Source organism: Megascapheus bottae, chromosome 2 (assembly GCF_031878675.1).
Source record: "Megascapheus bottae isolate mThoBot1 chromosome 2, mThoBot2.hap1, whole genome shotgun sequence".
Lineage (NCBI taxonomy): Eukaryota > Metazoa > Chordata > Mammalia > Rodentia > Geomyidae > Megascapheus > Megascapheus bottae.
Genome location: NC_143510.1, coordinates 75,387,378 through 75,459,466, shown reverse-complemented (window position 1 = coordinate 75,459,466; position 72,089 = coordinate 75,387,378).

Here is a 72,089-nt window from a genome sequence, read left to right as displayed (position 1 = left end):
TTCCAATTAATAATGTGTGACTTGTTAAAGACAGATTTTGTTCATTTGAAGGTTTTAATAGCACCCAGTTTCAACTTAGTTCTCTTGGGAAAATATTTAGCATGCATTTAACTAGCTTGACACATACAACTAATTAATTTGTTTAAAGCAAAATATTATATGAATCATAAACAAAGAGCTGGAAGTTGAAATAGTGCCAGAATTCAAGCTTGTACTCTATGTTTAATTAGCCTTGGTTGTTTTGGTTGCTTTGTTGTTTTTGTTTGGTCCTTATTTCTATTAAATAGCATACATAGGGTAGTGTTTTGCTCTCTCCATACAGAAAACTGAAAAAGAATATCTGTTTACAATATATGTTTAAACCAAGTTCTCCAGACAGGAAACTGAAAAAGAATATTTCTAGAATATGTATTTAAACTGAGCTCTTAAGATGTTTTCAGAAATCAATGGAGCTTTCAGAATCATGGCTTTAAAGGACTGGGTTTAAACGGATAGATTGGCAAACAAATGTAAAATGCTAATCTCCATAGTCCAATTGCACTAATCTGGGAGATGCACAGAAGCAGGAACAAGGTAGGTAGATCTGAATGGAACATTGTGTAGGACTCGTCTTATTAATTATTCAGTACCTGGATTTCTTTGATATAAGGGTATATTAATATTCTCTATTTTTCTTTAATTATCTGGATAATGTATAAAAGGATTACAGTTACATTTATCAGGTAGTAGGCGCATAACTTCTCACACATTGATATTCCTTCTCATGTTTTTGTCCCCATTGCCCACTCCCCACCCCTCCCAATCATCTTCTTTTCCCCCTTCCCTTCCCTATTTCAAGTAAACAAATAAATGTATATACAATATACCAGGTAAAAAAGTCAGATACAGTACCAATATGAGATTAACCATAAAGGCAAAAAAGGAGAAGAGGAATAACATAGTAAATTAAGAACAATCACAAGATAAAGCTCTTGTTTCCATATCTTTGAGTTCCTTTCATTTAGTCTCATCCTATATGACATTATGTACCTAGGTTTTATGCTATTGTAATCCTCTGCTAGGAGTGTCCTAAATATTTTCTATTTTTCAGATAGCTATCTATTTAGTATGAAAGTGCCTTGGAGAATAGAAATTGGTTGTGTTCTAGTGTGACATAATGACAATTCTTCAAGAGAGAGCCAGAAGCAATGACTGGGAGAGTGGCAGAAAGACACATATTTAGTTGTAGTATCTTCTCCCCCCTCCACCCCAGGAACTTCTACCAATATTGTATTGGAAACATCCTTGGCCAACCAAGGCAAATAGATAAACAAGGCAAACAGATAAATAAGCAGCAGTGTCAATTCGTTTGGGAATATGCTTCTTCTTCTTCTTCTTCTTCTTCTTCTTCTTCTTCTTCTTCTTCTTATTATTATTATTATTATTATTATTATCTTTGTCTCACTTGAGTCTCTCGGGCATTCCAGATAATGTGGTTGTAAGTCTATTTGGGTCATCAGCAAAATAGTTGTCATGTATGAATAAAGTTCAAGGCTTATTGTCGATCAGTGATTTAGAAGGTTCCTTTGGGTTCATGTAGAATTAGCACACACAGCGGGAAAGCTGCAAGGACTTCCATGGTGGGTGACCCGGGAGTCTGGGCAAATGCCTCAAGCTACTCACACGCTCTCTTGCAGACAGCAATTGACCACTCATGCTTGTGCCATTTCCGTGTGACTGTGGCTGGCTGCCGGGCCCATGTGTTTTTTCTTACCTGGTTTTGCCCAGTTGATTATGGTCAGTTTGGCTGCACATTCCCTTGATGACCCATACTTAGAATTACTATAACGAAATTCATTAAAATGCCCACACGGTTCAAGTCCATTTAGCCTTTACTAAATAGAGGATGAGAGAGAGCTGATACATAATGATAGCCACCCCATTAAAGACATTTTGCTTTAGATTTGGGTTTTAGTTCTGATTCCCAACAATAATAGAAAAGAATGCATTTACCAAATACACATTGTGTGCTATGGATCAGTCCCAATGGCTTTTATAGGAGTCTTAATAGCAAATTCCGTTTGGTAGACTTGGAGCAGTTTTCCGTAATCCACACAAATCTGTGCTTCGAAGAGATTAGACTAATTAAATGAGATTATAACCAGGTCCATTACCCATGTGTCAATCTGTTCTCTATGAGTAGACCCAATCACTACCTGTAGTGCGGACCCAATATCACTTCGAATTTTCTATTTTGAGTAGATTGGGAGCAGGAAGAAGTTTTTAGTTAGTCCCTTTGGGCTTCTCTATATGATTAGGTCTTCAACCACACACAAGTAAAAAATTTCTGTCACATATCAAGTCTGTGCATTCTAATTTATTCATGGGTTGTAGAAGAAATGACTTCAGGGTGAAATCTATGAGCCTTTGCGGCAGTGGAATCTAGACTATAAACTCTTAGTTTGCTATGTGTCCTCGTTATTCCGCGAGTAGCATGTTTATAACTCTCAGAATTAGTACCAGTGCAAGTCTGGTCTCCAATATATTTTTCAATATCCGAGTATTCTGAATATTCTCCTGCTCACAGTTATTGCTACTGATGACTACAGTGCCCATTACAAAATGGCTGAGGGAAGAATCTGTGGTCATTTTATAAAGTCCTTCTTAAAGCTCTGGTCTCTCCTTCAGCTGTTCAGTTCTGGACCTAAAAAGGGACTCCTGTCTAGAAAATGGCAAAGGCTTGCGGGTTTTGTTGGAGAAGGTATACTCCAGCTGTTGACTGTGCAGCCTTAAATTATTTTGATTTTATAGATTGAGCAATAACTCTTGTGGGCTGTCCAACTATTCTGCCTCTAGGATACGTTGTGTCATGCACCTGTCCCTACAGTTCTCCACAAGTCAGAACCGCCTCCATTTTCTGGCTGTCAGTCAGATCTTGTTGCTTCTTTTTATAATTGCAGCCACATGCCTTTTCATAGTTAAACAATACCAGCTGGCCTCTATTATTTTGAGATGTAATTATTTCTCACTGAGGCCAAGTCAGTAACAGTATTTTCTACCGCTAGATGGCAAACTTCTTAATGATGGTGGTCCTTCTACTCATTGGTTCCTTTCTTCTTGATGTTTTGGGAAAGCAAATGTGTCTGAGGTTTACTACTTGTTGTGTGTACCATTGACAGAAGCTGTAAGTGAAAGTGGCCATGGGAAGAATATAGCTGAAGAAAGTGCCAGGTATTTTTAGGAAATGCAGGAGCACAAGTTGGACATAATGATCTGTGTAATATGCACTAGGAAAAAATTGACTTTATTTCTTGAAAACAATAGTTTTAGGTGTATTCTTTCCCTATTTAATATATGTACAACTGCTTTACCTCAGTGATGCTAACACAAAATTCAAAACAGAAAACCTTACATCAAGGGGCTTGTAACACTAAACCTATGCATTTTCAATTATTTATTTCTAGTAGCCATGCAAATCTTGAATTAATTCTGTTAACAAATTACTTATATGATCAAATTCAAGTATCTGAAAAGCAAAAATCTATAGGTCCTTAGATAGTTCCTTCACTTTTCACCTAAGTGCTCTACTGACATAATCGCCACTTGGCTATAACATATTATTCTTTAATTGAATCTACTGGTAGAGTCAATCAACTTACCCTTATGTATTTTTATATCACTGTTTATGAGAGATGCTTTATTTTCTCTAATTGTTTGGTTTTGACCAAATATTTGCATTATGTAAGATTGATAATATATTTTCTAAATCATTGCTATAAAATTGTATGACATTTTTATTACTTCTTTCTTTTTTTTTTTTTTTGCCAGTCCTGGGCTTGAGCTCAGGGCCTGAGCACTGTCCTTGGACTTTCTCAAGGCTAGAGCTCTACCACTTGAGCCTCAGCACCACTTCCGGCTTTGTTCTACGTATGTGGTACCGAGGAATCAAACCCGGGTCTTCATGCATGCTAGGCAAGCACTTTAACCACTAGGCGAAACTCCCGGCCCCTATTACTTATTTCTTATATGTTTGATTAACTTAACCAATAAATCTATTCAGAATTGGAGTAATCTTCTTTGTGGAAATAGTCAAAAGGAATTAAATTTCTCCAAAAATATAGGATTATTTAGATTATCTGAGAAAATTGAAATTATTTATTAGTACTGGTGTTGAAGAGAAAAATTCTGTAATACTCAATGTGTACAAGGGATAGATGAAATAAAGAACAAGACAAAGGACAAAAGATGAACCTGGGAAGGGGTGACAGGAGGGAAAGTGGGAGAAAAACATGGGAAGGGGTAGCAATGTTCAAGAAATAATGTACATACGATTTTATGAATGTAACTGAAACCCCTCTATACATAACCATGATAATAAAATTAAAAAATAAAAAAGAAGAATAGAAAAAGGCTAATTGCAGTAAGAAAATACTTATTCATGAGTTCTGGCAGTGGAAATAGTAAGTGAAAGGACTTTATCTAAATTCTGAGTTTATAAAATAGGCTCTTTTCAGTTTGTTAACTTATACATGTAGCACAAAAGTTATAAAATAGACATAATGTTTTATTACATAGATTAATAAGTATCTATGACATACAAACCCTCAGCCTAATTTTAATTATGTTCTAAAATGTAAGTCATTTGAAATATATGTAAAAATCAATGTTAATACATTCTTTAGTAAAAATATAAACTAAAAGCAAGTTATAAAATACAGAATTTATGGCTAGTAAAACATATTATTTTACAACAGAACTGATAACAATCAAGGTAACATAAATACCAAGAAATTTATGTCCTTCACTCATGCATTTGTCCTAATTCATTTGCTCACTGAATCAGTTTCTTTATAAATTTATAAACTTAATGGTTCCCAATCACCATTTATGAAGGCTTTTGATGTTCAAAGCACATTTCAAGACTCTGGAAATTTATGGGTAAAAAAATAAGCAAAAACACAACAAAACAGAAAAAGAAACAAAACATAAAAATGAATCTTATTTTGTAGGGAAAACAATTTGGAGGAATGAACAAGGCAAGTCCAAAGACTTCTTAGACCAATTGCTACACGGAGGGAAATGGAGCTAGGGGATGATGAAGAGAAATGAAAATGTTCAACACAGAAGGCCAAGATGAGACCAAGGTGCCTTAGGCTAGAAACAGATGCCTCTTGTACAAAAGTAACATTCTATGGTGAGCTTAGCAAATTGACCTGGACTGACTCAGCCAAGAGAAGAAGCAGATGACCAAGCAAAAGTTGGTTTGGATTAGTGTGATGATGACAGAATAAAAATAAGGTCATAGATAGATGCTTCTTCTGGCCCAGGCCATACTGTTGGATTGCATAAGGAATGGAGGAATACTTTCCTCCCACTGATTTGTAAGTTTTGACTTCTGCAGTGGCATAGAGTGTTATCATTTGAGGGAAACAAAATTAAGATATGTTGTATATGCTTTAAGATTAGAGTATCTAATGGATACTCTGGGGGAAATGTCAAGTATAAATAAACAGAATTTATGGGGTAGCCATGGATTCATTCATTCATTTATTGGCATTGCCATTCACCAATGTTTCAAATACATTTTTGAGGATTTTATGTGTTTCCTAATGGTATTAGTGATGAAATAAAGTAAGATCACCACTTTAAAATTTTTGCTGTCTAATAAGTTGTTACTATTTTTTGCAAGAAGTAGGCTCTGAAATAAAGAAAGGAACAGAGCATTTCATATAGAAGATGTTTAGCACAATCCTTTCTGTTAAGGAGTTGTTAAAGGGCTTAGTATGAAGTGACATTTTCAGTGTTGCTAAAAATTTTTAAATGGATAGTATTTTATCTTCACTGCAAATGTGATGCCAAGTTGCTAAGAGTAAGATTTCTGAAAAAAAAAGATTTCTGAAAATAATTCTGTAAAAGTGCATGGACTCTTTGGAAGCTAAACCTAACATCTTCAGAAAGGCACAAAAGAGATTTGCTCCCCACATACAAATGGAGACCAACAAAAGAATCAATGTGCCCAAAGCAGGACATATCTCACATGCTGTGTTTTGTCTGATTTATTCCATCATCTTTTCTTAGATAACATTATCTTGTGAGTAATTCAATGGACACCATTTCCTTTCTATCTCCTATAACATTGTCTAGACAAGTGAGAAGTTTTTGAGATATAATTTTAAAATTAGAAATAAGTACCTGAATCCTCAGGCAGTTCTTGGCAACAAATACATGCCGAATTTTATTTTCAAATGCTCGCTGATGTTATTATCTGCTGGATTTAATTAAGGACTTCGTTGACTTCTTTTCTCCCTCTGTCTGTTTCAGCCTCACTTCTAACCTTGAAGCAGCAGGCACACTGTTTGGAACAGGAAGTTTAATTGCTTCTTGTCACCTCCTGAAAACCATGGATCTGGGGGAAGGGGAGTGATTAGATAATTTTCCTCAGCTGGACAGCCCAGAGGAAAGGAACAAGAGGAAGAAGCAAGAGTAGTATATCTGCCAGCTTCCTGTTTCCTCCTTAGATGTGTGACATAAGACCCAATATTATTGAGCTGTTTTAACATTCAGTGACATCCACTGAAACGGGGAGAACTATCTCAACTCAGCTGCCCTCTGTCCCCTTCACCTGCAGATAAGCTCCCTTAGGCCAAACATTCTTCTTGCTTCTTCTTGAATAGTGCGTTATGGTCTTCTGCATACCTATTGAAGTCTCCAGAAAGAAAATTGCATCCTCTTGCAGAACCAAAGATCATCCATAGTGCCTTGGTACCACAGAGCCTGCTTCCTTCCCATCCATCTTGATTGGTCACTGTGCCAAGGAATGGGATTCCCCAGGGAGTCTGCACTTTATATGTTCTCTCCTGAGACAGGAGACAATGTGTGAAACACTGTTTATCTCAACTGTCTGTGGTTGGGTGTTCAATCATGCTAGAACCCCAGGTAGGAATTTCTCTCTAATAGTGAGAGAAACATTTTGCTACTTAGATGCACACAGCACTCAACAGCTGTCAGGCACAGAGCAATTTAAGAATAGGAAGTGTGTACCTTTGCCTCTAGAAGATTGGGTTATCACCAGAAATAACTTTGCTTGCTTTCCATCTTAATGTTAGTTTTTTTTTATTAACTGGATGTTACATATGCATAGCTCAGTGCTTCTTTCCTGCCGTCATTTGTTTTTTATGACACCATTTGTGTGTGTTCTTCAATCTGTATCATTGCTTCTCCGTGTTGCATTGGTTAGTCCTCTTCACTTTGAAGCCAACAGCATTCATTGAAGCTAAGCTCCTGTTAGGTCCTTTCTATCCTGCTCTAGCCCCTGGCTTCTACAGATATGATCACTCGCTTTTGATTGGTGCCTATTCTTTGGACATTGCCTCCTCCCAAGTTCCAGAGTCAACATGCATGTATGCAGTCTCTTTGATTAGAGAACTTTAGATCACCTGGCAAGTTTTCTTTCGAAACTTTAAAATCCACAGTATGACTTCAACTATGAGTGATAGGTATAGGTTATATGTCTGCGCATTTAATTGGCATGGCAAATCAAACATTGCTTAACAACTGTTATTTACATGGGTGTGCCTGCATTTGCCCAGTAGGCTATGACACAATTGGAGACCTTCAGGCTCCATGGAATTTCTCTGGAAGAAGTGTTTCTGCTGCCAGCGTTTTGACTGCTTGGGACCAAGCGAGTTGGCCAGTGTGTATGCACACCTGTGCACCTCCTATTTTTATATAGGAGATTGAGAGTTTGGCTATTGCCATTGCCTATCCTCATGGCAGAAAGATTCCATCTCGCCCGATGAAAAATGGGCTCCCGCGTGCAAGGCAGCCCTTGACTGTCCAATGAACTGGGGCCTCAAATGATAACACCCTCAAGTTGTCAAGGAAGAGGAGATGGATTTTTGCAAATGGAATCAAATAGCAAGTGAAGTGACATCTTCCAAACTGTCTTCCCCTTCCATTTGACATTGATCCTTCCTCTGTTATCTTGTGGGCAAAGGGAATTGTGACTTGGATAATCCATGTCTGTTTTATAAAGGGCAAAGGGAAGTGGGGACTTTTGGTGCAATGCTCTGAGTTTCATTCTATAATGACAGCATGAGATTTTCAAAGGGAGAAAAGCATTTGTGGACTAAAGTTACATTTAAATGTCATGGAGATCATTTTAAATAATGGTAAGAAACCCACTAATGTGCAGTTCTAGTCTAGGCTAGTATTTAAAAGAATAGGGTATAAGCACATGGCATTTCCCAGCTCATCCTTTGGTCTGCTCTGCAGCTGCAAGATAATTTAAAATTCCTTGTTGTATCTTTGTAGTACTTTGGTGCATTTCCAAGGGCAGATGAAAGGCAAGGACAGGCTGTGGACTGCATCCCATTTACTCAAGTTAGGACTTGGTAATTGGTACACATGAATGAATGCACTTACTTTAGGAGGGTTCAGAGATCAAAGAGGTCTAATAAAATTGTCTTAAAAGGATTTTTCACATCATTTTTAAAAAGTGCTTCTAATCCCATCAATTTCCATTGAAATTTTCAGCCTTCTGGGAAGATGAGTAGAGTCATTTGCTTTTGATAATACTGCCTAGATGCTTCCTCTAGTTCACAGGCTTATGTGTGCCCAAGTTTGCTACTGGTAGCTGTTCATCCCCCAAGTTTTACATCAGTACTGAAGATAACAATGTTGGAATGATGTAAACAACAACAAGAAGAAGAAAAAAACACTTGATGGCCCATGGACCACTTCTTCATTTGTCATATGATACCATGCTTAATCTTCTTTTCTCTTCTACTTCCTTGCAATTTCATTTCACCTTGTTTTAGCTTCTTTGGTTTGGGGTTGTCTTGTTTGTTCTCATATTCAGATTCTTCCACCAGGGAAGGCAAATGTCTAAATCTATGGTTGTTCCTCAAGTGGATCAGAGAGTGGGACAGTGAATGAATCACTGAGATATGTCCTTAAGGAGAGAGTGGAGGGAATCCAGCATTCTGTACCCCACTACCCTGTGGAAAGGAGCCTGAAAAGGGGGTGGGGGAAGGAGAATGTTCCACATCTGGACTCAAAGCTTGGAGTCCCACAAGACAGCAAACTGCACATGGCAGGAGGCAGCTCCCAAAGGTCCAGAAGTCCACTTTCCACAGCCTCAGACCCAGAGTACTGAACCAGCACAGTAACCCTCAGTGAATGGAGGGAAGTGCCATTGATTCCTTGTGCCCTCTACAGCCAAATCTCCTTGATTACCCTTCTCAGCAGGTCCATATCCAATGCTTCCGCTCCTCTATACCACCTCTCTGGTTCTATCCAGATACTGGGGCATGGGGTCCCTAGAGAAGCTCACTTTCAAACAATAGGCCCCCTATCAAGATGATGCCTGGCTATAGCACTCTGAGGGAACAACAAAATTGATTTCTTCTCTAATGCTGGCCTGTCATTCAGGAGGACTCACTGTCACACCAAATGCCCTCCCTCCATCTGTCACTGACTTAAAGGCTGGAAGGATGTTATCTTGCAGATGGAACTGTCAGTTTGTTGACACTAGAGCTGCCGGAGGGATCCAGTGGTGTGGCTTCCTTCAGGGGGTGGGGGGACTTGTAGTCCAGTTTCTGTTTCTCTGCATAGCATTTTCCCCCCATTTCTTTGTATTTCATTTAGATATCCTGTGACTTTTGTGATTCCCACTCAATCTTCATCTCTCTTTGGAATCTAGTCTTCTTTCCTTTATTTATCTGATTCTTCTCATTCATAGAGGCATGGTAAAATTTTTCAGCTCTCAGCTTACTCCAGAAGCTGAAATCCCTTTCCAGATGACCTTCACATTGAAGGCAAAGCAGCTCCATTAAAATAGTCTCAAAACTTCCATTATTCCCATATTATGGGATAGAGGTGGTCTAGAGCCCTATAAAATATGCCCCTGGTTGATTCAAAGTGTGTTATTTTGAAAGGTTGCATCATTGGAGGTCTTCTAAAAGGAAGCTCATGGGTGCTGCTTACCAGGAATAACCTCCTGGCATACTGAACATGAAACTGTTTTTGAATTCAGAACCACCAGTCTCTCTGCAGATATGGCTTTCAGTAGGCTGTAAAATACTTAAACAGATGGGACATTGTTATTAACATGGGCAATATATTTTCATTGTATTAGGGCTAAAAGTGATTTTCCAGATAATGGCTTAGACAAATGTTTGTGGAATCTGACGAGTTAATTTACCAAAAATGCAGCCTGACTTTCAGGAGTAATTCTACTTTTATTGAATCTTATTGATTTCACTTCTGTGAATTCTTACTGCATTGAAAAACCTCTGTTGTCTGAGAATCATTGTTACTGTGTTTTTCAGTGACCTTCATTTTAATAAATAGCTACATGTTTTGTTATAGAAGATCTGGGTCACTTGAAAAATGATCCTGCCCCCCTTTTTTATAATTCCATACAATTCTCATGGAATGAGCATCAAAGGCTTGTCTGATAATTAGAAGATGACATGCTGAAGCAGAGTTGCAAAGACCAAATGATTTTTCCACTCTTCAATTGAAGAATTAACTATAAAATAGTAATGCCCTCTATCTAATCTGCAGTAAATCGAGTGTCAGTTATGTAGCAATCACTGATCATTGTGCTACAAACTAGAGACAAAAAAGAAAAAAAGAAAGTTCTTGAAGACAAGAAAATGACTGAAATCTTTAAAAATATTGTACATTAAATTACTCTAATTAGGGCTATTGTGGCCTGTAATATTTAACAGCTGTATAACTTTGAGAAGCTATTTATTCTGTCTCTGTCACTATTTCCCTATTAAGGTGTAAAATATCTATAATTTACGCCTCTAGAATTGTTAAAATAATTAAATGAGATGCGGCTATCAGGTTCAAAAGTAAGCTCATTATAGGAAAAAATAAGCAATCAGCAAGCAACAGAAACACATCAAAACAAAAGTTTTGAGGACAGCTTAAGAGCTCATGGTATTTTGACACTGCTGTAACATTCTTGATAAATGTCATAGGAGATATTAAGTACATTTCTCGTGTTCTTTTTTTTCCACCCATACAGAGCTTTCAGCATTTTGTTATTGTTGTTGTTGTTTTTTTGTTGTTATTTTACAAATAAAATCTTTTCTTTTGCCTACTGGCCTCCACCACTGTCTTCCAATTTGTATGTTTCTTTATACTTCTTTCAGGGATGGTGTAATATTGCTGGTTCTCCTATCCAAGCAGATTAAAATGGGAATCAGGCTGGTGAAAGAATTTAAAGAGCATGGTAAGAATGCTGGTCAATGATTTCTTCAAGATTTTCTGTCCACAGACTCAGCAGCAGCAGTAACACTGTGTCTTGCCTTATGTTCTCACTAGATAAAAGTAGTGGCTACACAAGGTAGTACATGCACACACACTCGTAAGGTTGCTTGAATGGTGATTTAGGTAATGATTGAAATGTATGTGATCTCAAGAAATGCAGGCCTAAAGCACTCTGGAAGTTTTGCCATGAGACCCTGCCATACTAAATTTCAGATGGAATGATACACATACACTAGCATGTACAGCTTTTAATTCGTTGGGTTGGGGTTTTGCATGGCCAAGACTTGAACAGTGATCCTCTCAATATCTTCCAATTGAATAACTAGGATTCCAGACACCAGCCCAGTTTATTTTTCAGGGTCACTGAGTCTCTAAAATTGCCACATTGTCTATTGTCTAAATTTACCTATTGTCTATTAACAACTTTATTAACAGCTTGGGAAACCATGATAGCTTTTCTTCTTCCAGTCAACTTGTTGTCCTGATATTTTATTCCTCTTTGACTTCTTGACCTACTTTTTTTTGCATTGAAGACTCTTTTTTTATTATGTTTATGCAGGTATACAAAAGGTTTTCAATTCAATATGTCACTTTACAAGTACAACGCATCTTGACCCGACTTTAAAACATACATGATACTACCAGCTGCACCATTCATCCACCAGCTTGAACACACAAAAAAAAAGCACATAAAAATTTCTATGTTAGATTTCCACTGTTGGTACAAGATGCCTAAGATCTAAGGAAACATCAGTTTATTTTCACTTAGTTCTAACGTTCAGAATCCACAGGGGTGTATTTCAGGAGCCCCTATGGAGAATAAAATTCCTTCCATTTCCTGTGTCCAGAGGCTGCCCTTGATCATTAGATCGTGGATCTACATTACTTCTTCAGTTTCTGTGTTTCTATCATACTGACTTCTTACCCTCAATTCTCCTGCCTTCCATTGAGCAAACACTTGCAAATATAACTTCATATATTGATAACTCAAGACCTCCTCGAATCTCAAGATCCTCATTCCAATCTCTTTTTACCCCAGGGAAAGGAATATATTCACAGATGCCAGGGATTAGCATATGGGTACTAGAGGAGAGATATTATTTTGCCTATTACAATACCCCGGAAAATGCAAAGATTTCTGAAACAAATGTCATTATTCAGCAATTAGCTCATATGGCAGGAACTAGACAAAGTGTAGTTAACGAAGTAACATGGCACATTCTCTCAATAAACATGGTCAGATTCCATTACAACTAACTGAAAAAAAATCATATAACATTAGTAGAAAGTGTTAGTCATAGAATTTTGTTTGTAAAAGCAGTATTTTATAGTCTTGTGCTAGGAAAAGAACTGAGAAGAACTAAGCTAACTGAAAATGGCCCAATAGAAATTATTGATAAATTTGCTCCAGGAAGCATTGAAATAATTAACAATTAGTATATAAAATCACAGAGAAGTATGGGTAGTTCATTATTTCCATCATAATTTAGAAATCACAGGGCAGTTTCTGGTATATTATGTTTCTTTTGAATACCCCAAACAACCTCATCAGTAAGGTATACTTTCAATTCTGTTATACTAAGTCTCAGAGGCATTAAAGATGTCACTCAGGTTCACAGGCTAAAATGCCTAGCTGAGGGTCTGAGAGGCAAAAGCCAAGCCTGTAAACTCTAATGCCTGAATTACATCTGTTCTTCTAAGTAACCAAAAATTTTCCTTTCAAGTCTTGTTTACAATGTGGTAGCCCCTTGTTCTTCTGAATGACCATTGCCTGAGCATGAAGGAAAAGCTCTATATTCCCAAATGGAACTTATTTGTTTTTCCCCTCAATTCCTAGTAGCATTAGGACATCATGCAACCTATTATGGAAGCAAGCCACTATGTTACATACCCTTTGGTCTTCAGTTCACTAACAAAACTTTTACTTCCAGAGCCATGAATAATTCCTGAATGATTAATCTCATTAAATAACTAACCACAGGAGGCTGCTTAGCAGTAAAGCATGCTTGTTAGAGACTCCTCAGGTGAAAAGAAGCCAGTCTACAAATCACACCTGTAAGTGGGAGCATCTGCTCTTGAGCATTGCTGTCTGTGGCTCACGGTCTTTATGCACCATGATCTCCTCTCTGCTGCATAAGCTGCCTGCTCAGAGGATAGAAACAGGTAGTGGCACTTTCTCCTTGTCTAATTCGTTTGGAGGGGACCAGAAAGGCCATGGTTCATGTCACCCCAACACAACAGACTCTAAAAATCTAATGTAAAATCTTGTCCTCAATTTCATCTGGTGTGGAGGACAATAATTTATCTCTATTTCAATAACTCTCATTGGGTTACAAAGTGAAATTCATTCTACATTTATTCTCTAAATATAGGCAATTCCCCGCTCTGACTGTTTTCCTAGGGTGGAACAAAAATGTTGATTTTAAGTAAAGGTTAAGAATGTTATGAAAATACATAACATTTTCCGTCATGCAAGTTTTTGTCTTAGCAAAATATATGACAGTGTGTTTTAGGTCATCAGTCTCATTCCCCCACAATCCGCTTAGCTGACTTCATGTATCGTCTTCTGTAGAACTGAAAGTAACATATGCTGGGAAATGAACTGAATATTGTAAAGACCATTTTATTCTGGCTTCTGTGTGAATGAATTGCCACAGGATATTTCTATTGTAATTGAAGTCCCACTGGAAAAACACTATTCGCACCCCACTTCTGGGCACACTTGATTCTCTCTTCTAGCCACAGCCAAAATGCTTTCATCTCTGCCACATAAGCTACTGTGCCATCTACTTGAAATAATTTTTTCCAACAAATTCCTTGGTGTATGTTATTTTCCAGGGACTAGAATGAGCAAACAAAGCCAAATATTCTGCAAAGCCCTCTACCCTTGCGGCAGGTTCCCCTTTCATCAGTGCGGTGCTTTGGGTTAATGGTTTGTCACTCTGCTTACCTTCCTATTTGTGGTCCCTACTTTCAAGTTGAATTGGCTTATTCCCTCCTCTCTTTATCAGCAACATAATCTGGGAACCCAAACTCACTCACTGAACTCTGAAATGTGTTTTTCTCCTTTTAGAGTACCACATATTAGAATTAACAAAATGATGTCTGTGTGGGATGATGAAAGTTTCAGGTTAATCTGGGTCTTCTGATGGTGGTGTGTGCTATACCTGTGGTACTGGAAATACAGACTTTCAGATCTTGTGCTTGGCTTGATAACCTCCTCGTTCACCAACACTGGCCAAAGAATAATATTTAAAAAGCAGTGGTATTTTGTTTCTTGATTACTTAAAAGTCTGCAGCCTGAAACTCTTTCCCTCTCCTTTGGATTTTTCCCATATTAAGAGCAAATGACTTTCTTTCAATTGAGTATGAGACTCTGACTTGATGTTTACATATTTAGCATCTTGTACACTCTGATAACTGTTGTCTGTTTTATTGGTGTTGACTGGTTATAGTTGACAAGATATATCTCTAGGATATAGTCAAGGAAGATAGTTGCCCCAGGCCCAAAGTGTTAGGTACCTTCACGTTTTTTTCTGGTCAGAAAGTTGGAAGTCAGAGAGTTGGGTGGGAGTATGTGTGAAACAGGATATGGAGGAACTCTTGCAGAGAATCCTACAAAGAAGTATTTTCAGTAGTTATCAAAGTCATTACTCTCCCCTCTCCCTACACACACACACACACACACACACACACACACACACACACACACACACACACACACACCTCTGTCTTGATTTTGAGTGCAAGCAATTATCAACACCTCTGACTATCTTTTTTTTTTTTTTTTGGTCAGTCACGAGACTTGAACTCTGGGCCTGGGCGCTGTCCCTGAGTTCTTCAGCTACTGCCCTACACCTAGAACCCCAGCCCCATTTCTAGTGGTTAATTGGAGATAAGAGCCTCTGGATCTTGAGTGCCCAGGCTGGCTTTCAACCATGATCCTCAGATCTCAGCCTCCTGAATAGCTAGGATTACAGGCATGAGCCTCTGCTCCCAGCACCTCTGACTAACTTTAGCCAAAGGGAAATGCATTGAATTGTAATGAGACCTTACCATATTGACTGGATGCCAATATAGGAAAAGATAAGATATTACACCTGAGGACTGGGAGGTAAACTGCACAACAGAAGTGATGTTGCAGAATCCGCCTGGTACACAGCAGATCTAGAGCTGGACCTGAGGGTAGATTCTCAAGAGTGTGATGAAAATAGCCATAATGCCTTGTTAGATGAGAATTCATCTGGAAATAGACAGCCATATTGGTACCAGGCTTGGCAAGCAGACTGCAGCCTAATGTCAGTCTCCTTTATCTTTGGGACTTTGATGTGATCTTTATCTTGAGGCCAAGATGAGTGTGATGTTTGATCTTTCCTCCTTCCCCCCAGACTCTCTTATTTTTATGATTTTTCTCCAGAAAAGACTAAGATGAAAATAATCTTAATTTTCAAGCACTGAAGGCCTTTGTGTTTCTGTGTGAGAATGGGATTGTTCTTTTAAGCTCCTCTTGCTCCTCCTCTGCATTGTCATAAGCAGCTAAATGAACCCATCTGGTATTCAATATTTTGCCTAAGGAATCTCCAGAGCCTTGTTCACAAGTTTGCAGGCACATGTTATTTCTTTCTCATTACTACAGGTGGATGTTTCTCTACCTATCCTACCAGGACACAATTCATAGCTTCTTATCTCCAGTTCCCAATTACAACTTTCTCTTTGCCCTCCAGACTCTATGCCTGCCTAGGATATGGAAGAATGGTTAAGAGAACCAATTAATTCTAAAACAAACATCTGTCTTTAATTTCTGATTTGTAGCAACATTTGATTTGAACTACCTTAGATGTATCTTTCTATCCATCCATCTCTCTGTTATCAATCTATCATCTCTTGCTGCACAACACTGCCCCAACCCCTAATGGGTTAAACCAACAATCATCTTCTTTACTCATATTTTCAAGAGAATAATCAATTGCAGTCTAGAGGTGTTTCTTGATGGGCTGACTTATAGCTATGTCTGCTTTTCCCCGATGGCTCATTCCCTAATGATGCTGAGAAAGCTTTTCTCTCTCTGACTCCATTTACTCTTCATATCTCTATCCATATATATCTTCACCTAACTTAAGATCTCAGGATGCTCAAGAGCACAAATATGCCCCCTGTAAAGCCACCTCAGAACTTGGGCTTGTGCTGGGTAGAATATTGACTCTGACACATTCCTTTGGATTCAGTAAGTCAGAACTGAAGATAACCATATTTTTAAAAGAACTCGCCACACAAGATCATGAATACTGAGAAACTCAATCAATCCTGTATTACCACTGTAAAGGGCAAACACATTGCATATTGAAATCAACAGTGGATCTGGAGACTCGTTTTCTTATGCTGTTGGAATGCTTCAATCATTCTCTATGCAGTGGCCAGAGCATCTTTAAATTATACAAGTTAAATAATGTAACTTTAAAATTTTTAAATAACATTTCATTGTATTAAAAATGTCTTACAGGATCCTAATAATTTTTCGGCTGTTGCCAATTCTGACATCCTGACTTGTCTCATCTTTCCTTAGCATGTAGTCATACCGACCTTCTTTCGTTACCTTGAACATAACTACTTCTGTTTGTGAGAACTTGGCTTTAGTCAGTGCTTCCCTTTATGATGATCTTCTCCCACATATTTATAAGGGTTGTCACTTGGCTTTCAGCTTCATTACAAAGACCACTTCGTCCAGTACTAGTGGATGATGCCTGTAATCCTAGCCTGCTACTTGGGAAGCTGATATTGTTAGAATTGAGGTTCAAGACCAGCCAAAACAGAGGAGATTTATAAGACTCATTTTCCTCAAAGAGCTGTATTGAGAAACTTAATATAGATGTATCACATCCAAACATGAGACCCTATCCTACAAAAATAAACAGAGGTTAGAGCTGGAGACCTGGCTCAGTAATAGGAGTGTCTACTCTTATCTGTGTCCATTAAAAATAATAGATGCAGTAGAACTCATTTAGGAAAAAAGGTAAATATATGACCAATGACCTCCTGCTTGACTGTATGCCTTTTATATAGAAGATCGTCCATATACATGCATATGAAGTCATACTTAGTATATGGGGCAGTGAGATCCAGTCCAGGATTTTCCTTTGACTCTCCTGTGGTTGAAGTCTGTAGGAGATTTTTATGTAAGTGGAATTAAGTATTCCTAGCTTTCAATTTCTATCACAGGGCTGTTTGAAAAAACATTAAAAATAAATTCTTATATAGTGCTTGTCAAAGGCAGCTGTCAGTGAAGAGTAGCTTTCATTGTTATAAAGAATGGAGGGAAAGATCTTCCATCCTGAAATGTGTTCTCACATTTTCATTCATCATCTTTCCTTCAGTAACCAAGCACTGGACCGTGAAGCCTATCTCTACAATTCATTTTTAGCCACATTGATGTGTTTCCACTTATTTAAATAGAGGTTCTCATCATGAAATAGATAACCATAATAACAAATAAGGGAGGATTGTCATGGAAAAATTTGGCTTTGGCTTCTTATTGACATGAATGTTATACTCACTCTGGGGAGTTATAGTCCGCATGACTGCAAGTTAAAAACCTAATGACAAAATTAGGAAATCTCCATTTTTCTAGAACTACTCTGAGACACTACCAGCATGCCTTCTTGAAAATTCTGGGCACGCTGGCTCACGCCTGTAATTCTACCTACTCAGGAGGCTGAAATCTGAGAATCGTGGTTCAAAGCCAGCCCGGGCACTAAAGAATATGAGACTTTTATCTCCAATTAACCACTAGAAAAATGGGAAATGGGGCTGTGGTTCCAGGGATAGAGTGGTAGCCTTGAGCTGAAGAGCCCAGGGACAATACCCAGGCCCAGGGGTAAGGCAGTAGCCTTGAGCTGAAGAGCACAGAGGCAGTGCCCAGGCCCAGAGTTCAAGCCCCATGACCCACAAAAAAAGGAAGAAATATTTTCCAGCTCTGTGTTTTGTTTTCCTTGTGTGGAATGCCTGCCTACACCACCACAGAATTCATTTTTCATAGGTAATGTTATCTCAGTTGCTTCCTGCAATTAATTCCCTGTGCCAAGCACTGTGTCCAAGATTCAGCCTTCAGGGGAAGGAGAGAACAGAGGTAGAAAGTCTTTTTGCTGAAACATGTGTGCCCCATACTAAATATATATTAGGTTCCTGTGCTTTATGCTATTGCATCTATAACATGTGAGTAGTATGGAAGGCAGATAGACAGTATGCAAACAAAGAAGCAAGACCACATTCTCTTAAAAACAAGAACCCTTCTGTCAACCAAGCATTGCTCACAAAACAATCTTTCTTTCTTATCACTTAAAAATATAAATTTATTCTTAGCTGACAAGTCATACCAAATTAGGTGGCACAAGTAGAATCGTCAAGAAGGCTAGAAAGTCAAAACTCTGGGAAGTAGTTTTGATTTTGAACCCTCGTATTTTGAAGCTAAATTTGTAAAGTCTACTTTAGCCCAAGTAGGAATTTGAATGTAGATCATTTTTATTTAGGCTAGAAATTGAATAAGATTTACAGTATTATGTAAAAGTGATATAGGAGAAGTGATAGTTAAATAAGTCAGGTAATGAGTACATTCCTTCTTAAACAGTGTTATTTATTATCCCCTCCCTCCTCTTCTCCAACTTTTTCCTCTTCTGACACCCCTCCCCCACACAAGTTGTAAAATTCATTTCCCACATAGTGTCTAGTGAGTATCACTGTTGCATTGGTTCCCATCATTTGATTCCCTTTACCTTCACCAAATCAGATAAACTTATATACAAGACAAAGGATACAGAAATTTTTTTTAAAAGGGACAAAACTCTAAGCAACAAACTAAAAAAACCCTATTATTTCCATTTCCTTTTTTTTTTTTTTTTTTTTTTTTTTGCTAGTCCTGGGCTTGAGCTCAGGGCCTGAGCACTGTCCTTGGACTTTCCTCAAGGCTAGAGCTCTACCACTTGAGCCTCAGCACCATTTCCAGCTTTTTTTTTTCTATGTATGTGGTACCGAGGAATCAAACCTGGGTCTTCGTGCATGCTAAGCAAGCACGATACCACTAGGCCAAACTCCTGGCCCTCCATTTCCATTTTATGTGTTCATATGCACATAGCTATTGGGCCATTGTGATCCTCTGCTAAGAATATCCTAGGTATATTTTAGTTATCACAAAGGGGGCAGCAATGAGCCAATATTTCTTTGGGTCTAGCTTATTTCACTTAAAACAAGTATAAACTTTCCCAAGTCATTCCATTTCCTTATTAATGCGACAATGTCATTCTTTCTAATAGAAGTACAGAATTCCGGGGCCGGGAATTTGGCCTAGTGATAGAGTGCTTGCCTAGCATGCATTAAGACCCAGGTTCGATTCTTTGGTACCACATACATAGAAAAAAGCCTAGAGAAATCCAATGACAGTGCTCAGGCCCTGAGTTCAAGCCCAGGACTGGCAAAAAAAAATGGGGCCGGGAGTTTGATCTAGTAATAAGAATGCTTGCCTAGCATACACAAAGACCTGGGTTCGATTCCTTGGTACCACATACATAGAAAAAGATGGAAGTGGTGCTGTGGCCCAAGGACAGTGCTCAGACCCTGAGTTCAAGCCCCATGACTAGCAAAAAGAAAAAAAAAGAAGTACAGGATACAGAATTCCATTGTGTGTGTGTGTGTGTGTGTGTGTGTGTGTGTGTGTATATATATATATACACACAGACATATATATATATATATATTCCACATTTTCTTGATCTATTCATCCACTGAGGGGAATCTGGATTGATTTCTTTCATTAGTTATGGTAAATAATGCTTCAGTGAACATAGTTGTGCTAGTAGCCTTAGTGTGGTCTTGTTTGTGATCATTTGGGTAAATGCCCCGAAGTGAAATTGTCGGATCATAGAGAAACTCTATTTTAGTCTTTTGATGAGCCTACCGATCTCCAGGTGGTTGAAAAAGTTTACATTCCCAACAGAGTAATAGCAATTTTTGGCCACATCCCCACCAAAATCTGTTACTAGTTTTCTTAATAATGCCATTCTGACTGGGGTAAGGTGGAATCTCAATGTTTTTATTCGCTTTTCTTTTGTGGCAAGAATTGTTGAACATTTTCTCATGTGTCTACTGGCCATTCTTGTTTCTTCTTTGGAGAAGTCTCTAAGTCTTTAGCCCACTTATTAATGGCATTGTTGTTTCTTTGTGCTCTTTACTTAGGAAGTTTCACCCTGTGTCAAGGAGCCCTAGTGTTTCATCTGTACCTTCCTCTAATATTTTCAGGCTGTCGGGTCAGTACATTGAGGTCTTTGACCTATTTGGAATTGATTTACAGTATTCTTTCTATAGCAAAAAATTTGTATTTGTAAGTTGTATTTTCACTTGAGAATTACTATTATTAGTCTATTCAGGAATGACATGTACACACATTTATGTACACATGCACATACATGCATATGTGTACACGCTTACATGTAAAAAAAATCTTCCTTCTACAAACATTGAAATAATAGTTTTCTCTCATTTCATCCACAAGGAAGGATTAACTTGATATTCAAGACACATCTTTTCAGCTGAAAATCACTATCCCTGTGATCTATCCCCACTACCAGCAGTTACCATTTTCTTCCCGAATCTCCCAAGTGAGGGTAGGTAGAGATGAGCTCATCAGCTAGACAGGAGAGCAAAGATTCATTTGGATTGGTCAGAATGATCATAATCATTGCACACAGCTCTGCCTGCCTTCTGGTAATATAACTTTAAGTCTATAGCTGAATGGACATCTGGAACAGTGCAGGCAGAGTACACAATGGTTTTCTCAACCTTGAAAAAGAGCAAATGATGTCTCCAAATGAATGCTTACATTTCTCCTCTCCCTTATGTCCTTGCCACTCATCCTCAAAACATTTCCTCTCCTGGGGAGATTTGGGCTTAATCTGTTTGTTCAGGGCTTGTTCACTGTCATGAACACTAAAATCCTAACCTTTTTATATTTTAATTCTAAAGGGCACATTGTTCTAAATAGTCCATTTTTGTCAACAAGGACAAAATAATACAAGCTGTCCAGATCCTCCAGACATAGATAGTTTATTGCTCTGAAATATTGGTTTGAATGTGTTCCCCAGGAATACATTCTTCAAAACTAAATATCAGATAATGTCGTGCAGGAATCAGACTGCAAATGATGAAAAGCACAGTGGCTCAGTGGTCAGCTGTTGAGTCTGTCCAGAATCATTATGCTCCGAAGAGAAGTTGGAAAGAAAAAACTTTTGTGATCTATGCTCTATGAAGAAAAAAGATGTTATATACCAATCTAGATAAAAAGCCACATTCTCTTCCTCCAGCATCTTAGACAGTATATGCATATGCCTGGACAAACAAGCACACACACACACACACACACACACACACACACACACACACCACACACACACACACACACACACACACACACACGTACACTTCTCAAATGACTCCAGCTAAAAACTAAGAATTCTAAAGGAAAGATTTAAAAATACAAATTTGAGCCATGGTCATAAATAGAAGAAGGAAGTCAAAGCCAAGATCTGACTTGATCTTATAAATTGCTATCCTATAGAGTAGACAGGATGTAGGTGAAGCATTCATTTGTTCACTGTTGTGACTAGAAGCCTAGGAAAATAAATGTATTCAAGTACACTAATGAAAATCTTGAACAAAGAAAAGTGTCTTGGCTTCTGTCAGGAAGGGAGTTTCAACCAGAGTGATGAATAAAAAGGCAAAAATCATCTATATCAGGGTAAAGTGTAGATGCCCAACTACCTCATTTTCCTGTTAAAATGTGTCATTAGTGTGGCCTGGCCTGATAGAGCGGGGCAGTGCATTGGCTTGAATTGCTTCTCAATTGAAAATTTTCAATTCGAAGGAGAATTACACAGGATGAAATATAGAAAAAGCTTCCCCAAATAGTGGCTGTTCACTGAAGCAGAGTTGGCTTTGCAGTCACTAAGTTTATGCCATTTATGTTTCTGATAACACAATGGTTATGTGCATTTTTTCTTGGAATTGTTTCCAGTGATTGTTCTTTTATATTATCCACTCAGAGACTGTAGGTTACATTAGTTCATTTAAAAGAAGCTACTTTTGGCTGGGTGCTGGTGGCTAATGCCTGTAATCCTATCTACTCAGGAGGCTGAGATCTGAGGATCACGTTCAAAGTCAGCTAGGACATATAAGTCTCTGAGACTTTTACTTCTATTTAACTACCAAAACAATGAGAAGCAGAGCTGTGGCTCAAGTGCCTTGAGCAAAACAGATCAAGGAAAGCACCCAGGCCCTGAGTTCAAGCCCCAGGACTAGCACACACGCGTGCGCTCGCACACACACACACACACACACACACACACACACACACACACTACATTTATAACACTCTTAATTTTGTAAAAGTGCCTTGCCCTAGTAAATGCCAGTCTGCCTAGACAATGTCTTTTCTACACTCTCACGTTACAAATGAAAACACAAGAATGTGAGACTCTCATGAACTACATGTTTAGAGATAGCAAAGGAATAGCTTTTAAATCTTGAATGTCAACTCTTTGTTTCAAGTCTCCTCTGCCTGGATCAATTCTATAGTACCAAAACACAATTTCCATGAGTAGATAACTGATTTTATTGATTTATTGGTAGTACTGGGGTTTGAACTCAGGTCCTATTTGCTTGCTAGGCAAGGTCCTGATGGGATCAGGCCTTTCTGCTTATTTATTTTTTCAGATAGTCTCATGCTTTTGCCTGGCTCCTTCCTTTGAACTATCCGTGTCTTATCACTGACTCTTACATACCTAGATTTCAGGTATAAATCCTCACACCCAGCTTAAGTTTTGCCACAGGGTATCACTTTTTTTTTTTTGCCAGTCCTGGGCTTTGGCTCAGGGCCTGAGCCCTGTCCTTGGACTTTCTCAAGGCTAGAGCTCTACCACTTGAGCCTCAGCACCACTTCCGGCTTTTTTCTATGTATGTGGTACCAAGGAATCAAACCCGGGTTTTCGTGCATGCTAGGCAAGCACTCTACCAGGCCCAAGGGTGTCACTTTATTTTTGCCTGAGTTGGACTAGCATTACTCTCCTCTCACCACTGCCCCCAGTAGGGCAAGAGTTGTAGTTGTGCTCCACTATACACATCTTTACAAGTTATATTGTGATGATGACAAGTGACAAACAAAACAAAGTAATACACAATGTCTAGCATAGAGAAACACACTCTTTAAGTACTGGCTCTTCCTCTCCTTGGTATGTCCTGTCAAAGTTGTCCAATACTGTTGAGTTGAGTCTTCTCCTTCTGGTTTGCCGTGTTGCTTTGTTATCTGGTATATGCCTTCATTAGAAAGCAGCAAATCTAAGTTTGACAGTATAATCCCTGAATCTGGGAGGCCAAAGTCAGAGGATTGTAAATTTCAGCCCACCAAGAACTTTTCTCCAAAAGGAAAAACAAACAACAGACAGGAACACCAACAAAATAACTTCCCTCCAAAAATTTTTTTAAGAAAGAAAGGCAGCAAAAATCTATGCTTTACATATAGATAAAACCTGAATAATTTATAAAAGAAATTAAAAGGTTGGAAAGAAAACAATGTGCTTATTGTACTTCAAGTTCCTACCAGAATGTTATTTACATTGTTTATTTCTCAACCACATGGCCTAGGCCCTCGATCTGCTAGAAAACTGTTTATGCCTGATTTTCAAAGCCTATATTGTATTAGCTACTACCTATTAGTCATAAAAATGACTCCACTATATACTGCTCAGTGATAGAAAACAATACACCCTAGTTTCTTTGGGCGGTCAAGTATGGTTTGATGCCCTTCTTGTGACTTAGCTGAGTGGTTCTGGCTTGAAGTTTGGATCAGGATGTGAGAAAGGCTGTGTCATCTGATGGCCTTACAAAATGATGGCTAGGCTACTTAACATCTTTTGGCATGATAAATCATTGCTACGCACTCTCTTTTTCTTTGAAGATTTTTCTGAATTTCTCTCTTCACGGAATGGAAAGCACAGAAACTCCCCAAATACCTCTTGTTCCTACAGAGACAAGGCCCCTCCATTATTAATATCTCCAGCAGAGGGGGCACATTTGTCAGCACTTTGCTGCCCTGTCCTGAAACTACTTTTGTTTTGTTTCTGTTTTCTCATCAGTATAGCCTTTTACTTGGAAAACATGATGTGAGGAAGAGTGGGACTTGCTACTTTCAGGCCCTCTCTCTGTGCAGAGAGGAAATACCACATGCCTATTAAACCAAGCACCACGCTTAATTCCAGAGTGTTCTTAATATCAGGGATGCTAACAGGGGCTAAAAAGCATTTCACTGCGTTCTCATAGCAACTTTGGGGAAGGAGGCTTTATTAGGGTTTTTTTGGCAGTGAAATAATAGGGGCTCCACTAATAGGACATCTAAGAAAAAGGAAGAAGAGCTATGACCAGAAGCCATGTTAGTAAACTGCAAATCACAATTGCACCTATTCATGTCAGTTTAAATAGCCCCACTGGACTCTCATCTTTTCTGTCCCTCTTTCTATTTTTCCTTTCTTATATTTCTTTCTTGTTTTCTGTCTGCCCCTTACATAACTTTATTATGCACATAGATACATAAAGTAAATCTTTAATAAGGTAAATCTAGTTAGTAAATTTTTGTTAAGCCTAATGTTTTAAACTGTTTTTTTGCAGGAGTCTTATGTGGGATGAAGAGCTTTTCTTCACCTGGTAAGTAACATTTTTAATTCTTTTACTTGTCGTCACAATGAATATTCATTATCATGCTATACCAGGCCCTATTCTAGATGTGAGATAGAATGGTGGACAAAAATCAACAGAAGTCATATCTCCGAGATTTCATTGCTTGATGTGGAACTAAAGAAAAGAAAAAAGTAAATACACTAAATAATGTCTACATTAAATCCAGTAAGTAAACCCAATATGGAAAAAAATCCCAAAGCAATAAAAGTGGCCAGAAGAGTGAGAAGCACAATAAATTTCATTAGGATAATGAACACTGCACTGATAAGTTGATGATCAATAGAGTATGTAGAGGAGATGCGGGAGGAAGTGTCATGCATTTAGGGGGCAAATAGTTTTTGTCGAGGGAGAAAAGCCAGTAAGCCACATTGTTCATGTGTTGTGTGGAATGAGCAAACATATCAGTGCTACGTGTGTTGTGCTTTGTGGCCCAGGAGAGCAAGGCAATGTTACAGAGTGGAGAATTATGGGACTGGAGCTCAGTGCTTGTTTTGAGGCCATGGTAAGGGTCATGGCTTTTCCTTTCAGTAGTCTGGGGAACCTCAGAATGTTTTCAGCAAGAAGTAACATCATGTCAAGTATGTTTTCAAACCTTGACTCTGTATTCTGTATGGACAATAACTCAGGCCAAAGGTGGAAGCAGGAAGAACGGTTAAAAATTTCTCAGTTGGATTCATTGATGGCTGCTAACTCCAGTGATGGTGAAAAGTCTTTAAACACTAGAGATATTTGCTAAAGGAAACCACTTTCTCAATTTTTTTGAAGAGTGGGATTTAATGATAATTGTATATTGTTCTAAACTTACCTTTGAAAGTATTTGTCTTTTCTGACTATCCTGGTACAAATTTTATAATTCCTTTTCTTATTGTCAGTTCCTACTGAGAAAACTTTCCAAAAGAAATACTTTTGGTGCTTTATTTTTTTTTTTGCCAGTTCTGGGGCTTTAACACAGGGCCTGAGCACTGTCCTTGGGCTTTCTCAACGCTAGTGGTCTGCCTCTGAAGCCCTGGCACCACATCCGGCTCTTTCTGTGTATGTGGTACTGAGGAATGGAGCCCTGGTCTTTGTGCACAGTAGGCAAGCCCTCTACCACTAGGCCAAACTCCAAGCCCTGTTGCTTTACTTTTTTAAAGGTTGGGTAAATAGCTACTTAGAGGAATAATTACCAAGCAAGAAAAACAACCTCATGCACACACACACACACACACACACACACTGACTGTAATTTGAATAAGGAACTAGTCTTAATTAGGAGAAAGCCAGGTTTTATTAGAATTGCTCCTCGAAAGTCAATACCTATTGTGGATTTTACAATGTGGATCTGTTGGGGCCGGGAGTTTGGCCTAGTGGTAGAGTACTTGCCTAGCATTGCACGAAGGCCAGGGTTCGATTCCTTGATACCACATACATAGGAGGAAAAAAAAAGCTAGAAGTGGTGCTGTGGCTCAAGAGGTAGAGTTCTAGCCTTGAGAAAGCCCAAGGACAGTGCTCAAGCCCTGAGCTCAGGACTGGCAAAAAAAAAAATGTGGATCTGTTAAAATAGAAGGCCCATTTATAAGATTAATCTGTCTGGGTGCATGAGTAAAGTTCATATGTATATATTTAAAACAATTATAGGCTTTCCTTTCTCATTCTCTTTTGCTTTCTGTTTTCAAAAGGAAATGGTCTAAGAGGCTCATCCTACTTAACTCTCCTGTGGTTTAAGACTCTAATTTAAACATATGCTATTAATATCTGTAGGAGCCTAAAGGGTAGAAGTATTTTTAAACTTTTTAATTTTAGTTTTCAAACAATGTGGGGTTATTTTTGGCAGGGGTTGGGGAAGTCAGGAACATTACCATGCCAAAAGTAATGAATTGTTCTAGATCTCAAACCAATAACTGGATTAATAAGGAACAAATGATTGATCACAAAGGAAATGAAGATATAGAACATAGGCTCCCCATTTTCTGACAATTTCCGGAGACTATGGATAAATAATTATAAATAAGATAATTTTTAGAATGCCTTTGGGAAATTTTGAAACCATAGGAAACACAAGTATGAGACACATTGGTATGTCTTTTCTTAGAGAAAATGGACTTCAGGCTTTTGACAGCATACCATCCTGAGCAGAGAGGCGGATTTCTCTATAATAGTAGCTCAGTGAAAGAATGCATGGGTATCAAAACACTGTGACTCAAAAAAAAAAAGTTAAATGTTAATTCTGCAGCCTGCAAAAAGATCAACCTTATTTCTCTCATTGGGGAACTATTTTCAGATGGCTGTTTAAAAAGTTGGTTTTTTTTCTCTCTCTTTTTCTTTTTCAACTACTGTAAAAGCAACTAGAAACAAATCTGTTCTTTGGAATAAATGTTAGGGCCATATGTTATTTTTCATGAGAGTTGATGGAGGTGTGAAGTCCTCCTGAGGAAATTTCTGCCTGTGGTCTTGCTCTGCCTGCCCAGCCCGCACCCCACCATATGTAGCCCATCTTGGGAGTGGGAGAATAATTCCTCTATTATGTGATTCTTGTTGATTACATTGGTTTTTTTACTAATGTGACACAGACATTATATTAAGGTAATTAGAGGTATTCATCCAAAGACCAACTGTTCTGAGATGAGAAATGTTAGACACTGGAAAAAAAATCAAGAGTGGAAGAGTATGACACAGCCACATTTCTCAAATTGTGGTGTCGTGGAAAACAAAATGGTCTTGGGCTTTGAAAGCGAGCCGTTTTGAATCTGACACCATCATCTACCTTTGTGATCTAAAAAGATTTGATCAGAATCTGAACTTTTGCATTTGGGAAAGAAAGTAGCTAACCTCAAGGTGTTAATGTGTAAGTTTAATGAGACAATTCAAGGAAAGAAACTGAAACATGATAGGTGTTCAGTATATGTTAGCTTCTTTCTTCTCCACCTTCTGGCTCACTCTCACTTTCTGTTGTTAAAAAAACACTCTTGTTTGTTTGTGTTTTCATAATTTATAAGCATCTGACCAAGACCACAAATATAATTACCTACATTTTGTGACAAACAATTTGGAGCATTTTTCTCTCCACCTTACAAAGTAAGGCTAAATTGAATTCAATTGGAAAAAGTTCCCATACCGCTTAAAAAACTTCAGATTTTTGAAAACAGACCAGTATTTTAGGGGAATTTAACCCCAGGCCAAATGCTTTATGCTGGGAAAATAGCCTTTGATGTTTGAATAGGTCTGAGTTTTATACTCAGAGCCAAATATGTGCAGTAGAACCCCTTGTGAATTGAAACATCAAAAAAGATTTGCATTAATTTCCTGAAAACCAAATATATAGAGTTTCATGCAGCTTTAATTGAAACGTAATAACTGTTTACAGATTGAGTGCACCACTGCCACAGAGTAATTGCTTTTCTACACCAAGCAAAGGGGACTGAAGTAAATGTGCCTAGAAGGGCTTGGAAGTTCAATCAAATGTTTCTAGAATTACAGTTAGGATTGGTGTCTTCTCTCTTGAACTCAGTCAGAGTTGGACTAGTGTGGAGTAACATTACTGCTCGTGATGGATGTCAAAATAAACTTTTAGTACTCTGGCTTGGGTTTGTGAAAATGTGAGACTCGATTATCTCAAAGAGCTGCATTGGTGAAAGTTCTTTATTACTTTACCTATATTCTGTATAAGACTGGAGAATCATTGACTAATAGGAAAGGTCTTGACTTTATGCACAGTGTACATGTGAACAGGACAGAGGCCAGATGGAAGAAATGCAAAGAGCTATGGCCAACTTAATAGTTTCTATAAGTGTGACTGCAATGTGTTCATTAAGATAAGGCTTAGAAATTCTTATTAACAGAATAATGACTACTTTTGCTCAGAACAATTGTAAACTTATCAATTTCTTTTAGATAACAGCAGAAAACAAACCCAAAATAGCATTTGGGAAGTAAATCAGCACCAGTAAGAGAAACTCCAAAGACTCCAAATATCAAGGAAGAGAGAAAAATCCTATCTTTTGAGACTGTCATAGAAATAATACTCAATTAGAGAAGGAATGTAGTTTTCTTGAGCGTTTATAAAGAGACCTATTGAGGTCTGTGTTATTAAGACTCAGAATTTCATTAGTTTTCACAGAGAATAAGTTGAAAAGTAAAGTCAAACCAAATGTATATTTTGACATAAAGAAATGATCTTTCTAAACAAGTCATCAATTTTAGTACTTTTAAATTTAATACTTTAAAAAACCATAATTATAACACCTATCATAGGTCCAAATAAAAAACATATCACTGGCTAGGAGATTCTGATTTGACATTGAGGTGATTATTTTTATACATTATGTGCTACCACTAGCAAAGTTTCTACTCTACAAGAGAGAAAGTACAATTCAAAGTTTGGAATCGGAGAGCATAAATGAAAAGTAATAGTTACAAGATACTCAGAAGTATTGATAGTTTTTATAATGATATTTCTGTGGGATTGAGATCAGGATGTTCCATACTGGACTGTAAGCAGGCCTGAGTGATACCACTAGTTCTACCAATGTAATAAGAGTCAGGGCCGCACTTTTCTACAAACACATTTCTGCATGTATAGAGAGGGAATGTAACTGTGTATACAGGGTATGTCTCACATAATAAGGAAATGTGTGACAAGTGGAATGTGGCTTTTAGCATGTAGTGGGACTCTTTTATTGGGTTTTATTAATGATCGCTAAAGTACAATTACACATTTTACAAATAAAATTAACCTGTTGTCTAAATTATTAAAATGTGCTGCTAATAAATCCCCAGCAATAAAATTTTAAGTAATTTATTTAGGAGCAAATATTGTCATGGAACTTTTATAATGGACCCTGGGAAATTTTAAAATTTTAACATACTTGTGAATGACAGTGCTTATTATAGAACAATAATCAATTTTCTAACATAAGAAATCGTGGGGATAAATTACTTGGGAATTTTCACAATAATAATTGTCACTGTCATCTAGGATTTCATACTGCCTTTTTTAAGGTGGACTATATATGGTTAATAGGCATTCTGAAAAAACTACAGGTTGATACACTTGGTAAAGGGGAAGGAAACAGCAGTGCAGAATTTCATGATAGGCAAAATAAGGCTTTCCCATAAAAATATCCACACTGTGCTTGGCTAAACTCATGACTGTATTAGCAAACATGGCACTTTGTGGCTTTGACTATGGGAGGATCTTGATAGGCAAAGACTATGACAATAGGCCCACAATAATGATAAGAGTCTTTAATGAAAACAAGTCACAGAGATCAGTCATAAAAATACAACATAAAGCAAGAAAAGCAGTAGACATAGGAAGCCTTGGCTGAAATGGGCCATGCACCAAAACATAGAGGACGCAGAAGATCAATGACCTCTGGAGTTTTCATAAGGAGCCCCGTACTCCGAATACATTATGCTTTGTCCTATAAGACCTCTTTATTTAGTTACTTTTTTGAACTTCTGACATCAAGAAGGAAAGATAGTAAACTCATGTTGTTTTACCTACATAATTAGTAGAAATTTGTATAGTAGAAAATGCAAGTTAATGTGATGTCTTTTTCATAGAAGACATGTTATATTAGAGATATAAAAAGTTACCAGTACAGATCAATTTGTTTTACCTATCACTTACTAATTATCTGTCTCTCCCTCTATATCTGTCTGTCTGTCATATCTATCTATCTATCTATCTATCTACTGATCTATCATTTATCATCTATCTGTTAGCCTGTCTTTCTCTCTTTCTGTATATATGTAGATATATATATATGACATATATATTGACATTTTATTTTAAAGAGAAGTATGAGATTGAGGATAATAAACATGTTAGAAATAAATGGAAATATGGTAAAAAAAAATTTCTCCATGGTGTTATCTCTTACGGTGAGAATCCCTAGAGAATTTAATATTTACCTGTTCTGAAGAAGTGACTAAAATCAGGTAAATTGATCAATTACTTGTCTTATTGTACTTACAGTGTGATAGTACATTTTATTGCCCTTATCAAGATGTATTTGTGTTTGAAAATCAACTTGTTCCATTGTGGTGGTAAAATAAAACCCAAAGAGTATATCTCTTTTTTTTTTCCAGTTGCTATTGGTGAAATAACTCTTGAAATTGCCAAGTTTTACCAGTGGATTTCATTGTTCTGTTTCTCTAGCCAATATAAAGGTGGTCATTCAAGTTGTTACTCACTCAAAACACCAGAGAGTTGTCAAATGGCTTATAAAAGTGCTCTAAGGGGCTGCACTAAAATAGTCCATGCTTATAAACTGTTCTATGGATGGTGAAACATGCCCCAGACGCTTTTAAGATTAACATTGAGTTGTCGTTATTTAAGTTGTCCTCAAACTATACTATTTTCTCGATAAACAGCCTGGTAGGGTTTTAACATCGAGAATTCTCCAAAATCTATAAATTAGGTAGGAAATTCTTTGAAATGAATTTTAGCCCAAAGCCCAGCTCTGATTTAATTACTAATTTTTAAGAGAAATTTATGCAATCAGGCAGGTATGCATATCTTAGTCATAGTATTAACAGATTCAGGGAATATTAGACAGGAATAAATCTTAAAAAGTATTCCAAACCCCTAAATATATGGCCAGGAAGCAAGAAGACCCTCATTATCTACTTAGATAAGGAATAGGATTGATCTAGAAACTTAGTTCAACAAGTAATGTACCCACTACCTTACAAATGTAGTTGTAACCCTTCTATAAATCATTATGATAATAAAACTAAATTAAAAAAAGAAACTTAGTCTAAAGGTTTAGGAATACATATTTTTGTTTGAAAGGGTTTCCAGCATGTATGATATACAAATACTGAATTCTTATACAGTTATGAAACTCATTTTTAAGTATTTTTAAACCATTTCTCCAGCCCTTTTTTTCTTTATTTTTCAGGCAAGGTCTTGTAATTTTGACTAGTTATGGCCTGAACTTCACTCCTCCTACAGTCTCTTTCGTAGCTTAATTAAAGATATGCACCATCTTGTGTGCCCTATAAAATGAGTTCTTGCTAACATTTGCCCCTGTGTAACCTCAAATTGGCATCTCCTTGATCTCTATGTCTTCAGTAGCTGGGAATGCAGATGTGAAGCCCCAAGGCCTGGGAATAATATTCTTAACTCTATTCAGTTAATATTTAGTCATCTAGGACTTATTACCAGGTAGTTAGGGTAGGGCTGAGAATGTCTAACTAGACATTTATATTGGGGAAACAGGCTGAAGTGGGAGTTAAATAAAAGAGACCAGGATTAATTAACTCCCCATTTTGAAACCTACTTTCTATCTTCAATATCGATAGTTCTCTCTATTAAACTATGAGTAACTTTGAATAGAAGAATCAAACTGTGAATTTTTTCTTCTTTCCTTATTAAATGGGTGAAAAAACAATTACTGTCTTCTACCTGGGAAACTAAGTCATAAATATGAATCCTATTAAATATTATTTTTATGGCATAATTTGCAATGAAGAGTTCAAAGCAATATTTTTATTATGAAGTCATATGAGGATTAAAGGCATTTATAGTTATAAAGTACTTAAAGTTTGTTTACACAGGAAAGGCAAAATTTTACCTTAACCCTGTTAACAATTTTTGAATTTACATTTTAAACTGTCACAGAATTGATTCCTATGAGAAAAGCATATATACCTATATTTGTATAATGAAAGTCTAACGTGACAGAAGATCACAGTTAATATGAAGATCCTAGGCAGATAAGAAGATCAAATGATAACATATTGAATTGGACACAATGTAGTAAATTGTGAAAGTATAACTAACTACCATGGTGTTAGTTGGGAAGTGTCTAGTAAGATAAGGTCTAGCCTACAACATTTGTTTACATGGATTTTTCCCCCAACTTGATTCCCCTTCCCTGGGGACAAGAATACTGACTTCCTCTGATATAGAGAGGACATCTCCAATATGATGTGCTATCTACTTTCAGGTAGGAAAGTAGGAGATTTGAATGTTCTCCTTTTGCTTATTTAAAAAATTTTTACTGTATTAATATTGTAGAGGTGATGTACAGAGGGGTTTCAGTTTCGTAAGTGAGGTAATAAGTACATTTCTTTTTTTGGTGGTGTTTTATTATTTTTTCCATATATTTTTATTGTAATTAACAGAAGGGTTACATTACATTCGCCAGATGGAAGGTACATTACTTCACATACATTGATACCCTTTCTCATGTCTTAGTCCCCATTTCCCCCCCCAGCCCCTACCCTCATCTTGTTTTCCCCCATTTCCTATCCTATTTCAAATAACCAAATATGCATATATCCAATGTATCAGATAACAAAGTGGAATACTGTAACAATATGAGATATTCAAGGAACAGCAAAAGAGATGACAGATAACATAATACATTAAGGACAACAATCACTCATTATATGGCTTTTGTTTCTATATCCTAGAGGTCCTTGCATTTAGCGTCATACTGTATGGCCTTATGTATCTAGGTTTGTTCTATTGCAAATCTCTGCTAGAAGAGTCCAAGGTTTCTACTGATTATGAAAAATGAGGGAAACCATTGAGCCTATGTTCCTTTGAGTCTGGCTTACTTCACTTAATATGATTTTTTCTAAGTCTTTCCATTTCCTAATAAATGGGGCGATGGCATTCTTTCTGATAGCAACGTAGAATTCCATTGTGCATAAATACCACATCTTGTTAATCCACTCATCAATTGAGGGACATCTAGGTTGGTTCCATATCTTTGCTATGGTAAATAGTGCTGCAATGAACATCGTTGTGCTAGTGGATTTAGTATGCCCTTGTTTCTGGATGGTTGGGTAAATGCCAAGTAGTGGAATTGCTGGGTCATAGGGGAGCTCTATGTTTAGCCTTTTGAGGCACTGCCATACTGCTTTCCATAGTGGTTGAACGAGTTTGCACTCACACCAGCAGTGTAGTAGTGATCCCTTCTGGCAACATCCCCTCCAGCATCTGTTGTTATTAGTTTTCTTGATCCTGGCCATTCTAACTGGAGTGAGGTGGAATCTTACAGTTGTTTTGATATGCTTTTCTTTTATGACCAGAGATGTCGAGCATTTCTTCATGTGTCTATAGGCCATTTTTGTTTCTTCTTCAGAGAAGACTCTCTTTAAGTGTTTGGCCCATCTTTTAATGGGATGGTTGTTACTTTGGAGATTAGTTTTGGAGTGATTCAATTTTTTGAGCTGTTGATATATTTTAGATATGAGGCCTTTGTCCATTGTATGGTTAATGAAGATCTTCACCCACTCTGTAGGCTTCCTAATAAATTTACTAGCTATGTCTTTTGCCATACAAAAAGCTCCGTAGTTTAATGCATTCCCGCTTGTCAGCGTTTCTCTGATTTGTTGTGATTCTTGGTCCTTATTAAGAAAGTTTTGACCTGTGCCAAGGAGGCCTAGTGTATCTCCTATTCCTTCTTATAAAGTTTTCAGTGTGCTGGCTTTTACCTCCAGGTCTTTGATCCATTTTGGGTTAATTCTAGTGCAGGGTGACAAAGAAGGATCCAACTTTAGTTTTTTGCAGATGCTTAACAGTTCTGCCAGCACCACTTGTTGAAGAGGCTGTCTTTCTTCCATTCTATTTTTTTTGGCTCCCTTGTCAAAGATTAGGTGGCCATAGGTCTGTGGTTTAATATCTGGGTCCTCAGTTCTATTCCATTGGTCTTCAGGCCTGTTCCTGTGCCAGTACCAAGCTGTTTTGATGCTTATAGCTCTGTAATAGTCTTAAGTTTGGTATTGAAATTCTTCCTGTACTGTTCTTTCTGCTAAGAAGTGTTTTTGCTATACGGGGTCTTTTATTATTCCATATGAAATTTTGGATTGCCTCTTCTATTTCTTTAAAGAATGACATTGGGATATTGATGGGTATTGCATTGAATTTGTAGATAACCCTTGGCATGATTGCCATTTTCATGATATTGATTCTTCCAATCCAGGAGCATGGGAGGTTTTTCCATTTCCTCAGTTCCACTTTACTTTTTCAGGGTTTTAAAGTTTTCATCAAAAAGGTCCTTTACATTCTTAGTTAAGATAATTTCTAGGTACTTTATTTTTTTTGAGGCTATTGCAAAAGGAGTTGCCTTCCTGATTGTAGCCTCGTTTCGCTCACTATTGGCATAGAGGAAGGCAGTTGATTTTTGAGGATTAATTTTATACTCTGCTGTCTTTCCAAAGTTTTGAATCAGCTCAAGGAGCTTGGGAGTAGAGTCTATAGGATTCTTTAAATACAGAATCATGTCATCTGCAAAAAGGGAAAGTTTTACTTCCTCTTTCCCTATTTGGATCCCCTTTATGCTTGCTTCTTGCCTTATTGCTCTGGCTAGGAATTCTAATACTATGTTAAAGAGGAGTGGAGAGAGTGGGCATCCTTGTCTCATTCCTGATCTTAGAGGGAATGGCTTTAGCTTTTTGCCATTAAGTATAATACTAGCTGTGGGTTTGTCAAACACAGCCTTTATTATACTGAGGAATGTTCCATGGATTCCGAGTTTCTCCAGAGCTTTTAACATAAAGGGGTGTTGGATCTTGTCAAACGCCTTTTCTGCATCTATTGAGACAATTGTGATTTTTGTCCTTGCTCCTGCTGATGTGTTGAATTATATTAATTTATTAGCATATGTTGAACCAGCTTTGCCTTCCTGTGATGAATCCTGTTTGATCATAGTGTATAATTTTTTTGATGAGTTGTTGTAGACGGTTGGCCAGTATTTTGTTGAAAAGTTTTGCATCGATGTTCATCAAAGAAATGGGTCTATAGTTCTCTTTCTTTGATGGATCACTGTCTGGTTTGGGGATGAGTGTTACACTGGCTTCATAGAATGAATTTGGTAAAGAACCTTCATTTTCAATTTCGTTGAAGAGCTTGAGGAGTATTGGTGTGAGCTCTGCTTTGAAGACCTTATAGAATTCAGCTGTGAATCCATTTGGCCCTGGGCTTTTGTTAGGTGGAAGGTCTCTTATTGCCATTTCTATTTCGGTGCTTGAAATAGGCCTGTTGAATTGGGTTAGTTCTTCTTGGTTCAGTGTGGGTATGTTAATATTGGCTAGAAATTCATCCATTTCTTCTAGATTCTCAATTTTGTTGGCATAAAGGTTTGAGAAATATTCCCTCATGATGCTCTGGATCTTGGTAATTTCTGTCGTGATATTACCATTTTGTCTGTGGTTTTGTTTATTTCGATATGCTCCCTTCTTTTTTTGGTAAGATTTGCTAAGGGTCTTTCAATTTTGTTAATTTTTTCAAAGAACCAACTCCTTGTTTTGTTGAATTTTTCTATAGATTTTTTGGACTCCAATTCATTTAATTCTGCTTTGATTTTAATAACTTGCTTCCTTCTACTGGGATTAGAGTTGGTTTGTTGCTCTTTTTCCAGGAGGTTAAGGTGACACATTAAATTGTTGGTTTGAGATTTTTCCAATTTGTTATTGTAGGCACTCAGAGGTATAAATTTTCCTCTGAGTACTGCCTTTGCCATGTCCCAAAGAAGCTGGGATTTTGTCTGCTTCTTTTTGTTAAATTTCATAAACTGTTGGATTTCTGTTTTCATTTCTTCGATGTCCCATTGGTGATTCAACAATGTGTTGTTCAGTCTCCATGAGTTACAGGGTTTTCGTTGGTGGTGATGGGTGTTCAGTTCCAATTTGATACCCTTTTGGTCTGAGAGAGTGCAGGGAATAATTTCAGTGTTTCTGAGTCTGCACATGTCTATTTTGGAAAATGTTCCATGTGTTGCTGAAAAAAAAACACAAATTGTGTTGTTGCTGGGTGGAATAATCGGCAGATGTCTGTTAGATATTGTTGGTCTAGACAGTTGTTCAATTCTAAGGTTTCTCTGTTGAGTTTATGCCTGGTTGATCTGTCCATAGGTGAGAGTGGTATGTTAAAGTTACCAACAATCACTGTGTTTCGATCTATGTATGGTTTCAGTGAAGGTAAAGTTTTCTTGATGAAGTTCAGAGCTCCGGGATTAGGTGTGTAGATATTTAGGATGGTTATGTCCTCCTGGAGAAAAGATTCCTTTATTAGTATGTAGTAACCTTCTTTGTCTTTTCTCACTAATTTTAGTTTGAAGTCTATTTTATCTGATATGAGGATGGCAACTCCAGCCTGTTTATGGGGGCCATTAGCTTGATAAAGTTTATTCTAACCTCTCACTTTCAAAAAATGTTTGTTTTTTGGGGTAAGATGTGTCTCTTGAAGACAGCAGAACGATGGATCTTGCTTTTTGATCCAACCAAATAGTCTATGTCATTTAATTGGAGAGTTATGTCCATTGATATTGAGAGTCAGGATTGAGAAATATTTATTAGTTCCTACCATTTTTAAAAGCTTTCATGAGGGCCTGTGTCTTGATAGTTCTTGTGGTACTTAGATGGTATGAGTTTTAGGTGCCATTTCTTTCTCTGTATTACATTTGTGTTGGTTTTCTATATGTAGAACATCTTTTAGAATTTTCTGTTTTGTTGGTTTGGTTGCTACATAATGTTGAAGATTTTCTCTGGAATGGAATATTTTTATTGTTCCCTCAGTTTTGAATGAGAGCTTAGCTGGGTACAGTATTCTTGATTGGTAGTTATTTGACTTCAGGACATGACATACATCCTTCTAATCTCTTCTTGCTTGCATAGTCTCTGCTGAGAAATCTGGGGTTATTCTGATTGGTTTGCCTTTGTAGGTGATTGATTCCTTCACCCTGGCTGTCTTTAGGATCCTCTCTTTGGTCTCTATTGATCCAGTTCAGATTATAATGTGGTGTTGGGATTTTCTTTTCTGGTCAGGGCTGTTTGGGATTGTAAAAGCTTCTTGTATCTGGATGGGTCTGCCCTTCTGGATGTTTGGGAAGTTCTCTGAGATGATTCCCTGAAGTATATTTCCAATACCATTGACCTCTTTCTCCAGACTCTCCTCAATACCAATTAGCCTTAAATTAGGCTTCGTAATTGTATCTTAGTCCTCCTAAAGCACTTTCTCCTATTTCCTAGATATGGATTGACTCATTTTTCTGTTCTTTCTCTATAACAACTAAATTATCTTTAGCCCCAGAAATTCTCTCTTCTGCATTGTCTAATCTGCTATCAAAGCTATCTACTTTATTCTTCATCTCCCTTCCTTTTAATTGCTCATTTTTGATGCCTTGCATATCTTGTTTTAGATCATTTATGGATTTCTTTAACTCCTTGATTTCCATTTGAGTGGTTAGCTCAGTATCTTTATTCTCTTTGGACATTTGCTGAAGTTCGGTCACCTTTTTGTTTGTGGATTCTATGAATTCATCCATTTTTCTTTGAAAAAGCTTTATTATGGCCTCCTTTATGGCTTCCCCTTTTTCACATATCACCTTTTTATGGTTTCCTCTTGTTCAGCTATGGCTTCCTCAGTTATCTGTTTCTTTATATTTTCACACTTTTCATTAATGATGTTTATCAATTGCATTTGTATATCACTTGGAATAGCTCCTCTAGGTTCGCCAGTGATTGTTCCATTGTCTATTTGTATTGGATGGGGGATGTTATTCCTTGATTTGACATTTTTCTTGAGTTTCTAGTTCTGCCCATTTGAAAATGGGAGCAAGATTAATACTAAACAAGAGTATAATTTTTCAGATATAACCAACCTCGACCTCTTTAGCTGGCAAACACTAGATGTTCACAATTTTTGATTGGTATTATCACTCTCTCTTTCTTTTTGTGCACTTACAGACCAGTCTAATACAACCAGATAACCGATTTATGACCAAAACAATAAGCCTCTCAATCCAATCTCTATTGTATTTAAGTCCCTCTGGACCTAGAGTATAACTGAACACCTACATATACAGTATTGATCAACAACCATCAAATGTAGATCCATGTATTATAAGAGTTGAAGGATGAACAGAGGACCAGAGATAGAAAAATAGTATGAGAGACAACAGGGGATGTACAAAAAGAATAACGTAGGAGTGTAAGATTATTATAGTAATGAAAAATGGTATAGCATAAGGATAACTGACCTAAGTTGATAAGCAGGTAGCATATTTGAGTACAAAGTTTGGAAAGGATTAGATAAAACTTATGAAAATAAGAAGGGTAATAAGAAGATATCGATAAAAGAGGGAGGTAGATATAGGAGATCTCAATGATGAAAAATTTTAAAAAAAAGAAAGAAAAAAAAAGAAGCAAAGTAAGACAAAAACAACAACATCAAAAAACCAAAAAAATTCAGAATGAAAAACAGAAAAACAAAAAGCAAGAACAACAACAAGAACAACAAAAACAAAACAAAAGAAAAAAACAAAAATAAAGAAAAGAAAAAGAAAAAGGTGGGGGGAGATTCCTCACTACTATGAGCTTTTACCTAACAAATACTAGGGTTGAGAACAGGAGATTAAAAAGCAGGTGACTGTATCAATATAGATATCGTTTGTATTCAGACTGTCCCCAGAGCTGTCACTATGTTTCTAGGAACAACCACAGTGACAGAGGGATGCGGGAAAGGAAAGAAAAAAAAAACAAAAAATAAAAAACAAACAACAACAACAACAAAAAAGAAAAGAATCATAACATTAAAAAAAAAGGTGTAGGTAAAATGGTAAAGAAAAAATAAGAACACCTAAAAATGCAAATAAAAAAGGGGTAGATGAAAAAAAGAAAAAAAATATAAAGAAAAAGAAAAAAAAAGGCTATTCTTCAGGGTTTTTTGGGGGTGGGAGCAGGGCAGGATAGGAAACTTGTGTCTCCACTAAATTCGGGATCCAAACACTTCAGAAAGTCTTTTTCTCTTGTGATTTGGCTTTGCGGTTTTTTGGATCCGATTGCTTGTTTGGGAAAGCGAAGCTGAAAAATTGGCAGGTGGCTTTGTTTACCAGGTCTGTGGCCGGGGCAGGGGTGGACTTCAGCAGTGCTGGGGCTGGATTTCTAGCTAAGGGATCTCTGGGAAATCCTTTGCCAGTTAGAAAGATGGCACTGTCAGCAACACCTCTCAGGCTCCAATTGCTTTGGCCATGTCTTTGCCAGCAGTCAAGATGGCACTGCTCTCAGCTGGTGGGGGAGGGGCTCCCTCCTAGTGCCATTCCGCCAGCAGAAGTGGAAACTTCTCCTCGGAGGTGCTCACAAATTGCTGGATTCTCTGGTTCCGTGAAGCTGACAGGTCCGTGCACAGCCAGGTGTTGGCTCTGGGCTTGCACAGGCTTTATGTGGCTCTGTCTGCAGAGGCAGAGGCTCTGTCTGTCGGCAGGTCTGCAGCGCCGAGAAGTGCTGCCGCTCAGATTCAGAAGAGCAGCTTTGTCTCCATGGCCGATCTGAGTGGCTGGCACCAGTTCCCCGCTCAACAAGTACATTTCTTTTGGAACCATATTACCCCTTCCCTGGCTCTCTCCCAGTTTTTCCCTCTTGTTCTTACCGAAGAACTGTATATTTCATTTTCCACAGTGTCTAGTGAGTACCACAGATGCGTTTGTTCACTCTTTGTCCCATCTTTTCAGTTTTTGCTTCTGTTGGTTTTTAAGTTCTTTAGGCTCAAAGTATTCCTTATGGCCAAATAACATGGATTCTTAGGGGATGCATTGTGTTCCTCTTCCCTTAAGACATCATAAGTTCTGAACAAACATTAGTTATAATTTTGCTCCTGCAAAGCTGGTGCTGGGAGGGCTAGTGTGGCATACGTCAATGTCTTGAGATGATTTAATTATCACAAATGTGAAAATGGAACTGATATTTACTGGGTAGAGACCAGTGTAACTGCCGAAAGTCGCATGTCTGCATGGGGCTGAGGAAGGAAAATGCTGAGGGAATACTCCTGCTGTCATTGGAACTGTTGAAATTACTATCAAATGATGCAATCTATGTGTAATTTTTTTTAAAAAATTGTTACGTGAACTTGGGGCCTGGATGCTGTAAAGCTTTTTTTGCTCCAGGCTAGTGCTCTACCATTTTAGCCACATCTCTTCTGGCTTTTTGATGGTTCACTGAAGGTAAACCCAGACTTGTTTCAAACTGCTGTCTTCAGATCTATGTCTCCTGAGTAGCTTGGATTTTTCTTTCCAAGTTTTAAATTTAGTTCCATGTTCAGCTTTACCTTTCTTTTCCTAAACTGTTTGTGTCCTATTAGGATTTTCAAACCTCCCATAATAGATACCATATAAGAAAGTGGCATAATGAACAAAACTAATGTATTAAATTAACTAGGTAAAATGTCATGTATACATTTGATTCACTTTTCTTCAACTGTTTCAAATTCAATGCTATATTATAAAGTAGCAGTTACAGTAGCTACTCATTTGTTAGTGATAGATGGATGGTAATTCATGTGGTATTTAGCATATGTTTTGCATGTTGATAAATTTTTTTCTGTCTTTTTCCAGTGACTGATATTGTGAATATATCTATGACAAGCATTTTTGGAAAATTTTGTTTCAACTGGGTGTTAAATGTACCTAGCAAAATCTTACATTTTACAGTATTTTTTTGCTAATAGAATCTGAGTGGTGTACTTGCTAGTATATATATTTCAGGTCTTTGAGGTTTTTTGGGGGGGAGGGTTGTTTTTTACACAATGGTGCTCTTACTGTTTTCTCTTTCAAAGAAGCATTTGAACATTGGCATCTTCTCACTCAGAGGTGTCCATAGCTTAATGTCTTAACATTGCTTATAATATTTTACTGTTAAGGCATTTCGAATATGATTTTCTTGACTAGAGTAGTATTTGCATACTTGTGATAAACTGTTAGTATGTCTAATATATAAGTAAACACACTAAAGCTTTAAAACTTAACTGGATGTGTGCCATGATTTAAAAGTATTTATAGATCTTTCATATTATGGTTCATTCCTTTATTTGTACAGTTGCATTGTGAAATATTGCCATGAATTGGTATTGTAATCAATAAAAAGCTTTTAACTAGAAAAAAATTGTTACGTACTTTTGTTTATTTATATGGGTAGATGACCTCCAACAAGTATAAGGGAAGCTGTTTGGAATAAGGAGGGTATACTCAATCTTTCCCTTAACACAAAGTAATTGCTTACAATGGATAATATGTTTATCAAACTAACCTTCAATTTGGAGCAGGACAAAGTTAATGTTGTTAAGGGTATCATTAAAGCTGGCAGAATTTTAGGTATTAAAATCAAGTTTGGTATTCAACTTAACATTAGCATTCCCAAAGAACAGGAGACTTCAAATTTGTTGGCTTAATTGAAGTCAATCAAGTCCACTTGTTGGAAGATTAAGAATGTTGATTTGATTGTGTGTAGCTCACATGCTTCTAAGTTCTTGATGTCACTGATGTGTTAAATTATGTGGTTATTTCCAGTGCTTGACTGTATCTTGCTCAGGGAATGGAAATAGGTAAAAGCTAGGAAGGACAAAAGAAAATTATATTCTCCATTGCAGTCTCTTCTTCTCTTTGGGATTAATTAGAGTTAGGAATTTTATTTGACAACAGGTTTAAAATTTTACACATTGTAGCTAATTAACTCTGAAGAACATCCTGAGATTTACTTTCTGTACATGGTTTTCTTTACTTTCAGTCTGAGAGGTGTATAATCATACTTGAAAATATGCATAAATTTGTGCCCTACCTATATTTCTATTTCAGAACTCTGTATATGCCATTAATAACTTGTATAAAGAAAATCCCAGTTTTTTAAAAATCTAACACTTCTTTTGATCATGTTAATTATGAGCCAAGTGGCATTTATACATAGTTTCAACATTAATGTTGAAAAACAAATGTTAACTAAATTCCTATGATTTATCACTTGGAAAAAAGATTTCTAGGCTTTGAGTGTGGCTTTAAGAAAGATATTATGTATGGAAATATTTGAAGTACAACTTACACTCATCTAGTTTGTTGAAAGCCACGCTTTTAAAAAATTTGCTTTTTAACTAGGTTACCAAAATATCTACCATCAACTCTTTTCACCGTCATACCTTTTGTTGTGATAAAGTCTGAATTATGTGGATGAAGGAGTAGCTAAGAGAAATTTTACCTTACTATACATTGTGGACTTTGTTCTGTAGCCATTTTCTATCATTCATAATTCATGGCATTATTATGTGAAAATCCTCCTTCTAGTCTACTGATAATCTCTCTAGCTTAATCCTTTCCTGAATGGGGAAATATTTTCTCTCATCAACAGAATCCTTCTTGGACTACACATATTTTCTCCTATCCAGTAGTTTCCAGGCTACCTCCCCATTGCCAACAAGCCAGTCTTGTCTCTTGCCCTTGTTTTTTTATGGTATTTTTTTCCCTTGAAAAGGACTATAAACATTTCCGCTATTCCTCATATGCATCGAGCATTTCATCCTTTCAAAGGCCTAGTTCCAGTAAGGTAAGGACTTTATTCTGTTCGTTGTCTGTGCTCTTATGTTTAGGTTAGCAACCACATATAGGAAGTGTACATTAACTAGTGTAGTCCTGCATTATGAATCACCAAACAGACAAAGAGGTTTGAAACTACTCCAGTGTTTTGTCATGGGTTTTAGGTCAGAGTTTCAGCTCTGGCTAGTGTATGTCTCTAGTCAAGGCCTGATCAGGAATCAGCGAGGCTATGTTACTGTTGGTGTTTATGGTTCTAGTTCAAACTTACATAGCTTAGCAGTTATAAGAATTCAGTTCCACATGTTCTGGGCATTGTGGTCCCTGGTCTCTGGCTAATAACTCATCTGTGGGTGCTCCCTGTTCTTACAGACCTCCCACAGTTTCATGTCATGTGGCCCCTTCCTTAGTCATTTTCATGCTCTGAATATCACTGATGCCCTCTGTTGCAAAAGTTGTTAACTGATTAAGCAAGCACTCACATACCCCAGAGAAGAGCAGTATGCAGGAACATTGAGGGATAGTGTCTCCTGGGGGGGGGGGGTTACAATATTCAATAAATCTTGAATTTAAATCCTAAATATACATTCTATGACAAACTTATATCCTGATAAAGTGTGAAGATAATAAATATTTAATTAGCAATCACTGGAAAGCTTTTTATTTTATTCTTTTGAGTTAACCTGTGTTACCATTTTTTTTTGGTGAAAAAGTCTGTGCTGTGTGTATTTACAAGTAGCCAAGAGAAATTTTTCCTTATAAATTATGGACTTTCTATAACATTTTTCTTTTTGCCAGTCCTGGGGCTTGAACTTAGGACCTGAGCACTATTCTAGGGCTTTCTCAAGGCTAGAGCTCTACCACTTGAGTCACAGCACTACTTCCATCTTTTTCTATATATGTGGCACCTAGGAATAAAACCCAATCTTCATGCATGCTAGGCAAGCACTCTATCACTGGGTCAAACTCCTGACCCTCGATAACCTTTTCCTATAATCCATGGTTTACGACATTACTATGGGAAAAGTTTATCTTTAAGTCTACTGATAACTTTTCTAACATATTTCCATTTCTGGCCCAAGTGATTTGGGTTGAACTCCAATTATCAATAAAACACTTGGTTTATTGTTTATAGTTCCTATAACTAAAATTTGAGCATCCAACTTTGTTAAACTCATGAATATGATGTGAGTAATATAAGCATATATTAATATAATTACAAATGTATATTTATTCATTAATGTAACTATGATATTATTAGTTTACTACTTTATGGTCATTTTTGTTTACAACAAATGAATCCTTATTTAGAAAATGGAAGGTAATTCCTTATTTTAAACAACTTTCAATATAAACTATTCTCTTAGTATAGGTATCTTTTTCTTCCAATGTTCTTTGATTTTTATGATAAGAATTCAGAAGTTACCCTCAAAAACACTAGCATTTTCTTGACCTTTTCTTTAATAATTTAGTATATTTTTTCTCTTTAAATAAAGCAGAGAGATGGCTGAGGTGTTAGGGCACCAATAGCTAGCAAGAAATCTAAGAAAATATCTAAGGTCCTGAGTTTGAACCACACTTGCACAAATTAATTAATTAATTAATTAATTAAAAGCAAAGAAAGAAAGACAAGCCTTATTGCTAATATAAATCATGAGTGTGTCTTTACCATGATAGATAGTAACATTGACTAAGGTATTGTTTGGTACTCATCAACCTCTATTTGACTTTTTTTTGTTCTATTTTTTATTTCTTTTAAATTGTGAGAAACATCTTCTACCTCAGTGAGTTTGACATAAAAAAATAAAGAAATCATTTATCAATAACTAGCATATAGTGGCTTTCAGTACATTTCTTCCTCTGTAAGCATAGTCCTTAGCACACATTCCTGAGCCCCCAACAAGAATTGATAGGAAGGGTATTTGAAATGACTTTCTAGCAACCCATGTCTAAAAGGAACCCCACTAACTTTTTGGATCCTAACATTTGAAAATGAAATTTAGAGAGCTGTAAAAATAATTCATTAGATATAATTCAAGTCTGTTTTAATGAAAAATACTGGTAATCATTTTTTCATGTCTTTAAAATTATGTAAACATTTAAGTTTTACTTCTTGCTCAGTAAAATTTTACATACTGCATTATCATCCTGGAATTAAAATACACATTGCAAAATGTGAGAAGAATATTTTTCACTGTTTCTCTAACATGTGGTACACTGACATTACTTCATCATTCCCATAGCCCAGGGTCTCAAGGTCTTTTCTCTGTTTTCAAAGAATAATATTCAAGAAGGCAAACAGTATTTGTATTATGATCCCTCAGGTTTATTTTTATAGAGATTAGCTTATTTCTACTTATTTATGTTTGCTCTTTTGATTAGAAGCAGTAAGAATCACAAAGTAAGTGAATTTCTGTCTTTTAGAAATGTGTACAACATTATGTGAGCATGCTTTTTTGGAATAAGATATCAAGGTGAGGGTAGAATAGATGAAGATAATTAGAAAGAATATTTGATTATTGGAAGCTATCATCTCCTGGAAAATCAGTCAAAATCCTGAGGTTCACTAGGTGTTTATACCCCCTAATTATAGTCCTGAATAAAGCAAAAGGAATAGCTCTTTGATTTTAGAGTTTTTCCATTTCAACTGCTATCAATTAAATTCAGAAGGCGGTCTCTCTCTCTCTCTTCTTCTACAAGCCCCACCCTCACTGTGATCTTGAACTCTCTTTTACTCTTGTTTTTTATTAGACCCATATGCCTCCATGGTCTCCATGAGGGCAGAAACTGATCGTAGCAGTGCAGCTTAACTGAGGCTCGCACATAAAAAGCTTAATTGCCATTGCCCTTTGAGATAGGTGGAGAATGTGGCCCATCTTCTTGTGTTTCCCATCAGCTCAGCAAATTATATCTTTCCCTTCACCAAGAGCAGCGAAACATCCAGATGCTCTTTATAAAAGACCATTCGAAAATAACGAGGCCTGTGCTGGACACAACATACTCTTGACGAAATCCACAGACTGGAAGTTTGTGGAAGAGACTTCATTTGACAGTGGTTGCTCCTGTGGCTGCTGCTCCCTTACGTCTCTCTGGTAATCCTATTTCTCTCAATTTAGAAGCTGCCAATGCACATATCAAACACTGTACTCCACAATGAATGTGGTTATTTTAGAATTTCCAGTGCCCCATGGCTCTATACTTGGATGACAAAAAAGCTGAGGGAGGCTAGCTACTTAAATTGTTCACATGAGATTTTTTATATAAATTGCCATCCTCTTCCCCAACCATGCTGCTTTGTTTTAGATTTAAATACGTAACAAGCTTCTCACATTCCTTAGCTGCTACAGGTTTGCATTTAATATTTTGTTGTGACGCTCAAAAGACCTTGTTTAGCAACAGATGAGACAAAAAGCTATGCAAGTTGATCACACAGCGTTAAATGAGATCAAAGTTAGAGTAATAGTTAAAATTAATTTCTTAGTTATTATAGAAAGTTTTTCTACTAAGACACAAACTTAGAAACTTAACCATGACTAAGAAGACTAAGAAGACCTTAATACCAAGTCATAAAAAGTCATGCAGGAAAGAAATAAGCCAATGTGAGAACTCCCCAGAGTGTGGTTCTTATATCTTTGGAAAAAGCAAACAGCAGACAATAAGATCAAAGCTTTCTGGTTAAATGAGAAAGAAATCCCAACAGGTGGTGCACTAAGGACTTTCAAAGCAGGAATAGTATTCAGTATTATATTGGTGGATGAATATCGTGATGTACTTGCCAAAGCTCATAAAATATAAAAAACAAAGACTTGAATCTTCATATGAACTTAGAAAGATGATGTGTCTTGCTAGGTTCATCATTTGCAATAAACACTTTAGTGATGAATATTGATGATGGAGGAGATGGGCAGATTGTTTAGTTTTCATATAGACTTACCTCTGTTTAAAAAGTAGTTTCAGCACAGAAGAAACAACAGTTACCATTGCCTTCCATGTTATCTGGAAGTTGTGTTTTATCCCGTTTAAGACTGTGTTTGTACTGAAATACCTTGGGATAGCTCTCCAGTTGATTTCGTTCAATATCACACAGAATTTGAGATTGTCTGAGAGGAAGAATATGGGGAGAGTAATGTTGTTTACGAATCTCTACCATACCTCCAGCAACTTTATTAGCCCATACTTACAAGCATCTTAATACACTGAAAACAATAAATCAGACAAGAGCCACACAATTCCAAAAGGCAAAGATTCATCCATCCATTCACCCATGCATACATAATGCACGTATACATTCACAAAACCCACTCCCTTACTACCTGTCTACTTTGTATTATGTAGTGTTTTAGAAATGGGAAGAAGAGACCAATGAAGACAACAGTGACTTTCTGCTCTCATGGAGATTACAATTGAATAAAGGAGACAGAAAACCTACAAACAAACAAATAAATATACAAACACACTACTTATTAATTTGAAGAAAATTCTTTGTGTGCTAGAAAATGTTTGGTTTGAGAAACTCTACTAAGTCTAGAGATCTAAATATTTAAGTTGTAGTCTACATGACAATAAGGAGATAGCTATGGAAAACTAGAGAAAAGTTCTTTCTGAGAAGAGAAAAAGATTATTAAAAAGTGGGAAGAGTTTGGAATTATTTTTCCACTCATGGGACTTGAACCCTGGGCCTGGGCACTGTCCCTGAGCTCTTCAGTTCAAGGCTATTGCTCTAACACTTGAACCACAGTGACACTTCTGGGTTTTTGGTTGTTAATTTGAGATAAGAATGTTAGATAATTAAGTGAAGTAAGCCAGATCCAATGAAACATAGTCTCAATGGCTTCCCTTATTTGTAATAATTAGTACACATCTATGTCTCTCCTAGAAGAGTATTACAATAGCTTAAAACCTAGATACATAGGATCATATAGCAAGAGACAAAATGAAATGAACCTTAGGATATGGAAACAAGAGCTTTATCTTGTGTGATTGTTCTTAATGTGCTTTGTTATTTCTCTTCTCTTTTCTTGCCCTAGTTTAATCTCATGTTGTTACTTGGTATATCGTATATAAGCTTATTTGTTTATTTGAAATAGGGAAAGGAAGAGGGAAAACAAGATGATTGAGAGGCTATGGGGGAGGGAAATGGGGACAAAAACATGAAAAGGGGTATCAATGTGTGAGAAGTAATGCGCCTACTACCTAACGAATATAACTGTAACCCCTCTATACATTATCCCAACAATTAAAAAAAAAGAATGTTAGATAATATGCAGACTTTACTAAGAACCACACAGATGTGCAGGTACAGAGAACAAAGGAAAAAGTTTAATGACAGGGGAAGAGGGACCAGCAGACACCTTCTCACATGAGAAGCACTGGCTATTGTCTGGGGAGACCTACATAACCTGTAGGGTTTAGGGGGCAGAGAGGAGGTGGAGACTGTTAGGTAGATGTGAGGATCAGGGGCTTCATTATGGCAGACTAGGATTTATAGATAGTGTCCAAATGGCAGATAAAGGGGTCTGCAACTGTCCAGGCCAAAAAAGGTCAGCTGATCCAGAGAAGGGCCATCTCAAGGTAAAGGGGTGGAGGCTAGCTACTTACTGCCCTAATGAAAGGACCTAGTGTTGCATGTGCAGGGAGTACACCAAAGTATGGGAGAGGAGCCCCTGGGCCTACACCATCACCATCAAAGAGTCTCACGGACATTAGTGTCTGGGTTGGCTTTGAACTACAATCCTCAGCTCTCAGCTTCCTGAGTATCTAGGATTACAGGCACGAACCACATGTGCCTGGCTAGACCTTGGAATTTTTGAGAAAATTCTAGGTTGAAAATGTGATAATAAACCAGAAGAGTGATAGAAAGTAAGCTCAAAGCGTGATTATGTCCAGACAGAAGCATTGCTCTGAGTTATCCCAATTTTTGTGGATAATGAATGTAATAATCTGGCTGACTATTTGAGTTTTTCAATGATTCTAGCTTGTATGTTAACATAAACACACACACACACACACGCACACACACAACCACCACCACACCACTTGTAACTAAATAGAGCTTTCTATTAGATTCTGAATGAGATGTGATGGTGGATTGAGCCAATGTATTTCTGGGGAAATGGAGGGAAGTAAACAGTGGTTCAGTGGCTGAGCTTGTGAAGGAGAGCTATTGCTTCTAGCGCAGTGGTTCTTTATGTTGGCATTTGAGGAAGGGGAAGAAGCAAAGATGATGATAACCCTTAATGGTCAGTGACCATACATTGCAGTAGAGTAGATATCAGTAGAAACGACAACCAAGGTAGCTTCTGATCTCCAAGCTTTTGGATCCCAATTCAGAAAGTGGGAACCTGCTACTTAGATATGTGAACAGATGGTGCTTTTATACTCAGTTGATGTGACTGTTTCAGTCCTGTGATCCACAGCGTTTTATTTCCTCATCTTACGGCTTTCCTCTTCTCAGGCCAATTTCTACTATCTTTCAGCTCTTAAGGGCAACATGAGACAATCTTCCTAGTCTTAAGAGAAGTATTCTGTTCTCTTACTCATTTCTCACCCTTTCACATCTTCTTAACCACAAATTCTTTCATATTTAGGCTTCCAACATGAAAATACTATAAATATATTTCTTTTTTGTTTCTGCTATGAGTATGTCTAATTATATAAAGGAACCAGGATGTAGAAAAATTCCAAAAATGTATGCTAATCACGCATGTTCTTTACATATTTAGGGTTCCAATGACAGTGTCCTTACTGAGAACCGCAATGCTCAGTCATTGTGTACACTTTACATTTCACATAGCATGTAAAATAGTGTATCATGCTGATGAGCTGAGGAAGGAAATTATCTTCTAAACACTGAAATTTCTAAACCATGCAATTCTTTCACTTGATGGAATTGAATTACACTACCAAATTTAATAGTAAAAATTGAGACCACATGTAGAGGAAAAAGTCCTCAGGACACGTACACGCAGAGATAGTGTAGAAATCTGAGGAAGGTGATTGACAGTCTGATAACCACTTGTGTGCTCTGTAATTGGAGGCATTCTGGTGCCCAAATAGTTCCTGAAACTTTATTTTTCTTAACCCTTAAAGGGATGTTTTCCTTAAGATAGCTAATTTACACTCTATGCCTTCTTGAAATTATTAAAGAAAATCTTGTTCAGATTTGTTGGAGACTTACAACTCAAAACATCAATTGTGTTTTCATTCCAAATAAAGGAAAGGAGAAAATATATTGATAGAATGAACGAACTGCTCATTTGTTTCCTTGAGAATTCCTCAATTTAGAAGACTAAAGAATCTGAAGTATTCATAGATAAGCAGTCACATGCTATCAAATATTTGGCAGTAACCAGCATCAAAAGTTTCAGGATCAAATTTTCTGTATTCTTGCAACTCTTACTTAAAGCCATCCACTACCACCCTCTACTCCAGTTACACAAAGTTCAGGATTTGAGTGCATCAGATTTTAGCAATATTCCACTTGAGATTCTCATTTCCTACAACAAAGCTTATTGTGTCTGAATTTATCTCTACTTGATCATGACTTCAAGTCTTCCTTTTCTGATGGTACTGGTATGCCCCAAGCTGACAGCTTCATTTTAGCTAGGTGAGTGCTCTTGTACTTGAGCCACAAAGTCTCTAATGCTTCTGCTTTAGAATATTTTTGATAGGTTCTTGTGCTTTTTGTGTGGGGCTTTAATCTTCCAACTTAAACCTCCAAGCAGTAGACATTAGAGGTTGTGATGTTCCACGCTCAGTTCATTTTATAATCTTCAAAAATTCAATTTCATATTTCTAATGTAACCTTAAGTTATGAGTAGTCATAGAGCTATAAAAACTGTATGATATTTTACAAGCTGTGAACTAATTACACATGCATTGGATTTATGATTCATCAGCTTCCTAGTTTGGTAATCTTATGATAATAATATAGAATCTGTCTGCGGCAAGTATTTTGACAATGAAGAATAAGGTACTCTTGAAAGACTGAAACAATAACTGATGAGAAACTTACACCTTAATGCCTAGCACTTAAATATTTCTCAAATATATCTAAGGATCGCTCTGTATTTTTTTCTCAAGGCTTTTTTTTTAAAATTTGAGCAGCTCTGTATTTATAAAATAATACTATACAGAATGTTTCCTCCGCAGGTTTATTAGAAGAGAAAGCTGAACTTAGAGGTGGAAGGAAACTTGTACACATGTGCTCAATATTCTTAAGTTTTAAATAAATTTCCTCTTTGAATGCAATTGCCTGTTTCACCTGTACTGATCACATGTTTGGAAAGTTTGCAAAATACACTGTTACTTGTAAGCTTTTACTGAGTAATAAAGTACTTCCAAATTTAATCCCAAAAGTCAGCTTTCACTTTATTTAGTTCATGGTTTCTGTGAGTCAGCTGGGCAGTTTTTCTGATCTTCAGGCTTTCTCTATTCTGTTACAAACAGTTGGGAAGGAAAACAGGGACACATATTGCTAGCTTGACAATCCATATTTATAGCTTTTTTCTAAAATTTTCAGCAGGGAAAAATGGGAAGAGCTGGAAAAGCAATTTTAAAATAGTTTACAATATTCTTGTTCATATTATATTCCTTGAGATCCTCAAACTAAGAGAGCTAACATGTGTAGCCAAGAGAATGACTTATAGAACCAGAAGTGTATCATTCTATTGACAGATGTATTACCCAAAAGAGTACAATAACATAAAATACAAGGTCGAGTGTTTGTTAATTCAATAACTCATTTGTTAAAATTTATTTAGCAAATACAATACGACAAATACTGTCTAGTCAGTGGGAATTAAAGCCCAGGTTCTAGTAATTTGTAGAAGATAGCCTTTACAAAGATAAACCAGGATATTTGACTTTCGATAGAAGAAATTTCTTAGTGGTAGAACTGAAAGTATTAAGTGATTTTTATTAATTGTTTATAGTAAAATGTGAAGACAAATATATATTTATATATATATGCGCTTATATATATATATATGTTTTGTTGTTATTGTTTTTGTCTACTGTGAGGTTTGAACTCAAGTCCTGGATGCTGCTCCTAAGCTTTTTGCTCTCAAAACTAGCTCTCTAACACTTTAAGCCACAGCATTACTTCCTGTTTTCTGGTAGTTAGTTGGAGATAAGAGTCTCAGGGACTTTTCTTCCTGGGTTGGCTTTGAACCCCAATGCTCAGATCTCAGCTTCCTGAGCAACTAGAATTACAGGTATGAGCGACCAGTGCCCAGCCAGAAATAATTTAAAAGTACAATGCATAATGAAGAGGAAATAAGCATTTTAAAGAAATATTAGAAAATTCTCAGCTTTGTGTAAAGCAAGAAAAAGTGTTTGAAATGTGGAACAAAATGTGTTTGAAATTAGGGAAACGTCTTGTATGACTCCTCAAGGCAAGTGAAAAAGAATCCTAAGTTTATATCAGAAGCAGAGAACAAGGCCTTAAAAGAAGGACTTGGAAGGGCCCAGATTAACTGTGAGACTTCTGGTCTTGTTCCTCAGAACTGCCTCAGGTCTCGGTCCTATGTTATTTGAGTGAGCCAAGCTGGCATGAGGGCTATTTGGGCTGCTTCATAGAGGGTACAAGTCCTAAGCCTGGGTAACATCTATGAACTATTCATACCCTGCTACCTACATCCAGATTTCAAAGGTAGGCCACAGGGAAGTTCATGACCTGAGCAGAGCAGTTAGGAAATGAGAGTTCCTGCTAGCGCAAAGCTCACTAGAGCCGTGAGTTAAGACCACTTCATGGGAATCAGACTTCTCCCAAGAGCAATATCTGGTGAGTCCCAGGGCAGGGCTGCCCACTGCCCCCTCAGATAACTCTGAATTGTACATTAAATCTCAGCCTAGGAGAGCCATACATACCTGGCTTATACTCCTGAGAGATGACATGAGCTCTGTGCACAACAAAGTTGTACAAATGGAGCTCTCCGGGGGACTTGGAGGTACAGTCTTTGCCCAATGCATATATAAAAAAGGGGGACATGAAATCAGATCATTCTCAATCCCTCAGACATAACTTCCCCCTCAAAATAATTAAAATAAAAACATAATTTTTAGTCAAAGGTTAATATAGATATTAACATTGTACATATACAGAGCAAAACTGAAATGCAGTTCTAAATGAAGAACTACATCTGTTCTATGATATGGGTTATGCAACTTACTAGTAAGGATAGGGAACCGACCATGCCTGAAGATAGGCTTCTGAATTTACACCCTGGAGATGAACAAATCTACAACGTCCTTCTTTCAATATTTCCTTCACACACAGGAGTTGGTTGCACTCCAAACTGTGGAAACCTTTGTTTTTGATTGAGAGCTTATTTGACTCATAGAAGACAGAGCGACTCATCAGCCTTGTCCTTCAGACTTTGATTACTTTTTCTCATAAACCTGGCCAAGAACAATTTGATTTAATTCACATACTACACACACACACACACACACACACACACACACACACACACACACCCCAGTGCCAGATCCCTGTATAGACACTGCATCTGCATTTCTTTATTGCAGGTTTTCAGAAGCCTAACCACCAGCCGTCCCCCATAGCTGATATTTTCTATCTCCCATTAACATATTTTCACACCAAACGGCTCTATCGCATGTTTACATGAAGCAATGAAGTTCCAAAAAGGAACAACATCTTTACATAATAGCCCATATGTGCCAAGATGATCATATGTATTACTATTTGACTTTTTTTCTTCCCGAAGAATCTAAAGCCTTATGGTTTTTGTTGGAACTCAGTGTGCTTTTTGCATACTTCTTTTCACTAAACAATGCAGATTTGCCAAGAAATAAATAGAAAAGCTGGGTTCTAAAGAAGTAGATGAATTGACTCTTATGGTTTTAATAACAGAACACGTAGCCACATGCCAAACAAATCTGAATGGACAGCAATCCCAATCTTGATGGATAGAAAGACAGAGATATCATTGCCTTAAAAGCTCAAAGTCCATTGAAAACGCAAAACCCAGATTTAGCTCTTTCTTCACTGACCCATCTGACAGGCATTTGGCTAATATCAGTGTCTTGATAATACATTTAGTGCAATCTCTGCCTCAGCATGATTAACTGGAATGAGGCTTCTGTTGAAAAGGTGTGCTTAATGTATTGTAAAGGGTCACAGATGGGGAGAATTAAGGCCAAGATGCCCAGCTAGCCAGACTATGAAAGACATAATCCATATTTAATATCTTTTCTCATTAACAGTAACAGTCACATATAAGCGATTTCAGTGAAGAATAAAGTTAGATGGCATCCCTAATTACAGAAGGTAGGATTGCATTAGTCCCACCCACTGCTGGCTCTTTTCGAATGTTGGCAGAAGTTAATATGGGCCTCATGACAACAGGGCACCGATAGCAGATATTTGATAAATGGTTATTTAAGAAAAAAAATAAGAGGATTAAGTTTGTTCCACACTGCCAGTCCATTTCTTTTAAAAAGCATCACTAAAAATCATCTCACTTCAAGTGTGTTTGCCGTCTTTTCTTTCCCTTGGATTTAAATTTAACAACGACTAGAGCAATTTTATTTATTATAAATTAATTAAATTTACTTTATTTCCATCTGATAGATGCTCTTCTTTTGAACAATATGTTATATTAAAAAAGACAATTTATTAACTAATTTACAATCTGATCAACTAGCAAAGTCTGTAACCCTGAAAATATTTTCCACAGAGAAAATAGTTCATGGATCTGTTACAATGAAGCTCTGAAAGCACACACACATGTGCATACACCTGATCACCTTGTTACCTCATGATCTGTAGGAATTTTCCATATGAGTTTGAGACTTTGTGGCTACAGATTTGCCAGCTTTCTACCTTGTCTTTCCATGTGATTGATTGTTCAGTTCATATTTTCAAAATGATATTCACTTATTCAACGGGCATTTATTAATCCCAGCATAAGTTAGTGTGATAAAATTAGAGACATTGTATTCAATTAAACGCAATATAGGTATAATCTGTATCTTAAAATTCTAATCTAAATAGTCTAGGAACGAATCTGGGTTAACAACAAATAGAAACTAATGATGTGATAAATTGTCATAAATGTATAGAATAATAATTGATATGAATGCATAATTGGGATTCTGGCGATGTTTGCAATATATTGAGGTCAATAAGGTAGAATGTAGAAAACCTTTTGAAGAAGTATATTAAATGAAAGGCATACGGATGAATTATAATTAATTGGACAAAATGGAGGAGCCATTACTAAAGTTAATATGTTGTATAATTCAATCACAGGCCACTCTAGAAAAGGCAGAGACAGAAAGTGTTCAGTACAGGGAAAAGAGAATAAATGGAGCACAAAATTTTAGAGCAATGAATATATCTTTTGACATGAATGAGGCAGATTCTAGAAGGGCTCCCCATGTAAAAATGTTACTGTCCTCAGGCTGTACCATATAATACATACATATGCATGCCACATATATGATAATACATGGAGTAGTCTTGACCTGGGACTTCACCAACCTTGGGAGTCCAGGATTTTTATAGAGGTTCATTACATCAATATAATTGGTTTATTGCCTGCATTCCTGGGCCTAAACCCTACCTCTTCCTGGTAGTCAGGGAGATATGCTCTGTCACATAGCCAGAGCAGTACATGAGTCACCAAGTTAACTACTATGTATGTTCTAAAGGACTCATCAGGAACAACAAGACTCTCTGCTAACCTCTGTGTTTAGTGGTAACCTCCCCAACACAAAGGCTGAAGACAAGTTTCTTGCTGTGTGGGTGAGTGAGGGAGACAAGGTTCTTAACAACTTAGCTCTTTAGAGGCATTTTCCAATACTAAGTTACAGCTTTATAATAATTCCAAGGAAACAGGTAGTTCTTGTGCCAAGTAATTTATCACCCTTAGCACAAGAAGATTTGGCAAAGGGAGAGTAATGGAGAAGAGGAAGTTTGGATGTTTATCTGTAATTTTCACTCTATAGAGGCCAGTAAATGATTTCTACTTCTATTATTCAACTTGATATGTTATTATTATTGTAAGCGGAAGGCATATATAAAGGTTTTAAGAAGAAAGAAAACAAACATCAAGAGTATTTAGCTAACTGTCAATTACACGAAATGTAATCTAAAGCCCTGGATGTGCTTTCTGGATATGAAACTTCCTTGTGATGCTGTGGTTGAATCCTATGTAAGGGAGGCACTAAATGTCCAGGGAAGTAGTTCAGATGTTAGCTAAAGCATTTTTTTCAGATCATACCCAATGATATAATCGCTAGGACAAACTCATGATGTATTATATGCCTACAGGAAGGAGGGGGAAGGAGCAAGACATGGAGAGAGGGTGGGTTCTATCTACAATTTTACAACTGTTTCTTAATTTTTGATGAAACATCTAGAAAGCTGCTATTTTAATTTTAATACATGAACACTGTGTTGCTTTGTAGTTAGTGATGTTTGCCTGTATGAATCATATTTATATAAAAGCTAAAACCTAAAGCATTTAGTCTAATTCTTCTGAAGCCTACGGCAAGGGAATTTCTGAATGTCACAGTTCAAGAACGAATTAACAGGAAGATGATACATACAGAAAAATATGGACAGCACTGAATGTTCAACCTCTGCGAGTAAGTCCAAAATAAGATATGATTGATAATTCAAAACAAGATCTATGCCTTGTATGTACTGCTAAATGGGAGCTGAGGAAAAGCTACAGGTGTGTACTTTGTGTCTGATTCAGATTGCAGAAGTAGCTCATTGGGGAAGAGAAATTAAATTCATCTAAGAAGTCAGTGGGAAAGAAAAACATAGAAAATTACATTCTGTGAAGCATAAAGAATAAAGAGATATTGATTTATGTATCATCCAAGCTGTAGTTTATGAGTACAACACGAGACTAACTTCTTTAAATAGAGGTAAGGAGGATGGTTTCTAAGAGAGGAGAAAGGACAATAGCATGATTGGTGGCAGTGATGAAATATGTTCAGATAGCCAGTTCACTTGTCACTCGATAGTGACCTGCCTGGTGAGATCTTGCTACCATTTCTGACAGCTTCACTAGACAAGTCAGGTTCAAGGTTGTCAAGAGAATTAAGCTTCTTTCCCCTGAGTTTTAAAATTTAGTCGAAAACTCTGTCCTGGTACATGTGAAGAAAGAGTTTTGAATTACTGTTTTCATTTTTAGTGCCATTGTACAAAGGGCTCGTGTGTCTGTTTACTCTCTTCCATTTTTGTCCTCCTGCCTTTGCTTGTTAATCACAGCATGATAAGTCCAGGGCTTCAATCTTGGTCTTCTCAGCCTTCAGAAGTATTAGCTAATCAACATTTTTGGTTATAAATTAAACAGCCTCAGAGTTTTGTCATCACAGCACAAACCAGACTAAGACACAAGCTTTGCAGGTAGAAAACATTTCACATGTGTTGGTGTAAATGTTCAGCTGCGGGTATTAAGACTTTTTCAGATGAGTTATGGTGTTATATCTCTTAATGTCTTGTACATGCTCCTTTGAACTTTGTTCCATGTGCCTTATACTTTGATTCACCTCCTTTGACTATAACAAGGCTTTCTATGAGTATCAATGTAGGTTGAATGAGTCCTGTGCATGCTTTCAGGAAATCATCAAATTCAGGTTGGGGATCTCTAATACACCACATTCCTGGGGAAATCTATCCTGCTTGTAAATAAAGAAATATTGGCTATGAATGATCAATACAGTGATATTATATTAGAGGTTATTGGGGGAAACTTTGAATATAAAAGCATCCCTCCAATACATCTTCAAGAAAGACAGAAGGAGAGCTAGCATCCTAATTGTGCATGAGACTATCTCCAGGAGAATAAAGATAAAACATATCATGCATGCAAGTCTTTTGGATTTAATTTTCAGTAAGGTTTCCTCGTGGTTCGCATTCATGATTTTCATGTTTGTACTCTACAGCTTTTCCTCCAGAATGCCCTAGTATTTCTAGTGTTTTTCAAAGCATTCATGAACTAAACAAGTCACTGGAAGCAACAGAACTGTTGCATGCTAAGAGCTTTGAGTACCTCAGAAAATGGAGCAGCATCAATAGAGTTGTCAGCTACACGTGACTTGGGTTTGAATTGTGATTACAGGATGACTAAGTCCTTTCATTTAGGTAATGACGAGGCCTCTCAGTGCATCTTCTCCGTGTGGGTCCCTGATTCTTATTACTCTCTGAAGCTCTTATTATGCTGCACAAATTTAGCACTCACTTGCTAATGCTCTGCTTTATCAATTCACATGAATTATCAATCAGATTTTTCTCCTTTTTCTCCTCTGGAACCATCACCAAGTTTTTAATCTCTGATTATTATTTTCCAGCTGAAATACACTATATACAATATTCCTTATGTGTATTCCTTCTTCACTTCATGCTGGCTCATGATTCAATTGTGTGTGTGTGTGCGTGCACGCAGGCACATGTGTGTTTCTACTAAAACTAGTCTAAGGTGAAGACAAAGATTAATTGTGCATATTGAACTATCTCCCAAGATAGGTTCCTTTTGTTCATTCTCAGGCTTTCTGAAATGCTGAAAACAAAAGGTAAATATTGCCAAGAGGTTATTATTTATCTGATGCTATTCTAGGGCTGTTAAACATACTAAGGAAAGATTCACAGTACTTTATGACGTCAATGCTAATCTTACATTTATTATATTGAGGAGGAAGGATGATACAATGACATTAAGCAACCTGGCTGAGGTTGCAGGTGACCCTTCAGCAGAACTGGGGTGTGAGGGTAGGTCTGCCTCTGAAGCTTGTGCCCTTAGCCTCTGGGATTTCCTGTCACTGAGTATCCATCACTTTGTTCTTGCACCCAACGCCTCAGTAACAACTGTCCCTTTCTACCCACGCTTTGTTCTGTTCTATGGCTTTCGCTCCTGACGTGCCTTGTGTCAAGTGCCCCTACGGTGCTGGGTGCTCACTCATGCTCTCTCTTCCATGAACACTTTTCACAGTCTGATAAGCAGCCTGAGAAACACCATGCTAGTAACACAAGCACAGTCATTGCCCCTGGGGCTCAGGCTGTGAACCAAGTGTGAACGATTATTTCTTTTTCCATTACTTCCAATAATTTAGACTCCTTTGCCCCAGTGTGGGGAAGGATAACCACATCAAAATTCTAGATTTCAAATATTAAACAATGCAATTCCAAAAGCCTCCCCCCCAAAAAAAAATTCTGACAAAGCAGGGTCTGGCTTTGCTTGCCCAGTGTCAAATCTTACCTTCAGACTTTAGGACATGTCAGACAGTTTTAAAGTCAAGCTGTCAACTTCCAGCAGAAGGTTTTAAGCACATTTTCCCTTCCAGTGAAATTACATAATCTTATTAAAATGTTATCTTATGGTTCAAATGATTAGCAAGACTGTATTCTCTGAATCCAAGAAGGCTGACATTTTTTGGAGGTGAATAAAATTGCAGTGTTCCATGTTTTGTAATTGAAAATCTCCCCAGCTTAATCAGCATGGAATTCTGTTGTTCTTTTTATAATGATAAAACTCTGAATGCTTCTCAATCATGCCATACACATTCTCTCCTAGATATGAAAGGTATTTAAGAAATAATTACTAAGTGCTTACTGTTTAGTATAAATTTGTCCATTCTTTGGAATGTCTGAGATATATGACATACATTGCTAATTTTTGGTAGCTTTTTAAGCATAGATTTTTTCTTGTTGTAAATGGTAGTTTTCCTGAAATGTTCTCCTCTCTTTCCTATGTAATTTTTCTAATTAATTTACCAAAATGTTAATTTTATGAATTAAATTAAAGAAATATCAGCAGAAAGGAAAAAAATTAATGACAAAGCCACCAATCTAACACATTTTTTTCAGATAACTTAATTTCTAGGAGAATTTGGAAGAGTTTGGAATAGATGGATAGATGGATGAATGGGTGGATGGGTGGGTGGTTGGATGGATAGAATCAACACTCAATTTACTTTCATGGAGATTACTTATTACAGTTACAACTCTCATTTTTTTACCCTGACCTCTAGACTCAAATAGGTGTGTCAGTTTCGATGGGTAGGTCCTATGTCAAATGTTACTTCTTCAGAGAGCCTTAATGTTTTACACTGATCAGACTGTTTCACACTTTTTCACTATTCCTTTTGATATTCTTCATAATAGTTATTTCAACATTCATTTAAGTTGTTGCCTAGTACAAACATTAATGTATATCTCAGGACTTCCTTCCTTCTTTCCTTCCTTCTTTTCTCTCTTTCTTTTTTTATTTTGTCTTTTGTGGGGTTTGAACTCAGGGCCTGAGTGCAGTCCCTGAGCCTCTTTGTGCTCAAGACTAGCACTCTACCACTTGAACCACAGCGCCTCTTCTGGTTTTTGAGTGGTTAATTGGCAATAAGACTCTCACGGGGACTTTTCTGCCAGGGCTGGCTTCAAACTACAATCCTGAGATCTCATTCTCCTGAGCAGCTAGGATTACAGATATGAGCCCCCTGGCTCAGGATGCCTTTCAATTTCTGCCTCCAACATTAATGTCTCAGCAAATTCTCATGAGTTCTACCTCTAAAATATACCAATAATCCTAAAAGCTGTCACTATTTTCATAGCCATTTTTTAAAATCTCTAAGCATTAGCATGTTGATTGCTTCTCAGATTCTAGTTTTCCCTTCTAGACCAATTCTAAAATAGTACAAAATAGATCTCTCCCACCCAAATTGCAAACCTAAAATGGTTTTCTACTGCAGTTAGAATAAAATTTAAATTTCTACTAATGGTCTCTAGGATCCCTGTAGTCCTGGAAAGCTACTTACTTTTCCCAGGTTATCTTTTACTAAGCTCAGCTCTTCTCACCTTTGGTAGGTAGATAATCATCTAACATGCCAAATTTTCTCCTAATTTTTTTTTATTCACTGTTCTCTGCCCAGAAAGCTGTCCTCCAGCTGTTGTCAGGCTAATGCCTTTCTACATTGCATACCTCTAATCAAATGCTTTCTTCTCAGAGAGGCCTCATTTTAGCCATTCTAATTACATAGCTACTGTTACCTTCCTTTCTATTGGATTTTATTTTCTTCAAGTCAGGTGTTATTATATAAAACTGTAACATAATATATGAGTTTTCTTGGTTCAATACACTCTCCCAATAGAATGAAAGCTTCAAGAGACAGGATCTCTGTCTATTTAATTTTCCTCTGGTCTTCCAGTGCCTAGAATATGAATTGTCACAAAATAGAAGTGCGAATGTAAGGTGTTGAATGAATAAACAAATGAGTGAATATTTCACCATTAGATAATCAACACAGATACCTTGTGAGATAGGGTTCAGAGCTATAAAATTCGCTTTGCAAAATCACAATTTCTGTTCATTTCCATTATTATCCATAACTCTAAAGTTTCTCTATAGGAGAAGATATTTGGATTGATGTTAAATTAACCTATGTCACTCAGTATGCCCCCAATCCACCTTAAAAGGAAGTCAAATTCCCAGGTGCCTTCGAGATTAAACTATGCTAGGATGAGGACTGGTAGATGGAAGATGTATTACTGTGAATCAGAATAAGAACAGCCCAAGAACTGTGAATTAACTGGACATCATTTTGGTTCTGCTGTTCTGAAGAGCCCTTCTCTGAAGGAGAATTGTAACTGAAAGAAAAAATTAGCTTTCACCTGGGACACCAGGCAAGTGTAATGGTTATGTAAGTGTAGGCACAGGCTCATCACACTGGAGGAATTTCAGAGCCTAAAAGCCAGGAGTAGTCAAGAAAACAGTTGTTTCTGTAAACACTGAGAATGGGGGAAAGCATGTTGCTGCATCCTCATGAAATGCCTTTTGAAACTTGTATCGAGTCTAGGAATGAAAATAACAGACATTAGTGTAATTCATTACCGAATGTTTATGATAAAAATCTTGGGCTTCAAGTGAAGTTCTAAATCTGTTCCTATGATCATAAGAGAGCAAGGACTCTGCTTTTCAAAAGAAAGCATTTTCTTTGGAAATATTAATCGGGTAAACAAAGTACTGATTTCACAAAAGAACAAGGGATGTGTTGTTACTATAGACATCAAAGATCCTCATTCTCGTGAAAGACAGCATTTAGTGCTTAAGAAATACTTTCTCTTTTTCTCCTCTTCTCTTCTCTTCTTCTTCTTCTTCTTCTTCTTCTTCTTCTTCTTCTTCTTCTTCTTCTTCTTCTTCTCTCTCTCTCTCTCTCTCTCTCTCTCTCTCTTTCTCTCTCTCTCTCTGTGTGTGTGTCTCTCTCTCTGTCCTTCTGTCTCTTGGTATCACTGTCTCTGTCTTTGTCCTCTCTCTCTCTCTCTCTCTCTCTCTCTCTCTCTCTCTCTCTCTCTCTCTCTCTCTCTCTCTCTCTCTCTCTCTCTTTCACTCATTCTCTCTCTCTCTCTCTCTCTCTCTCTCTCTCTCTCTCTCTCTCTCTCTCTCTCTCTCTCTCTCTCTCTCTCTCTCTCTCTCTCCCCATCTCTCCCTCCCTCCCTCCCTCCTTCCCATCCTGTCTCTTTACTTTTCTTTCTACTGAGGATTAGTCTCAGGACCTATTGTTAGGCAAGTATGCTATGGCACTGGAGTCATATCTCTAGTTGTTTGACTTTCAGTTTGTTTTTGTGACATGTCTCATGATTTTGCCTGAGCCAGTTTTGCACCATGGTTTTCCTACAGCTTGCTTCCCAAGTAGTTGAGGTTTTTTGTCTTTTTAAATTTTAAAGATTAAAAATGTATCAATTTTTATTCTTTTTAAATTTACTTCCTGTGTCACTGGGGTTTGAACTCAGGTACTTAAGGCTTGCTGAGTGGGTGTTCTACTCACTCACTCATACCACTAGCCATGTCTAGAGTATTCCTTAAGAAATCTAATTTAAGATTTCCTTATGGCTTTGATTTGCATTTCCCTTATGGCCATAGATATTGAACATTTCTTCATTTGTCTGTTAGCCATTTTTACTTCTGCTAAGTCTGTATTTACATCATTAGCCTACTTATTAATTCAGTTGTTATTGCTTCGACCACACTCCAGTTAGCACAGTGAACAATAACAATAGTATACTAATATCATACAGTTGGTAGGAATGTAAGCTTGTTCAATCACTCTGGAAAATAGAATGAAGATTCGTCCAATCAAATATAGAACTACACAATGGCCCAGTAATTATACTCTTGGGCATTTACTCAAGTGACCACAAACAACCTATACTAAAGCCACACACTGGAATTTCTGATGAAAGAATATTTTACCATTCATAAAAAGATGGAAAGACCTGAAAAAGATTATATTAAGCAAAGTAAGCCTGACTAAAGAAACATAGATTGAATGGTTTCTTTCATTTGTGGTAGCTAGAGGGTGTCTATAAATCTACAAGAAAATACACTAGATATAAGCAAGTGGTTACAAATGAATTAACTGAAGTAAGAGACTCTTCGGAGAAGGAAAATAGTATAATTCTTTAAAAAGACTAAGTTAAAGCTTAACAAAATAAGTGCCAGGGGTCCTCAAAAGAACCCTCTGTGTGGGGCTCTGTTTTCATTATCTTCTTGCTGCTTCACAAGTAGTTTCTAAGGAAGTAGAATTGTGGTGTGTGTGTGTGTGTGTGTGTGTGTGTGTGTGTGTGTGTGTGTGTGTGTGTGGTGTAGAATACATTTGTGTACCAACATGTAAAACTAAAGATGGTGTATATGATCAGTTTCTGATTTAAATTGGTCAGAACTCAAATTTAAGGCTTCTTTGGTTTGCATGTCTGTGAAGAATGAAGGGGAGAAGAAAGAAAATGCATGAAAGAATTCATTGTATATATCACAGAACTGAGAAACATAAGGAAGGGGGTCGAAGGGGAGGGTAAAGATGTTGAAGTGATGATCAAGATGTTTAAGTTTGTTTGTTTCTTTGTTTGTTTTTCAGTCCTGGGGCTTGAACTTAGGGCCTGCACACTGTCCTTGAGCTTTCTCAAGGCTAGCTCTCTACTACTTGAGTCATAACACCACCTCCGGCCTTTTCTGTGTATGTGGTACCAAGGAATTGAAGCCAGGGCTTCCTATGTACTAAGCAAGCACTGTATTACTAGACCACACTCCTGATCCTGATGCTTTGTTTAATGGCAAAACAATCTAATATGTAACCTAAAATTAAGATAAGTAAGGAAGGGTGGATTGGGAAGGATGGCTGACAATGTTCAAAAGGATAACATTGATCAAAGTGCACTATATTCCAAAACTTGCTTTGATGAATGGTAATTCCTTTGTTCAACTAGTTATTATCTCTAAGTAGTTGCGTTGGAATATTTCTAAAACATTAAGTGAAGAAATCTTGTTTGACATTAACACCAGTAAATCAGTCAGTTTCAATTTTGTTCAGTGAGCAAGGTGAAAATGGATTTATTATATAATCTGTTAGGGATATTGAAATCTCTGAACAAAAATGGAGTACTTATAGTTAAGCTATCCTTTAACTTCTTTAAGAGAAATTCTCTGGTGACTTGACATGTCTCATTGCCAGTGTTGCAGTGAGCTCTTGTGTTCCGTTATTTCACAGGGGCTGTCGTTGCCATGGATTCTCTTAGTTCCCTAATGTTCTTCCTATATAGCTAAAGTTATGAAGAATAAATTTCTGTTTGCCACTAAAAGACCCCCATTTACTTTTACTTCCTGAAAGATAGGAATTTGAAATTTAGAATGATACAATGTTGCTTATCTTTTATCCCTAGAGACTTGAGAAATAACACAGAAATAGAGAATAACATAAAAATCCTTTTGGTATTTTCATGAAGAGAAGAAAGTTCACTCACCAACAATTTTATCAGGACTAAAGACATCTATTACCTATCTGTTGTGCACCAGATAGGAAAATGACACTTAGATTTTTTTTTTTTTAGAGAAAGAATCTAATCCTTGTTTTTAGATACTTAAGAGTCAAATTGATTGAAAAACTGTCAGGAACTCAGAAAGTACTTCTTTTCACCAACTGATGGAAAAGAGTAGGAAAACAGTGAAAGCGTGAGGTGTAAAATTTCTTGTTCCTTACTTTGAACTTTATGGAAGCTTTGCATTGCTTTGTGAGCTCAAGATTTATCTTTCTACCGCAGGACCAGTTTGAGCCACTACAAACTGGGGAGTTGGGGCCCATGAGATGAAATGCCACCTCCTCCTAAGCCACAGACACAAGAGGGGCTCAGGGTTCCCAAACAAGGGGACTACTGCCAGTGACACTGGTATATATATATATATATATATATATATGTATATATATATATATATATATATGTGTGTGTGTGTGTGTGTGTGTGTGTGTGTGTATTTCAGTGAGGGGCCAGAAAGTCATGTATGTGGTATGAGTACACACTTACAAAGCAAGATGGTTCCTTCTGACACATACCTGGCTGCTACGAAGACTAATTTAGTCTACCTCTCTTACTGCAATAAGATAGAGCAGCCCACGGTCAGAAATCTTAAGGAAATACCAAATCAAGCAATTTGTAAAAGCAGGAAAATACTTTCAGTCTTGCCTCAAGGCAGCTAGAATCTCTGCTTCTTTGACACTGGAAAGACCATAATTGGTATCATTTCAGTCTTGAGGAGTGTCAGGAACAGCAGCTTCATTTTGGCCCCATTTACAGCGTGGCAGGAAGTTAAGGGCACACACATGCTATTCTCACTAAGAATCAGGCATGACTTGCCTCTGTTCCTCTGCAGAGCTCATCTTGGCCTATTCCATGGCAGAATGACAGGTCTGGGCCAAGACACACATACTGCTGACCAACAACTTATCTATATGCCTTACTGAAGACTCAAGTTAACAACCCCTTAACCACAAAGTCAAGTTTACTTCATACTGCTTTAACTATTAAATAAAGTATTTTAAGAAACAAAGATTTGAGAATAAATTCAACCAATCCCCCCATCCTATTTAGTGCAATAAATGGGAAACAAATAGAAACTTTAATGACCTGATAGAATATGGAGACCTTTAGTTTTATGTTATATATTAAACAGTTGGCCAAACAAATTAAATCTTATTATGTATGTCATTCTCGGTTTTTAGCAATTCATTTGTTTGTGTATTTATATATGAATAAATGAAGATAAAATCATCTAATTGTAGTTGAAAGTGAACTTATCATAAAATACATATATTAGCTCTCCAGATATAAGAATCACAGAGCTCTTACTGGCCTGTATCCTTATATAGTCATTATAATGACACTTTTCAATTAAATACTACTTTTGTATTTATCCAGGACTCTCATATTTTTGAATTCTTAAAAGGGACAGACCTGATGGTTTTTATAATTTTTCTTTCATAATGTGAAATGATTTAAAATAGCAACACATAGTAAAAATATATCAACATATGGGAAATGGATAAGTTTGTTTGCTTGCTTGGTTTTTTTTTGTCTCTTAAATTACAGTTTACAAGTGGTTTCAGATTCACGACACATACAACTCAATTTGTTAGCTATTATTACCGTAGCTATTATGATAATGGATAAACAGATGGGAATCCAACACCAGGCTTTCTGAAACCTGCTTTCTTTGGTTATTCCTTCTGTACTTCTAGCAGTGTTGAGTTTAAACAATCAGACTGCTAGACACATCTTTATTTCAGTGATATCAAGAAGTATTTGGTATTCATTTTGTAGCAAGTACTGCCTTGAATAATATCTTTTTTTGCTATTGAATTAAACCTTCCCAGCAGTGATGAGAGGCAGGCACTATTTCAATGCTGTTCTTGAGGAAACTGAGTCACAGAGGCTAGTCAAAAAGCTTATTGAAGGCTACTCAGTCTTCTCAGGGGAGCAGGTCCCCAGATCCAAATGTATTTGACTTCCTGCTCTTGCCACTGCTTGCAAATATTAACATTTTTTATAAAGTACCCCCAAAGGCAGAAGAAAGTGAATCTACAACCCTAGGGAATCTAAGGGTGTAGTTCAAAGGGATCACAGTCAGTGTGAAATTTCTTTGAAGTTTCATCTCTTATCTTTAACATGCATACAGTCTGCTCTGTAATGTAATGGTATTTGTTTTAAGATGAACTATGTTTGTTTTCCTAAGTCTTCAGATAAAACTGAAGTCCCAGAAATATGCATCATGTTTATCCTGTGGCTTCTAAATTCCACTCTGGATATCCTGGTATGAGAAGCCGAGCTAGTCATAGTAGGTTCTCTAAAAGGATGGGATGTACAATTCTATCTCTATTGATTTTAATGTGAAATCTCAATTTCCCACAGTGTTTCTTTGGCAGTCACTTTTAAATCAACCCCTTCTAAGCTCCTAGCAAAGTCTACTTCTCTTTTATGCCTTTCATATCTATAATTACTTCACCCCAGAAGACTACAAATTCTGTGAAGTTGGTATTCTTTATTCCTAGCACCTGTCTTACTACCTAGAAGATAATAATATGATTTTTAATAATAATTGATACATTTTATCAATTAAATCTTCCCATGGTGGTTCAGCATAAGGAATGACAGCAGGTAAGCATTATCTGGCTTCATTACTGAGTTTGGATAGGTTTGGTTTTAGGATATAAGCTGGAGGCTTACAAGCTATGATTTTTAACTCTTCTTATAGAACTGATTTATTTAATGATCTTGGGTAGAGGCAATAGTAAGGAAAGAGGTATTAACTTCTCTGGTTTCATAGCCTTATCTAGGATATGTATAAGCTCAGATAATCATGTTTATAAAAGCATAGAGGAAGCACACAAGTCTCACATCTGGATTAATAGATGCTGGTTCAATATTAGTTATGCTTTTCAGAGTCTAAAATCAGTCTATACCAAGCTGGTTATGTGAACAATTTATAGGCTCAGAAACTGTGTGTATATATATCCATGTAGCTGTAGATACATGCATGTATGTGTGTATATGTATATGTAGTAGAAACAATGACAATGAATCAGAAGTGCAGTCAAAAAGCACAGAAAAGGTTATTATTACTATTAAAGGTGACTAATAGAATTCATCAGGTGAAGAGAATACTAAAATCCAATTTAAAAAAAAAACAGATAACAGAGCCTGTAAATGTGAAAGATTTTAGCAAAGCTAAAACAGAGTTGGGGTTAGGGTTAGGGGAGAGATGTCCCTTAAATTATTATGGTTTGAGCAAGGAATTTGCTTGTTTTTTTTTTCTCCAAGGAAATAATTGAAATTCAAAAACAAGGTAAAAATAGACAGTTTTATATTAGGTATAGAATATACTTTCAGACATTAGAAAGTACTTCAGCAAACTACATATAGTTTATTTTTGAATATGAGGTCTTCTTTACTTTGGGTGCATCTTTTTGTTATCATTATAGGCAATTCTCATAACTATGAGAAAACTTGTGTCTGTTTCTTAGGCAAATTAGTCTATTACATTTTGTTATGGCAGAATTAAGACATACTTCTGTAAGCTCCTGAAGGTATTCTTTTATAAACAATAACACTATAACAATAGCAGTCTGCTTTGTAATTGTTTGTTTATTTGTCTTTATCCTCAATTATATTCATAATGGAGCATAGTTCTCAATTCATTTACATTTTTTTATTTTTTATTTTATTTTATTTTATTTTATTTTGCCAGTCCTGGGCTTGAGCTCAGGGCCTGAGGACTGTCCTTGGATTTTTCTCAAGAACTCTAGCACTTGAGCCTCAGCACCACTTCTGGCTTTTTTCTAAGTATGTGGTACCAAGGAATAGAACCCGGGTCTTGGTGCATGCTAGGCAAGTACGCTACCACTAGGCCACATTTTTTGTCTGTCGTGGGGCATGGAATCTGGGACCCGGCATTGTCCCTGAGCTCGTCAGCTCAATGTTACCGACCTATCACTTGAGTCACAGTGACACTTCCGGTTTTCTAGTGGTTAATTGGAGATAAGAGTCTCATGGACTTTAGTGCCTGGACCAACTTTGAACTGCAATCCTCAGATCTCAGCCTCCCGAGTAGCTAGGATTAGAGGTGTGAGCCACTATGCCAGCTGTGAGTTAATTCTAGATAGTGTAAATTTAACAAAATCAATGATAAAATATTCAAAAGAACACAGCAATGTCCATTTTAAATTATTTAAATTTTATTTTATTGTCAGGGTGATGTATGGAGGGATTACAGTTACATTCATAAGGTAGTGGGTACATTACTTCTTGAACATTGTTACCCCTTCCCATGTTTTTCTCCCATTTTTCCCTCTCCCCACCCCTTCCCAAGTTGTAAAGTTCATTTTCAACATATTGTCTTGTGAATATCGTTTTATGAATACAATCTGTGAGAAGAGAGTAGAAAGGCATTTTTATCTGGAAGAACAGTAAAACATGACTCATGCCAATTATTTCTTCTCTGTGAAAAGTAAGTCAGACTTTTAAAAAAGTAAAATATGTATCTTAATGGACTTGTTCTAGAAGTAGGAGTCTTAAATTTTCCCAAACCAAGAAAACAAAATTCACTGTCTCATCTGTTCTGGCATTAACAAATACGTGCTGCGCAATAGATAATGAGACAACATTTTAAAAATCTTGAATAAAATTAACATACTACCTATTCTCACAGGAGTCATGATATTTCACCTAAGTATTTGCTGACTTTTTATTTTGTTCATGTAGGCATTGGTGACTACTCAAAAATACAATGATTTTATTTAGTGAAATTACTACAAAATGCCTTTATGACCACATGTAGTCAGTAAGTTTACCTGTTCCCTTGAACTCATTATAGAGAAGAACCCATTTCAAGTGCCAGTATGAAGGCACCTGCTGTATTCCTTCACAGAGACCTACCTTTCATCTTAGTTTTCCCATTGCATGTCAAACAGCTAGTCTTCAGCATATGTTTGTTGAAATTATCTGTCATTCTAAGTCTTATAGCTGGAGACTATATCTATCAATTTATGTAACTGTGGTGCATCTATCAATTTATGTAACTGTATTGACAAGTAATGAGTAGTAAACAGTTTGTATCCACAACTGTGCACTATATCTTTGGAAAAATAGCAATCAAAATACTTTATTTCATATTTAAATAAATTGTTTTTTTCAAATTGGCCAACAACTTGAATACAATCCTTTCTAACATACTTATGAGGAATCCATACCTGACCGTCAATAATTGCAACAATTATTGCCTAGTGATTTTATGTAGGTGGATTTTCAGTAACGTTTTTACTTGGCCAGGGCACTCTCCTTCCAAATTTTTTGCTAATTGTTAATGCATTGAACTTGTAATATTTTTGACTAATTAGATCTCCCTCCCCTCTTTTATCTCCTTTTTCTTTCTGTTCCACCCTTCCCCCTTCTCTCTATGCCAGGATAAGATAAATGCCTCTGTCTTCTTCTTCAGCAATTCAGCCAAAATGAATTTCCCAACTTGTAAACATGAGCTGGATGTTTATGTACATAAAACCTGCATGGATTTTAATAGTATGGCACATAATATACCCAAACTCTACCAATAAGATGCTCAAGATTTTCCTTCTCTACAACTTTATCACTAATCCTTTGTTCCCAACTCTTTACTTTTTCTGTAAATTTGAAATCTCCTTATTTCTTAGGAGTGCTAGATAGACATTGTGAGTTCTCCTTGAAACACTACGCCTTCCAGATTCTGTCCAGATCATTTTTCAGCCTTTAACTATTTGTGTACATGGATCATTACTGAGATCTGTACTTAGTGAGTAAGCAGTGTCCCTGAGCTTTTCTCTCAAGGCTAGCACTCTACCACTTGAATTATAGCTCCACTTCTGGAGCTATATCTAACTCTTCTGAGTAGCTAGGATTACAGGTGTGAGCCACTGGCATCACTTCTTACAGGATTTCCCACCCTCCTCCACTGCCCCTTACTTCCAAAGGTAAATTGAATCTTGTTATGATATACAGTCACCGCTCCTGAATTTCTTTACTCGAATTTAGATTGTAATTGTATATATTTTTTAAAATTTGTTTGATATTTGCTTAAACTTCTATTTGGTTAGGCATCATCAGTCTACTTTCTGGTACAAATCTTTTCTTTAAAGAAATGCACACACGATGTCTGACTAAAACTGTAAAAAAAAAAAATACATTCTGAACCTACAAGCAAACAAATGCTCAGTGACCATGGAAAGAAATGCTGACATTAGCTAAAGCAACTTTAATAGATCTACTTTAAATGTGTATATGATAAAACTTGAAGACAAGACATTCTGAACACAGAAGAAAGACATCTTCTAAAGGCTTACTGAGCTGAATATGTACACTCCTCTTTGCATGCCATGCTTTCACTGATCATGATCATGTGAGACAAGTGCTATCTGACAGGGCAACCATGAGTTGCCATAGTCAGACCTAGAGCTTGAGAACAGATGAATTTCAGACAACAGCCAATGAATTACAGAGTAGGTGGAGCCATCATGCTATGGAACTAAACAATAGATATAAAGAGGCAGATTAGAGAGACAGATAGATCGATGTATATTAATTCCATAGAATGTAAAAAGTCCTTACCAACCCTCCATAATTAGCAGTCCCCTAAGCGCTAAAGACTCAGCAGTGATGAGAACAGATAATCTTTCCTTTGAAATTCTAGCAACTTTGATTCCAGAGTGCCCTACCATTACCAAAGTCTATAGACATAGTATCTGATATAACATATACACATCCTCTCATGTACCTTAAACCATCTCTACTTATAAGACTTAGTAGGAGTTGGAGGCATGGCTCAGTTGGTAGAGAGCTAACCAGTGAGTGAAAGCTTCAGGTACTGAATGTGAGTTCCAGTCACTGACTCCCCCCCCCAAAAAAAGACTTAAGACTTAATAACTATCCATATAATATATATACTT